The sequence below is a fragment of the Oncorhynchus keta genome, chromosome 4 (genome assembly GCF_023373465.1).
Source record: "Oncorhynchus keta strain PuntledgeMale-10-30-2019 chromosome 4, Oket_V2, whole genome shotgun sequence".
NCBI lineage: Eukaryota > Metazoa > Chordata > Actinopteri > Salmoniformes > Salmonidae > Oncorhynchus > Oncorhynchus keta.
Window position 1 is genome coordinate 77,214,778 of NC_068424.1, and position 72,089 is coordinate 77,286,866.

General features: G+C 46.0%; 1 long non-coding RNA gene across 5 annotated transcripts; it reads right to left on the minus strand.

Annotated features, from left to right (window-relative positions):
* Positions 1-6,692: 6,692 nt before the first annotated feature.
* LOC127928813 (uncharacterized) lies at positions 6,693-40,736 on the minus strand. Of its 5 annotated transcripts, none has more exons than XR_008132341.1 (6): positions 40,583-40,736; positions 26,040-26,117; positions 25,781-25,858; positions 25,205-25,444; positions 20,559-20,610; positions 6,693-6,969 (listed from the first exon to the last, which is right to left on the minus strand). It is a non-coding gene; the product is annotated as an uncharacterized LOC127928813 (long non-coding RNA). The 5 variants fall into 5 exon arrangements; XR_008132324.1 differs by having other exon boundaries at positions 25,205-25,400; positions 26,040-26,154; XR_008132335.1 differs by having other exon boundaries at positions 25,205-25,422; positions 26,040-26,154.
* Between the last annotated feature and the right edge of the window lie 31,353 nt (positions 40,737-72,089).

Sequence of the window (72,089 nt, forward strand, 5' to 3'; positions counted from 1 at the left end):
CTGAGTGACATTCTACTTGCCTGAGTGACAATCTACTGGCCTGAGTGACATTCTACTGGCCTAACTGACATTCTACTAGCCTGACATTCTACTGGCCTGAGTGACTTTCTACAAGCCTGACTGACATTCTACTAGCCTGAGTGACATGCTACTGGCCGAAGTGACATTCTACTAGCCTGAGTGAAATGTTACTGGCCTGACTGACATTCTACTAGCCTGACATTCTACTGGCCTGAGTGACATTCTACAAGCCTGACATTCTACTTGCCTGAGTGACATTCTACAAGCCTGACATTCTACTTGCCTGAGTGACATTCTACTTGCTGAGTGACATTCTACTAGCCTGAGTGACATTCTACAAGCCTGACATTCTACTTGCCTGAGTGACATTCTACTTGCCTTAGTGACATTCTACTAGCCTTAGTGACATTCTACTAGCCTGACATTCTACTTGCCTGAGTGACATTCTACTGGCCTGAGTGACATTCTACTAACCTGAGTGACATTCTACTTGCCTGAGTGACATTCTACTGGCCTGAGTGACATTCTACTAGCCTGAGTGACAGTCTACTAGCCTGAGTGACATTCTACTTGCCTGAGTGACATGCTACTTGCCTGAGTGACATTCTACTAGCCTGACATTCTACTTGCCTGAGTGACATTCTACTGGCCTGAGTGACATTCTACTAGCCTGAGTGACATTCTACTAGCCTGACATGCTACTTGCCTGAGTGACATTCTACTAGCTTTAATGACATTCTACTGGCAGAAAAGACAACATCTGTGCCATGTGATGTTTTAAAGTACACCTTATCACTGGCCTGGCAGCTGGTATGGCACATTTTCTACATGCCAGTCTGAAAAGGTACTTGCTCGGGTTAGCGGGCTAGCTTCCAGCCCTTTAAATACGTCACAGAGTCTTCAATGCAAAACCATAATGGCCAGTTGGGCTCCTTAGAAAAAAGGTATTGAAGCGTTCAGATTAAATAAAAATTGTATTAGTCACATGCGACGAACACAACAGACCTTACAGTGAAATGCTTACGGATAACAATAAGAAGTAAAAATGTAAAACTAATTAATAAAGAGCAGCAGTAAAATAACAATAGCGAGAATATATACAGGGGGTACAGGTACAGAGTCAATGTGGAGGCTATATACAGAGGGTACCGGTACAGAGTCAATGTGGAGGCTATATACAGAGGGTACCGGTACAGAGTCAATGTGGAGTCTATATACAGAGGGTACATGTACAGAGTCAATGTGGAGGCTATATACAGGGGGTACTGGTACAGAGTCAATGTGGAGGCTATATACAGGGGGTACTGGTACAGAGTCAATGTGGAGGCTATATACAGGGGGTACTGGTACAGACTCAATGTGGAGGCTATATACAGGGGGTACTGGTACAGAGTCAATGTGGAGGCTATATACAGGGGGTACCGGTACAGAGTCAATGTGGAGGCTATATACAGGGGGTACTGGTACAGAGTCAATGTGGAGGCTATATACAGGGGGTACTGGTACAGAGTCAATGTGGAGGCTATATACAGGGGGTACTGGTACAGAGTCAATGTGGAGGCTATATACAGGGGGTATCGGTACAGAGTCAATGTGGAGGATATATACAGGGGGTACTGGTACAGAGTCAATGTGGAGGATATATACAGGGGGTACTGGTACAGAGTCAATGTGGAGGATATATACAGGGGGTACCGGTACAGAGTAAATGTGGAGGCTATATACAGAGGGTACCGGTACAGAGTCAATGTGGAGGCTATATACAGGGGGTACTGGTACAGAGTCAATGTGGAGGATATATACAGGGGGTACCGGTACAGAGTCAATGTGGAGGATATATACAGGGGTACCGGTACAGAGTCAATGTGGAGACTATATACAGGTGGTACCGGTACAGAGTCAATGTGGAGACTATATACAGGGGGTATCGGTACAGAGTCGATGTGGAGGCTATATACAGGGGGTACCGGTACAGAGTCAATGTGGAGGCTGTATACAGAGGGTACCGGTACAGAGTCAATGTGGAGGCTATATACAGGGGGTACTGGTACAGAGTCAATGTGGAGGCTATATACAGGGGGTACTGGTACAGAGTCAATGTGGAGGCTATATACAGGGGGTACTGGTACAGAGTCAATGTGGAGTCTATATACAGGGGGTACCGGTACAGAGTCAATGTGGAGGCTATATACAGGGGGTACTGGTACAGAGTCAATGTGGAGGCTATATACAGGGGGTATCGGTACAGAGTCAATGTGGAGGATATATACAGGGGGTACCGGTACAGAGTCAATGTGGAGGATATATACAGGGGGTACTGGTACAGAGTCAATGTGGAGGATATATACAGGGGGTACCGGTACAGAGTAAATGTGGAGGCTATATACAGAGGGTACCGGTACAGAGTCAATGTGGAGGCTATATACAGGGGGTACTGGTACAGAGTCAATGTGGAGGATATATACAGGGGGTACCGGTACAGAGTCAATGTGGAGGATATATACAGGGGGTACCGGTACAGAGTCAATGTGGAGACTATATACAGGGGGTACCGGTACAGAGTCAATGTGGAGACTATATACAGGGGGTATCGGTACAGAGTCGATGTGGAGGCTATATACAGGGGGTACCGGTACAGAGTCAATGTGGAGGCTGTATACAGAGGGTACCGGTACAGAGTCAATGTGGAGGCTATATACAGGGGGTACTGGTACAGAGTCAATGTGGAGGCTATATACAGGGGGTACTGGTACAGAGTCAATGTGGAGGCTATATACAGGGGGTACTGGTACAGAGTCAATGTGGAGGCTATATACAGGGGGCACCGGTACAGAGTCAATGTGGAGGCTATATACAGGGGGCACCGGTACAGAGTCAATGTGGAGGCTATATACAGGGGGTACCGGTACAGAGTCAATGTGGAGGCTATATACAGGGGCACTGGTACAGAGTCAATGTGGAGGCTATATACAGGGTGCACCGGTACAGAGTCAATGTGGAGGCTATATACAGAGGGTACCGGTACAGAGTCAATGTGGAGGCTATATACAGAGGGTACCGGTACAGAGTCAATGTGGAGGCTATATACAGGGGGTACTGGTACAGAGTCAATGTGGAGGATATATACAGGGGGTACCGGTACAGAGTCAATGTGGAGGATATATACAGGGGGTACCGGTACAGAGTCAATGTGGAGACTATATACAGGGGGTACCGGTACAGAGTCAATGTGGAAACTATATACAGGGGGTACCGGTACAGAGTCAATGTGGAGACTATCACAGGGGGTACCGGTACAGAGTCAATGTGGAGACTATATACAGGGGGTATTGGTACAGAGTCAATGTGGAGGCTATATACAGGGGGTACCGGTACAGAGTCAATGTGGAGACTATATACAGGGGGTACCGGTACAGACTCAATGTGGAGTCTATATACAGGGGGTACCGGTACAGAGTCAATGTGGAGTCTATATACAGGGGGTACTGGTACAGACTCAATGTGCAGTCTATATACAGGGGGTACCGGTACAGAGTCAATGTGGAGTCTATATACAGGGGGTACCGGTACAGAGTCAATGTGGAGGATATATACAGGGGGTACCGGTACAGAGTCAATGTGGAGACTATATACAGGGGGTACCGGTACAGAGTCAATGTGGAAACTATATACAGGGGGTACCGGTACAGAGTCAATGTGGAGACTATCACAGGGGGTATTGGTACAGAGTCAATGTGGAGACTATATACAGGGGGTACCGGTACAGAGTCAATGTGGAGACTATATACAGGGGGTACCGGTACAGACTCAATGTGGAGTCTATATACAGGGGGTACCGGTACAGAGTCAATGTGGAGTCTATATACAGGGGGTACTGGTACAGACTCAATGTGCAGTCTATATACAGGGGGTACCGGTACAGAGTCAATGTGGAGTCTATATACAGGGGGTACCGGTACAGAGTCAATGTGGAGTATATATACAGGGGGTACCGGTACAGAGTCAATGTGGAGACTATATACAGGGGGTACCGGTACAGAGTCAATGTGGAGACTATATACAGGGGGTACCGGTACAGAGTCAATGTGGAGACTATATACAGGGGGTACTGGTACAGAGTCAATGTGGAGACTATATACAGGGGGTACCGGTACAGAGTCAATGTGGAGTCTATATACAGAGGGTACTGGTACAGAGTCAATGTGGAGTCTATATACAGGGGGTACCGGTACAGAGTCAATGTGGAGTCTATATACAGGGGGTACCGGTACAGAGTCAATGTGGAGGCTGTATACAGGGGGTACTGGTACAGAGTCAATGTGGAGGCTATATACAGGGGGCACCAGTACAGAGTCAATGTGGAGGCTATATACAGGGGGTACCGGTACAGAGTCAATGTGCGGGGGGCACCGGTTAGTTCAGGTCATATTTACACTGGTTGTACTAAACTAAACGTTTTGCGATTATGCTGCGGGACTTATGTGTGGTAATGTGTGGTTTAGTACGGTACCATGTGTCACCATGTCATTGCTCCAGACCACCACAAGGGGGAGTCAGAGCACTCATTATGCTTTTGGGTCCTGCTATGTCTCTAACTGACAATGAATGGGTGACATAAACCTAAATAGAAATGGATAATTGTGCACGACTTCAGTATTACGTACTAAAACTGTTACACTAAGGTTAGTATAATTTTATTTTGTTAGGATTATTTTGCTCTTACTGTAGTACTGTAGCCCACTCCCAACCAGTTACGTTGAACAGCGCCTGAGTGGCACGACGGTCTAAGACACTGCATAGCAGCGTGTTACTACAGAGGCTGATTCAATACCTGTGCCGGCCTTGCCTGGGAGACCCATGAGATGACTGTAGGTTTTTGGTTTAGCTCCTTCTAAATTCAGAAATAAATCATTCTAAATAACAAACTGGCTTTATTCACAAATTAGTAACACTGCCTCACCCCATAATCTCCAAAATATTGTTATTTTAAAACAAAGCCATTATTATTATCATTATTATTAATTTAGAATTATATAAAAGCCCCTTGGAAATTTTCACAGATATATTATTAACCCTGTCATTAGCAGGACAATGTACAGTGGGGCAAAAAAGTATTTAGTCAGCCACCAACAGCCACCAGTTTGCTAGAGAGCATTTGGATGATCCAGATGAAGATTGGGAGAATGTCATATGGTCAGATGAAGCCAAAATATAACTTTTTGGTGAAACCTCAACTCGTCGTGTTTGGAGGACACAGAATGCTGAGTTGCATCCAAAGAACACCATACCTAGTGTGAAGCATGACAATGATCCCAAACACACCGCCCGGGCAACGAAGGAGTGGCTTCATAAGAAGCATTTCAAGGTCCTGGAGTGGCCTAGCCAGTCTCCAGATCTCAACCCCATAGAACATCTTTGGAGGGAGTTGAAAGTCCGTGTTGCCCAGCAACAGCCCCAAAACATCACTGCTCTAGAGGAGATCTGCATGGAGGAATGGGCCAAAATACCAGCAACAGTGTGTGAAAACCTTGTGAAGACTTACAGAAAAAGTTTGACCTCTGTCATTGCCAACAAAGGGTATATAACAAAGTATTGAGATAAACTTTTGTTATTGACTAAATACTTATTTTCTGCCATAATTTGCAAATAAATTCATTAAAAATCCTACAATGTGATTTTCTGGATTTTTTTTCTAATTTTGTCTGTCATAGTTGAAGTGTACCTATGATGAAAATTACAGGCCTCTCTCATCTTTTTAAGTTGGAGAACTTGCACAATTGGTGGCTGACTAAATACATTTTTGCCCCACTGTATTAGACCATGTCCAATTCGTGATGGTAAATTCCCATTGTCAGACATTGCAAATGGACAGTTTACATTTGCCCATTTCCAAAGTATTTAATGAGGGATTTTCCATCACCAAATGGACAGGCTGAATTCAGCCTGTCCACGAGAAATTCTTACTTCCTATTCTTGACTTTGTGACCATTTGCCATATGAAATTCTACGGTGGAGCGCGCTTGCCATCTTTGGTATTTTTGGGGTATGACATGTGCCATGTTCCGCTTGCCATATGGTTTTGAAGAAATGCCATCCCTTTGAGTGGTATTTGCGATTGTGTATATGGTTCGGTCAATGGCAAAAAGCTGCCATTCATTTTTGTCCATTTTATGGGGGTCTTCCCGTACCTGTTTGATGGTTCATCGGAGGGCATAACAGGATTTTCTACAACCTTCTGGGTTAGAGTCCCGCTCCTTGAAAGCGGCATCTCTAGCCTTTAGCTATGTGCGGATGCTGCCTGTAATCCACGGCGTCTGGTTGGGGTATGTATGTACATTCACAACAATAAGCGTGTGAGTCGGAGGCTCAGTAGAACATTTGTTCTCCTGACTCATTCTTGTCCTGTAAAGAGCCTATCAGAGTCCACACAGCAGTGTTTTAGAATGGACCATTGGCTTTCGTACTTTTGAAATTCTCAGCGCAGCTCAATACATTTCTCCAACTGTCACCACATTAAAATGAATAGAGGACGCGTACGCAGAACCTGCATTGTGTCACGAACCGGCTCGATGGTTCAACAAAAAAGAGTGACAACATGGAGATAAGGAATAACAAAATATATTTATTAACTGAAGTAAATTCAAAACAATTAACAATGGTGTGTCGTAAAGAATCAGTAGTGTAAGTGAGTGTTTGCGTTCATAAATGTGATAATAAGGAGTGTTGAAAGGTGCCAAATCAAACAAGCAAACAAACAAACAAACAAACAAACAAACAAACAAACAAACAAAACAGCCACTAAAATGCCACAACCAAACTCTATCAGTGTGTCTGCATGGAGAGAGTGTCCTTAATGAATGAGGAAGAGGTGTATTTATCCCGGGACACACCCGGGCCCAGGTGTGTCCCATGTCCCTGACGACCCTCCCGGCTCCGCCCACCAACATCCTATTAAGGAAAACAAGAGCAAAGACAAAATAATTCGTCAGACAGAGTGAGGGTGTCGTCACAATTGGTTAGAAATTCTGGGGAGGTGCGCGTTTGGACTGTGCGTCCACACGGACGGTGGTCTCAGAGTCACTTGAGTATGATGTCACAATGGGACGACGGACTAGCACATCTGTGGACTCCGAATTACGCATAAGGGGCATGTCTACAGGTCACTCCATTCCCTCATATGGGTTGTGCTGAGTCATGTTAGTGACGTCTCTATGTTCCAAACAAGCCTTCATATCAAGTTCAGATGAGGGTACTAAACAACTCCAGGAGCCTGGACCCTGGCTAGATAAGGCTGAATATCAACAGGGTATAGAGGAAAACCCTTTTTATCTGAGTCTGCAGAAGCCACAGGAACGAAGAGCGATGTTACTTTCTCAGGCAGCGCAGCCATGCATTAAATCATTTCCCATAGCATGTTGCTAAGACCCATCCCAGGTGATCAGTTCCATCCCTGGTGGGAACGAGAACTGAATTATCCACAGAGTATGTTACTAAAACTCATCCCTGGTGGGACCAGGAACTGAATTATCCACAGAGCATGTTGCTAAAACTCATCCCTGGTGGGACCAGGAACTGAATTAGCCACAGAGCATGTTGCTAAAACATATCCCTGGTGGGACCAGGAACTGAATTAGCCACAGGGCATGTTGCTAAAACATATCCCTGGTGATCAGTTCCATCCCTGGTGGGACCAGGAACTGAATTAGCCACAGAGTATGTTGCTAAAACTCATCCCTGGTGGGACCAGGAACTTAATTATCCACAGGGCATGTTGCTAAAACATATCCCTGGTGGGACCAGTAACTAATTTAGCCACAGAGCATGTTACTAAAACTTTTCCCTGGTGGGACCAGGAACTGAATTAGCCACAGAGCATGTTACTAAAACTCATCCCTGGTGGGACCAGGAACTGAATTAGCCACAGAGCATGTTGCTAAAACTTGTCCCTGGTGTGGGGGATGCTACTGAAACAGCTGAGCTAGCCTAGGCAGCCTACCAACAGAGACAGGATTGGTTAACTACACTAGATATGCATTGTCCCCTTTCTCCTGCACACATGAAGCTTGGAGAGAGATATTATGTTGTCAACAAATGTAAATTAAATTTGAATCTGTGTCACCTACTGACTAATCTGGTGGACAGACTACGTAAACATAAATGGCAGTGTAGATCTGTCATGATGCAACAGGATGCAGGAGACAATGAGCATGATTCGTTTCGGTGCTTTGGACAAATAACCATTTCTCAGGTGTTACCATTTTTCACATTTCGGGAAGGGTAGGAGAAATTTGTCCCAAAGGTGGGGTTTCCAATCATCGTTCTATCTCTTCTCTTAACATGTATGAACCCAGAACTTAATGGAGCGTCTGACCAATTACACAAGAGTTAAACGAGATGACCTACTGAATAGAAGATCATCCAGACAAAATATTATGACACCCGAGTCTCTCTCAATTCAATTTCAATTCGATTTCAATTTAAGGGCTTTATTGACATGGGAAACGTGTTTACATGAAGAAGATAATAAACAAAAGTGAAATAAACAATACAAATTACAAATGTAACAATTACACTCACGAAAGTTCCAAAATAATAAAGACATGTTAAATGTCATATTATGTATATAAACAGTGTTGTAACGATGTGCAAATAAATCAACATAAGTATAGGTTGTATTTACAATGGTGTTTGTTCTTCACTGGTTACCCTTTTCTTGTGGCAACAGGTCACACATCTTGCTGCTGTGATTGCACACTGTGGTATTTCACCCAATAGATTTTAGAGTTAATCAAAATTGAACTTGTTTTCATATTCATTGTGGATCTGTGTAATCTAAGGGAAATGTGTGTCTCTAATATGGTCATACATTTGACAGGAGGTTGGGAAGTGATATATATATATACTCTCTCTCTCTCTCTCTCTCTATATATATATATATATATATATATATAGAAACACTACCGTTGACAAGCAATCTCAACCATTCAGAGTGCCCCCACCAGCAACAGTGTCATACCAACGCACAACCTTCCAATCATTTATGGCAGCTGAGAATTTCAAATAGACTTAACCCTGTAAATTAATATAGTGCCTTGTGGGAACACTGTGAAGATTGTGATGTAATTGAAATCAACAAATCTTATTCTTCTTCTTCTTCCTCCTCCTCTATATAATGGAAACATCAAAGAGCTTCAAGGAATAATGGATTGGCAACATCCATCATTCCATATAGTCTGTCTGTCTGCACCTCGGGTCATTTAGCTAGCAACTCTGAGATGAAGGATTGGCAACATCGTCTTTGAAGGAAATTGAAGTTGGTTTAATGGTAATGAAAACCACCATTAGCTCTCAGGGGGGGTGGTATATACGGATAGTAATAACAACAATACACGGGACTTATATAGTGCTTTTCAATGACCCAAAGTCACTTTACAATCGTAACCTTAGAGAAGGGTGGTTATATGCAGTAACACCACAGTTCATAAAGAGGAGGGGGTTATAGGTTAGAGAAGGGTGGTTATATGCAGACACACCACAGTTCATAAAGAGGAGGGTGTTATAGGTTAGAGAAGGGTGGTTATATGCAGCAACACCACAGTTCATAAAGAGGGGGGTGTTATAGGTTAGAGAAGGGTGGTTATATGCAGTAACACCACAGTTCATAAAGAGGAGGGTGTTGTGTGTGTGTGTGTGTGCATGCAGACGTGTGTGTGTGTGTGCCGGTAACAAGCATTTTCTGACTCCTCTACCCCTCTAATGCCTGGCTGGCAGATGTATCTACCTACAGAGGAATAACAACATGTTTTAATTATACGCACTGCAGAATCCACCTCTTCCTGGTTCCTGTGAAATTAGGGAGCAGTCACCAGTGACTGGCTGTTTGCTATTGTTTCTATGGAAACGGTAAATGGGGAGAAAGTTCCAGGCATGTCCAATAAGTTCCCCGTTGATATCTCCGTATTAGAGTGGCTGGAGTGGGTAAGCACTGTGCTAGCCATTAAATTGAAAAGTTATTTTAGCTAAGAAAATTTTAAAGCTAGGTTGAACTGGGTGTTGAGAGAATGTTGAGGCATGGTTGGTAACTCCTCAGCCCTTTGACATGTACGATGATCACATTTAGATTTGGAACCCTAGTGCCCTAGTGAACCCTAGTGCACTTCCCTATGGGCCCTGGTCAAAACTAGTGCACTTCCCTATGGGCCCTGGTCAAAACTAGTTCACTTCCCTATGGGTCCTGGTCAAAACTAGTGCACTTCCCTATGGGCCCTGGTCAAAACTAGTGCACTTCCCTATGGGCCCTGGTCAAAACTAGTGCACTTCCCTATGGGCTCTGGTCAAAAGTAGTGCACTATGAAGGGAATAGGGTTCCATTTGGAACAGACCCTTTGTCTGCATATCTTACAGGCAGAGAGAGTGAAACAGACAACACCGAGGAGGAGAATTTGGTTTAAGAAAAGGCTTGCTATACATATTAAACACACTATTGAAGAACAGAACGGTAATGATAAACAATAAGCTTTTATTTGATTTAATGTCTGGTGCTCCCTGAGGCAAAGCAATGTCAAGAGCATTGGCTTATTTTAAGGGAAGGAGAGAAAGCATTTTGCCTAGCAAACAGTGCACACAGCACTGCAACGCAGAAGTGTGCTATCTGCATACATCACCTCAGGATAGAGAGAGAGAGAGAGAGAGAGAGAGAGAGAGAGAGAGACAGACAGAGAGAGACAGAGAGAGAGAGAGAGAGACAGAGAGAGAGAGAGAGAGAGAGAGAGAGAGAGAGAGAGAGAGAGAGAGAGAGACAGAGAGAGAGAGACAGAGAGAGAGAGAGAGACAGAGAGAGAGAGACAGAGAGAGAGGGGGAGGGAGGGAGGGAGGGAGGGAGGGAGGTGCTAGAAACGGTCACTACAATCTCTCTACGGCTACAGTAAAGAACAGAGAAGCCTAGAAACGGTCACTACAATCTCTCTATTTGATCACTTTCCTGGACAGCGGAGACAATTATGCAGCTGACATTCCCAAGGATGTGTTCCAAATGACTTCCTACTCCCTATAGAGTCTATCCTGTGTGTGTGTGTGTGTGTGTGTGTGTGTGTGACTTCCCTATAGAGTCTATCCTCCATAGCCTTATAGGAGGTGTTTAGGCCTTCCCCACATTGTTGTGTGTGTGTGTGTGTGTGTGTGTGTGTGTGTGTGTGTGCGTGCGTGCGTGCGTGCGTGCGTGCGTGAAGACAAAATCCAATCTCAGTCAATATTTATTTCTATTTAAAAACTTGATCTACTGTATATCTACACAGAAACGCAGCGTCTCGATGGTACAGATGGATGTGACATCATAAAGTGCTGACACGGGAAGAAAAGGTAGAGGTCGTCCAGTCAGAATATAACAGAGTCACGTTATCAGATATTTCCTGCCAGACTCACAAACGCTTTGTCTACTTCCTGCTTGATTGAATTTGACTGGCTGCCACTCATTGTGTTTTTAATCAAGGACTCGGACAGGAAGGACAGCGATCAAATCATCGTCACCTGTATTAAACCCTGGTAGACAATCGTGGGAAGATGAATCTACTGACAGACTCTCAATTAAATCATTATACACGTTTGCTGGTGTTTTTTAAAATCAGGTTTTGAGAATTAAACCGACTATCCGGTCGGTAGTAGTGCGCTGCAGAGGGAACGAGGTGCCGTTCGGGACACAGACAGCATTTCTCCTGAATAAGGACCTCCAGTCATTCACTCAGCGTCAACGACCCCCGATTGGAGTGGGAAACAACAAGGTTTTTCATTTCCAGCAGTTATAAAGCGAGCAGCATGGCCAGGCCCAGCAACCCAAGGCGGGTGGAGGAGATAGATAAAGTTGTTATTGGCAGAGAGGACGTGGCACACAAGGACACAAACACGCTCTCTCTCACATACACGCGCACATACACCCAGACACACACACACTAATCTGTCTGTTGTCTCTGTACTGTGCTATTAGTCTCCCAGGCCCATGCAGGACTCCCTGCTATAATCAGAGCTCTGCTACCATCCAGAGAGATAACACCCTAACACGCTAACACCCTAGCCTCTTTCCATTCACCCTCTCAACGTCTCCTCTACAGCTACTTACAGACCAATTATCAGGGCTTGGGGGGGGGTGTTCTTCGGCTATTGTTATTGCCCTCTTGTTATTGGTTGTACAGTACTCACACAGAACAAGCCCAGGAGTTTTGGATGGACTGAGATGTTAGACGTCCAACCCCCAAAACCCTAACCCTAACCCTACAGTCTACTATATTGTAGCGAACAATTCCTTCGAAGGTTTCTGGTCATCCTTAATGCCCCCCATCGTGTCCCCTGTTTAGTAATTATTATGATTTCATCCATATATCTGTATTAGCCTTTCATTTACCATCAATGCATCCCAAATGGCCACCTATTCCCTATGTGGTGCACTACTTTAGACCAGAAGGGCCCATAGATTTCCCCCATGGAGCCTGGGTCAAAATCAGTGCACTGTAAAGGGAATAGGGGGCCATTTGGGACAAAGCCCAGAAGTCCTGAGTTTGTACTGTCTTGTGTTTTTGCTCTTGGTTGTGGTTAAACAGATGCTGCATGGTGTTCTGTCAGGGTCCATTTTAATGTCCCATCAGAAGGGAACCACGGTGCTCTCTCGGAAGCGTGGCTGGTTCAGAGAAACAGAGAGGTGGAATGAGTCCGCACCGTCTATTTCTGACTCATTTGTATACAGGTCCAGAGGTACCGCGTCCCTGATTGGCAGATGAGTGACAACCCCGATTAGAACCACCTGCTGCTCATCTGTTGTTCTTTACAAACGCTGTTTTGAATTAAATAACATTTTACTGACACACTGTCGTTTCATTTGACGTCAATAAGCCACCAGCGTTCTCGATGTCTGCCTCCCATATGGTAGCTCCTATACCCACTCTGCCCAGACTGGGTGAAGACCTGCTTTTTTACATTTAATTGCAGTTCCTTATGTTAAAAAGTACATTTTACCAAGACAAATATGATTCTTCATGTTCTGAATCATTCAGTGAGGTCTTTCTATAACATATCATTAACATTATATCTAAAATAATAATCTAATAATCTAATAATAATCTAATAACCCAATAAGCTAATAACCTAATAAGTGAATAACCCAATAAGCTAATAACCTAATAAGCTAATAATATAATAACCCAATAAGCTAATAACCTAATAACCTAATAAGCGAATAACCCAATAAGCTAATAACCTAATAAGCTAATAACCTAATAAGCTAATACTCTAAGCCAATAACCGAATAACCTAATAAACTAATAATCGAATAACCTAATACCCTAATAAGCTAATAAGTTAATAAGCTAATAAGTTAATAAGCTAATAAGCACCGAATTCTGTTGACCTGTTGTGGTTGGTCCCAAAATTGGCCAAGCGTTGTCCGGGTTAGGGGAGGGTTTGGCCGGCCGGGATGTCCTAGTTCCATCGCACTAGCGACTCCTGTGGTGGGCCAAGCACATGCATGCTTGGCAGAAAAGGCGGGGAGAGGGATAGGAAAGAGAGAAAGGGGGAGAGGGATAGGAAAGAGAGAAAGGGGGGAGAGGGATAGGAAAGAGAGAAAGGGGGAGAGGGATAGGAAAGAGAGAAAGGGGGAGAGGGATAGGAAAGGGAGAAATGGGGAGAGGGATAGGAAAGGGAGAAATGGGGAGAGGGATAGGAAAGAGAGAAAGGGGGGAGAGGGATAGGAAAGAGAGAAAGGGGGGAGAGGGATAGGAAAGGGAGAAAGGGGGAGAGGGATAGGAAAGAGAGAAAGGGGGGAGAGGGATAGGAAATGGAGAAAGGGGGGAGAGGGATAGGAAAGGGACAAAGGGATAGGAAAGAGAGAGGGGGAGGGATAGGAAAGAGAGAAAGGGGGGAGAGGGATAGGAAATGGAGAAAGGGGGGAGAGGGATAGGAAAGGGACAAAGGGATAGGAAAGAGAGAAAGGGGGAGGGATAGGAAAGAGAGAAAGGGGGGAGAGGGATAGGAAATGGAGAAAGGGGGGAGAGGGATAGGAAAGGGACAAAGGGATAGGAAAGAGAGAAAGGGGGAGGGATAGGAAAGAGAGAAAGGGGGAGGGATAGGAAAGAGAGAAAGGGGGAGGGATAGGAAAGGGAGAAAGGGGGAGAGGGATAGGAAAGAGAGAAAGGGGGGAGAGGGATAGGAAAGGGAGGAAGGGGGAGAGGGATAGGAAAGAGAGAAAGGGGGAGAGGGATAGGAAAGAGAGAAAGGGGGAGAGGGATAGGAAAGGGAGAAAGGGGGGAGGGGGATAGGAAAGAGAGAAAGGGGGGAGAGGGATAGGAAAGAGAGAAAGGGGGGAGAGGGATAGGAAATGGAGAAAGGGGGGAGAGGGATAGGAAAGGGACAAAGGGATAGGAAAGAGAGAGGGGGAGGGATAGGAAAGAGAGAAAGGGGGAGAGGGATAGGAAAGAGAGAAAGGGGGAGAGGGATAGGAAAGGGAGAAAGGGGGGAGGGGGATAGGAAAGAGAGAAAGGGGGGAGAGGGATAGGAAAGAGAGAAAGGGGGGAGAGGGATAGGAAAGGGAGAAAGGGGGGAGGGGGATAGGAAAGAGAGAAAGGGGGGAGAGGGATAGGAAAGAGAGAAAGGGGGGAGAGGGATAGGAAATGGAGAAAGGGGGGAGAGGGATAGGAAAGGGACAAAGGGATAGGAAAGAGAGAGGGGGAGGGATAGGAAAGAGAGAAAGGGGGGAGAGGGATAGGAAATGGAGAAAGGGGGGAGAGGGATAGGAAAGGGACAAAGGGATAGGAAAGAGAGAAAGGGGGAGGGATAGGAAAGAGAGAAAGGGGGGAGAGGGATAGGAAATGGAGAAAGGGGGGAGAGGGATAGGAAAGGGACAAAGGGATAGGAAAGAGAGAAAGGGGGAGGGATAGGAAAGAGAGAAAGGGGGAGGGATAGGAAAGGGAGAAAGGGGGAGAGGGATAGGAAAGAGAGAAAGGGGGGAGAGGGATAGGAAAGGGAGGAAGGGGGAGAGGGATAGGAAAGAGAGAAAGGGGGAGAGGGATAGGAAAGGGAGAAAGGGGGAGAGGGATAGGAAAGAGAGAAAGGGGGGAGAGGGATAGGAAAGAGAGAAAGGGGGGAGAGGGATAGGGGAGAGACATTTCCTGACTAAATGTAAAAAATATAATACAATTAGAGAGTTTCATTTCCCCAAATTTGAAACCCTTATTCAAGGTTTCAAAGACCTCTCTAACGAGAATAGGCTACCCGTCCTGTTGGGAGAGGACGCAGAGAACTGTGGGTTGGCAGCGCACTACATTTCTGCCTGCCATAAGATGAGGGACAGTGTCTGACGCACCAATCGACCTGCACATGTCCTCTACTGTATACTTATTGTTATTGTTCAATGTGTTGGTTATTTTGACCCTTGGTTATTTTTGTTACTGTTGTCCCATTGACTATATTGATTCTTATTATTTTAATATCGGAAATTTCCAAAGTAAGCTTTGACAATATGCACATTGTTACATCATGCTAATAAAGCAAATTGAATTGAGAGAGAGAGAGAGAGAGAGAGAGAGAGAGAGAGAGAGAGAGAGAGAGAGAGAGAGAGAGAGAGAGAGAGAGAGAGAGAGAGAGAGAGAGAGAGAGAAAAAGTGAGACAGTTTTGACTTTAAATATACTTGAATATCTACGGCAAGACATAAAAATGGTTGTCTAGCAATGATCAACAAACAATTTGACAGAGCTGGAAGAATTTTGAAAAGAATAATGGCCAAATGTTGCACAATCCAGGTGTGGACAGCTCTTAGATACGTACCCAGAAAGGCACACCGCTGCAAAAGGTGCATCTACAAATATTGACTCAGGGGTGTGAATACTATACATTTGCTTTTTCATTTTGTCATAATTGTGTGTTGATGGGTGAGAAAAAAGGTCAATTTAATGCATTTTGAATTCAAGCTTTAACACAAAATGAGGAATAAGTGAATGAATGTATGAATATATGAAGGTATGAATGCTTTCCCGAAAGCACTGTATTTCAATGATTGAGTTATTTTGTAGTTATAGTGGATGCTATGCCCCCTAGGGGCCACATCTAGAGTGGCTCCATATCTATATCTTATCAAGCTTATCAATCTACATTTAGTGCAAAATAGCAGCTCAGCCATACCACCAGTCTACAACAGATTGATTTATGTTTCCTTCCTCCATATTAACACAGCAATTACAGTGAATTGTGTTGTGTCAGTAACTAGTTGCTTGACAAAGTCCTTTCAGAAGGACCACAAAAGGGGGTTTGAAATGATGTTATTGACCCCGTGCAGTCTGAAATGATAATGTTTGTGACCCCTTGCAGTCTGTAATGATAATGTTTGTGACCCCTTGCAGTCTGAAAGGATAATGTTTTTGGCCCCTTACAGTCTGAAATTATAATGTTTTTTGACCCTACAGTCTGAAAGGATAATGTTTTTGGCCTCTTGCAGTCTGAAATGATAATGTGTTGACCCCTTGCAGTCTGAAATGATGTTTTTGACCCCTTGCAGTATGTAATGATAATGTTTTTGACCCCTTGCAGTATGTAATGATAATGTTTTTGACCCCTTGCAGTATGTAATGATAATGTTTTTGACCCCTTGCAGTATGTAATGATAATGTTTTTGACCCCTTGCAGTCTGAAATGATAATGTTTTTGACCCCTTGCAGTCTGAAATGATAATGTTTTGACCCCTTGCAGTCTGAAATGATGTTTTTGACCCCTTGCAGTCTGAATTGACCCCTGTTGGTGCTTTTAGGGTTAACAGTTGTTTTGTGTAGCGTTGATTTATTAGATTGTATAGAGAAGCCTTTCTTAAAGTTTGTTTGTTAATGGTGGGTAGCAACGTGTCAGAGTCAATTTATAATTATTTCATTAACTACTGGAATTGATTTGGCCAAGTGCATCTGCACTCTCTGTTCAGTGCGCAGCGGTCTCTGCCTTAGCAGCGGTCTCTCTGCCTTAGCAGCGGTCTCTCTGCCTTAGCAGCGGTCTCTCTGCCTTAGCAGCGGTCTCTCTGCCTTAGCAGCGGTCTCTCTGCCTTAGCAGCGGTCTCTCTGCCTTAGCAGCGGTCTCTGCCTTAAATCAAATCAAATGTATTTATATAGCCCTTCGTACATCAGCTGATATCTCAAAGTGCTGTACAGAAACCCAGCCTAAAACCCCAAACAGCAAGCAATGCAGGTGTAGAAGCATGGTGGCTAGGAAAAACTCCCTAGAAAGGCCAAAACCTAGGAAGAAACCTAGAGAGGAACGAGGCTATGTGGGGTGGCCAGTCCTCTTCTGACTGTGCCGGGTGGAGATTATAACAGAACATGGCCAAGATGTTCAAATGTTCATAAATGACCAGCATGGTCGTATAATAAGGCAGAACAGTTGAAACTGGAGCAGCAGCACGGTCAGGTGGACTGGGGACAGCAAGGAGTCGTCATGTCAGGTAGTCCTGGGGCATGGTTCTAGGGCTCAGGTCCTCCGAGAGAGAGAAAGAAAGAGAGAATTAGAGAACGCACACTTAGATTCACACAGGACACCGGATAGGACAGGAGAAGTACTCCAGATATAACAAACTGACCCTAGCCCCCCGACACATAAACTACTGCAGCATAAATACTGGAGGCTGAGACATGCGGGGTCAGGAGACACCTTAGCAGCGGTCTCTCTGCCTTAGCAGTGGTCTCTCTGCCTTAGCAGCGGTCTCTCTGCCTTAGCAGCGGTCTCTCTGCCTTAGCAGCGGTCTCTCTGCCTTAGCAGCGGTCTCTCTGCTTAGTTTGGCAACTGCGCAAGTGTGAGAAGGAGATGCCTGTGTGCTTCGCGGTTTACCGGATATTTTTTTTGCAATTTTCTTGAAGATCCCTCCGTGACCCACACGCTGCAGCGCCGTCTTTGAAGCCACTGACTTGTTATTCCCACTCGCCATCACTCACCGCTATCATCAAATGGACTCATGGTAGCCACAAGCTGTGACAGCTCAATCGTCATGAAACGCATATACAGCGATGGTTTCTCTCTCTTTCATACAAACCTATAACGAGGAGTGCTCACAATGTGTTTTGTGTAGGGAAGTGCTTAACATTAGTAATGAGTCTCTCAAAAGGAACAAATGAATAAAACGACACGTCCTGATCAAACATTCACAGCATGACGTTAAACCCAGGGACTTCTTTCAGAACAGGGCAGAATGCTTCAGGAAACTGTGCTTCAGGAAACTGTGCTTCAGGAAACTGTGCTTCAGGAAACAGTGCTTCAGGAAACTGTGCTTCAGGAAACTGTGCTTCAGGAAACTGTGCTTCAGGAAACAGTGCTTCACGAAACAGTGCTTCACGAAACAGTGCTTCACGAAACAGTTTTTCTGGAAACAGTGCTTCGACAGCGGAAAAGTAAGTCAGCTAGCAAGGCATTGTTGTTATAAAATGACAGGTGATGATAAGCAGAAATAAGGGAGTACTAACTAACTCTCATAGTAGTAGATGTGAGTTTCTCTTTCAAACAATCCCCTGGCCTTCTACACAGCTAATAGCTAACATTCGTCAAAGCAAACTAGCTACTGATAGTGCAACCCTAGCAACAGTACAGTTGAAGATACAAAATGATCAGGCCTACTGTATATCTTACTGTAGAAATTATTGTCGAAAACTAGTCTGTTGGAACTGTTGCTGTTAAAACAATAATATTTTTTATTGTTGACTTTCAACAATAATTTCTACAGTAAGATGTACAGTAAGATGTACAGTAAGATGTACAGTAAGATGTACAGTAGGCCTGATCATATTTAATCTGTAATGTTACTTAGGGTTGAACTATCAAAAAGCCTGTGTGTGTGTTTTCTGTTATTCAGCTGTGTGATCAATCAGTTTATTCCAGTTCAGAATGAAAATGATGTATTGTATTTTAGCAGCAACAGTTCCAACCTAGACAGATATGTAAGAGTGTTTTTAATGGTTGGAAAATAAACATGAATAGATTGATTTTCCTAAACTTGGGTCCCAGGAAAACAGATTTTCTCATTTGGGTTCGAGGCTGAAAAAGGTGATGAACCCCTGGTTTAGAGATATATCAATCAGGGCTTTACTCGTCAAAGGTAGTGTTGGCGGGGTATGACACACTCACACACGCACACACACACACGCACACGCACGCACGGAAGCATGCACGCACGGAAGCATGCACGCACGGAAGCATGCAAACATACACACACACATCAGTTGTTTACCTGGGGCTACAGGATATCTGCCCTGCGCTGCGCTTCTGACCTTTAAATATTGTAATCTATGATTATTTTTAACGGAAATATACTTCTGGAAACTCCGTTTACATATCCTTGGTCTCGTCCACTCTCGCTATTTATCGCTGTGTTAGTGTATTATTAACATAGGAATGTTTTTGATTGTTTTAGACTCTATCATAGCACTGAGACTGCACTCGTGAAGGTGGTAAATTACCTTTCAATGGTGTCAGACCGAGGCTCTGCATCTGTCCTCGTGCTCTTAAATCAATCAATCATCAATCACCACATTGTTTTGGTCTACAGTTCTGGCCTGGTTTAGATCTTATCTGTCGGAAAGATATGTTTGCCTTTATGGATGGTTTGTCCTCTGACAAATCAACTGTAAATGTTGGTGTTCCTCAAGGTTCCATTTTAGGACCACTATAGTTTTCACTATATATTTTACCTCTTGAGGATGTTATTCGAAAACATAATGTTAACTTTCCCAGTTATGCGGATGATACACGGCTGTAAGCCTCCCTCCCTGTATAAGCCTGTGTTTCAGACAAGGAAGTGGATGGCGGCATTTTTTTTTGCTTTTAAACTCGGACAAAACAGAGATGCTTTTTCTAGGTCCCAAGAAACAACGAGATCTTCTGTTGGATCTGACAACTGATCTTGATGGTTGTACAGTTGTCTCAAATAGAACTGTGAAGGACCGTGGCGTTACTCTGGACCCTGATCTCTCTTTTGATGAACATATCAAAACTGTTGCAAGGACAACTTTCCATTTACGTAACATTGCAAAAATCAGAAACTTTCTATCCAAAAATGATGCAGAAAAATGTATCCATGCTTTTGGCACTTCTATATTAGACTACTGTGGTGTTGTAATCACATCAACACCTGTTCCCTATATAATACACTACTGTGGGGTTGTGACCATCAACACCTGTTCCCTATATAATACACTACTGTGGGATAGGATCTTGATTGGGTCTGTATGTATGTCTATTACCTAGGCTCTTGATTGGGTCTTTTTGTCTCTCTATCCTCGTCCAGGCAGAGACAGCAGGATAATCGAGTTGTCAAGTTCATGTACTCAATAAAGCTTTGATATGATTTATTCAGGAAATAAAGATGGCCTTGGATCTCAGACAAAAGTATATGACTACAGTGCGAAACCGTTTAGGACAGTGGCCTGTTTAGAATGTGCTTGTCTTCTTATTGTGAATTTATGATTTGTATTCCCATCCAAAGCACCACCACCGCTAGAAACGCAACAGCATGTAAAAATAAAAATTATATTACCTTATTAGTAGAAGCCATCCATAGATTCCACTGACTGTAGTCACTGTAATTGCTGTGGCAGAAGAGAAACTGCAGTAAAATAATTTACAGTAAAAAAAACCAGAAGAGAAATCATCTCTCTCTCTCTCTCTCTCTCTCTCTCTCTCTCTCTCTCTCTCTCTCTCTCTCTCTCTCTCTCTCTCTCTCTCTCTCTCTCTCTCTCTCTCTCTCTCTCTCTTTCCTGCCCCTCTCTCTCTCTCTCTCTCTCCTTCCTGCCCCTCTCTCTCTCCCTCTCTCCCTCCTGCCTCTCTCTCTCCCTCCTGCCTCTCTCTCTCTCTCTCTCTCCCTCCCTCCTGACTCTCTCTCTCTCTCCCTCCTACCTCTCTCTCTCTCCCTCCTACCTCTCTCGCTCTCCCTCCCACCTCTCTCTCTCTCTCTCCTCTCTCCCTCCCACCTCCCTCCCTCCTCTCTCTCTCCCTCCCCTCCTCATTGAGAGGAGTCTCACGTTGTCTGGTCAGGGGGACAAAAGAATGGGTCTGATGCTGGTATCTCACAGAGGGCAGTGTGTGTGTCTGTGTGTTTGTGTGCGTGCGTGTTTGTGCATGCGTGTGTGTGTGTGTGTGAATGGGTCTGATGCTGACATCAGCCAGAGTCCAGTGCCAGACAGCTATCCAGATACCAGCCTGGTCCTGATAACAGTAGGACTGATGAGGACATCTAGCCAGCCAGGCAGCCTGGTCCTGATAACAGTAGGACTGATGAGGACATCTATCCAGATACCAGCCTGGTCCTGATAACAGTAGGACTGATGAGGACATCTATCCAGATACCAGGCTGGTCCTGATAACAGTAGGACTGATGAGGACATCTATCCAGATACCAGGCTGGTCCTGATAACAGTAGGACTGATGAGGACATCTATCCAGATACCAGGCTGGTCCTGATAACAGTAGGACTGATGAGGACATCTATCCAGATACCAGCCTGGTCCTGATAACAGTAGGACTGATGAGGACATCTATCCAGATACCAGCCTGGTCCTGATAACAGTAGGACTGATGAGAACATCTATCCAGATATCAGCCTGGTCCTGATAACAGTAGGACTGATGAAGACATCTATCCAGATACCAGGCTGGTCCTGATAACAGTAGGACTGATGAGGACATCTATCCAGATACCAGCCTGGTCCTGATAACAGTAGGACTGATGAGAACATCTATCCAGATATCAGCCTGGTCCTGATAACAGTAGGACTGATGAGGACATCTATCCAGATACCAGCCTGGTCCTGATAACAGTAGGACTGATGAGGACATCTAGCCAGCCAGGCAGCCTGGTCCTGATAACAGTAGGACTGATGAGAACATCTATCCAGATACCAGGCTGGTCCTGATACCAGCAGGACTGATGAGGACATGCATTCTGGTATTCCCTAGATGTTGCACTATAGGGCCCTGATTCCCAAATAACACCCTATTCCTTTATCGTGCACTACTTTTAACCAGGGCCCATGTGGAACAGGGTGTAGTTTGGGATGCACCCAGAGGGCCATTGGACATCAGCAATGTGAACTAGATGACTCTGCTAAACTGTGCAGGAGGAGAAAGCTAGAGAGAGACTAGTGTCTCAGTATTATGTCAGCGTCAGGGGCTTAATGCTGACTCATATGGTATAGGCAGGCACAAATCCTCCTAGATTACACCCTCCTCTTCCTCCTAACTCCTCTCCCCTCCCCTGCACTCCGCTCCAAGACGACAGCAGCTCAATGCAGCACCTTGGGAGTCTGGGGTGGAAAAAGTCATATCTATGATCACTATTAGGATGAGCCCAGATAGATATAATCTATTCTTAGAGTTAATAATAACTGTGGCTGTTTTTCTTTGAGTTGGAGTTGGGGAGATTGCAACAAGGTCACATTCTTTGAGAGGACATATTTTGTATTGCAATAATGTGCCACAAGACTGTTAGGCATTGACTCCAGCAACTAATTATGTCTAAGGCAAGGCTACCCTTATGTGCCGTGATCAAAATAACTTCACTTTATAGGGACGAGGGTGGCAGCCAGGTCGCAGCTGTAAATGAGAACTTGTTCTCAACTGGCCTACCTGGTTAAATAATGGTGAAATAAACAAATGTAATAAAAACATTTAGAATGCAGAACATGTGGTGTGTGTTGCCCAGTCGCATCAATCACTCTCTACAATAACAAGCCAATTACACACAGTCCTAGAGCAGCATTCATTATAGGAAACCAGGTTCACTATTCATTTAATAGTGAGAACATCCACTTTTGATTCATTTGTAGAGCAAATATAGTGTTTTACTTTGTTGCTTTTTTATATAGTTGAAATTAGATGACACTGTTTGCAATGCAATCACGTTGATTGATTGATTTTAAGAGTAAATCTTTTGTCTTCACATTGATTGATTCCTGAAAAGGTTCCTAGAAGGGCTAGCATCCCCCTCTCAACAACAACCCCAATCATACACCCATTACAATCCAAAGTAGAATACTAGGCTCATACTCAGCTTTTATACTGTACTGAACCTAGCCCTGTGTGAAAGTGGTGGAGTTAAACACACAACTATCAGAAGCCCCAGAACAATCAGATTGACAGGTTGACAGGCAGCGTAGCAATAGACCTACAGTATGGTTCATACTCTGGGCTTGTGTCCCAAATGACACCATATTCCCTATATAGTGCTCTACTGACCACAGCGGTGCAATTTGGGACACAGGCTGTGTGTGAAAGTGATGCAGTTAAACACTCTATTTTAACACTGTGACTATACAGCTAAACACTCTGTTTTAACACTGTGGCTATACTGCTAAACACTCTATTTTAACACTGTTGCTATACTGCTAAACACTCTAATTTAACACTGTGACTATACTGCTAAACACTCTTTTAACACTGTTGCTATACTGCTAAACACTCTATTTTAACACTGTTGCTATACTGCTAAACACTCTATTTTAACACTGTTGCTATACTGCATACGGCAGACCCAGTGTGTTGATCTCAGCTCTACCACAACTTCCATGTCAGCTATTTCAGAGCCGCTGACTACTCTGAGTCTGCATCCCACATGGTACCCTATTCCTTATCTAATGCAGTTCACTTCATTTCGATCAGAGCTCTATGGGCCCTGGTCAAAAGTAGTACACTGTATAGGGAATAGGGTGCCATTTGGAACTCAAGCTGACTCTCTGCTCCCCCACAGTCCCCTCAAGTCTCCTAGTCCCTGGACACTAGGCTATAGTTCAGAGTTCCCCTCTATCCTATTAAAAAATGAATAAATTGAACCAACCTCTGGGAACGTAAAGGAATACCAGTCCCCAATTAGTGCAGACTTAATTGCCCAATAGCTAAGACTAGATGATAATTTATTTCAAATTAATTTCATATTGTATTATGTTTCTGGTATTTTTCACTTGCAATAAGAGTTTAAGAGTATGGAGTGTTGGGGAGGTTCTGTACTCTCTGTTCTGTGGTTGTATGGGGAGGTTCTGTACTCTCTGTTTTGTGGTTCTATGGGGAGGTTCTGTACTCTCTGTTCTGTGGTTCTATGGGGAGGTTCTGTACTCTCTGTTCTGTGGTTCTATGGGGAGGTTCTGTACTCTCTGTTCTGTGGTTCTATGACGGATGCCTTATCTTCAAAGCTCCGATTCCAGAATCAAAGTCTGTCAGAGATGAGTTCCACTGATAGCTTGATACAGACAGGAATAAAGCACTATGATAAGATTGTTTTTCGACCTATGATAGCACTTGTCCTCTGTGTGGTTTCATTAGGTGAATCTAATTAGTCTTGTGATTCTACATTTTTAGACTTTTAGCAGACGCTCTTATCCAGAGTGATTTACAGGCACATTTAAGGTTAAGTCCCTTGCTCAAGGGCATAGACATATATTTTCACCTAATTGGCTCAGGGATTCAAACCAACGACCTTTCGGATACTGGCCCAATGCTCTTAACCTCTAAGCTACCTGCTGCCCACTATGGTTACGCTGAGGTCTATACACCCTTGCTATTCTAATCACTGGAAAATACCTGATGTCCATAAGTGGCTTCAATTTTCTTTCAGAAATTACCTTGAAGAGATTATTATGGTTTATTATAGACAGGGGGAATTCAACCATGTCAATTCAATGTGTGTTTCATCTCTGAACAAAAACAGATACCATTTTCCTTATGAAGTCAAGAATGAAAGGACTAGAGTTTTACCTCTTAAAGAATTACTCACAGCCATTAGGACTAGAGTTTTACCTCTTAAAGAATTACTCACAGCCATTAGGACTTGTGTTTAACCTCTTGAAGAATTACTCACAGCCATTAGGACTTGTGTTTAACCTCTTGAAGAATTACTCACAGCCATTAGGACTTGTGTTTAACCTCTTGAAGAATTACTCACAGCCATTAGGACTTGTGTTTAACCTCTTGAAGAATTACTCACAGCCATTAGGACTTGTGTTTAACCTCTTGAAGAATTACTCACAGCCATTAGGACTTGTGTTTAACCCCTTGAAGAATTACTCACAGCCATTAGGACTTGTGTTTAACCTCTTGAAGAATTACTCACAGCCATTAGGACTTGTGTTTAACCTCTTGAAGAATTACTCACAGCCATTAGGACTTGTGTTTAACCTCTTAAAGAATTACTCACAGCCATTAGGACTTGTGTTTAACCTCTTGAAGAATTACTCTGCCAATAGCTTGAACGCTTCTCCTTGATGTTCTGGAACGTGTTCCCTGATGTTCTGGAACGTGTTCCCTGATGTTCTGGAACGTGTTCCCTGATGTTCTGGAACGTGTTCCCTGATGTTCTGGAACGTGTTCCCTGATGTTCTGGAACGTGTTCCCTGATGTTCTGGAACGTGTTCCCTGATGTTCTGGAACGTGTTCCCTGTCCAGTCACAACACAAAAGACGTCAGAGTTATTTATTGATGAGACTAAACTGAAATTAATGTTTTTCAAACTGTGGATCTTCTACAGTAGAATCTCTGGTGCATTGTATCAGGGAGACAGGGTTGTTAAGTGCTTTAGTCAAGTTACAGAGACTCTTCAGTAGAGGGACACAGTATGTCAAATAGTTTGGTTTTACTTCCCATTTTAAAGTTGTCAGCCTTGTTTTCATGCATATTATAATCGTTAAAGTCAGGATTACCATGCTGTAAAGAGCGACGGGTTCAAATCAGGATTACCTTGCTGTAAAGAGCGACGGGTTCAAATCAGGATTACCTTGCTGTGAAGATTGACGGGTTCAAGTCAGGATTACCTTGCTGTGAAGATTGACGGGTTCAAGTCAGGATTACCTTGCTGTAAAGAGCGATGGGTTAAAGTCAGAATTACCTTGCTGTAAAGAGCGATGGGTTAAAATCAGGATTACCTTGCTGTAAAGAGCGATAGGTTAAAGTCAGGATTACCTTGCTGTAAAGAGCGATAGGTTAAAGTTAGGATTACCTTGCTGTAAAGAGCGATAGGTTAAAGTCAGGATTACCTTGCTGTAAAGAGCGACGGGTAAAAGTCAGGATTACCATGCTGTGAAGATTGACGGGTTCAAGTCAGGATTACCTTGCTGTGAAGATTGACGGGTTAAAATCAGGATTACCTTGCTGTAAAGAGCGACGGGTTAAAGTCAGGATTACCTTGCTGTGAAGAGCAACGGGTTAAAGTCAGGATTACCATGCTGTGAAGATTGCTGGATTAAAGTCAGGATTGCTATGGTGTAAAGCAGGCTTAAACCCAGTTAAATCCTGGCCTAAGGGCCCGCCACCGATCCCTTTGCCCTTTTCTGTTAGTTTTGTCTTATTAGTTGCACCTGTTCCGATCTGTGACTTCTTGATTTGCTTCTCTATTTGAGCGTGTGAAACCCGCCCTTTGCTGTGCGGGATTATTTGGTATTCACGTTTGTGTCGTGAATGGTCAGGTGTTGTTGTGCTCCGGACCATGTTACCCAGTGTGAGCCCTGTGAGCCCTGTGTTTTGGGTTGGTCAGTGTTTTGAGCCCTGTGTTTTGGGTTGGTCATTGTTTTGGGCCCTGTGTTTTGGGTTGGTCAGTGTTTTGAGCCCTGTGTTTTGGGCCCTGTGTTTTGGGTTGGTCAGTGTTTTGAGCCCTGTGTTTTGGGCCCTGTGTTTTGGGTTGGTCAGTGTTTTGGGCCCTGTGTTTTGGGTTGGTCAGTGTTTTGGGCCCTGTGTTTTGGGTTGGTCAGTGTTTTGGGCCCTGTGTTTTGGGTTGGTCAGTGTTTTGAGCCCTGTGTTTTGGGCATTACCATTTTTGTGCCGGAATAAAGTGTAGGAGAGCGTGAGCGTCCTCGTCTCCTGTCTGACGGGGCGAGCCCTGGAGTGGGCCAACGCAGTGTGGAATGGCCCAGACTCGGCGAGGGATCACTACCCCGAGTTCACCCGCCCATTTCGGGCTGTTCGATCACCCACCGGAGGGCCGAGTTGCGGGTGAACGGAGTGCACGACTTTGCTCTGGAGTTCCGGACTTTGGCCGCAGGAGCGGTGTGGAACGACAGGGCTTTGATGGACCACTTCTGTTGTAGCCTGAGGGAGGATGTCCGCAGGGAGTTAGCATGTCGGGACACCACCATCTCATTGGATGAACTGATCGACAGGTCCAGTCGTCTGGACAACCTGCTGGCTGCCTGCGGGAGTCCGGAACGGGCCCTGTTGATTCCACCCCCAGGCCCTCCTGCTCCCACCCCCATGGAGTTAGAAGGGGCTGCATTGAGGGGGACCGGAGGAGGAGTTTCCTCCGGCACCAGTTGTGGTCGGCGAGGACACACCGCCGACCAGTGCTGGAGGAGCTCGTCTGGGAGTCGGGAGGGCAGGCGGAGCACTACTCGTTCACCCCAGGTGAGTCCGCACCAGACTCATCCAGAGCTTCCTGTCGGCCATGTTTTTGTGCTAACATCTTTCCCTGGGTTTTCTCCCTCTCTACAGCATAAGGCGCTAGTCGATTCAGGCGCAGCTGGGAACTTCATGGATTATGGGCTCGCGCTAAGGCTAGGGATTCCCCTGGTGTCGTTAAACCAACCTTTCCCTGTGCACTCCTTAGATTGCCGACCATTAGGGTCAAGGCTGGTCAGGGAGGCCACAGTGCCACTGGACATGGTAACGCAGGGGGGTCATAAGGAGCGGATTAGTCTGTTCCTTATCGATTCACCTGCTTTTCCAGTGGTGCTGGGAATTCTTTGGCTAGCTCATCACAACCTGGTGATTTCATGGAGACAAGGGGCTCTTCGAGGGTGGTCAGAGGAGTGTTCAGGCAGGTGTATAGGAGTTTCCGTAGGTGCGAGAGTCCAGACCAGGTTTCCACTGTGCGCATTCCCTCTGAATATGCCGATTTGGCTATCGCCTTCTGTAAGAAGAAGGCGACCCAATTACCACCCCATTGTCGAGGGGACTGCGCAATAAACCTACTGGAGAACGCTGCACTTGAGTCACGTGTACCCATTGTCCCAGGAGGAGACAGTGGCTATGGAGACATATGTCACTGAATCTCCCGGGTAGGGGTACATCCGGCCCTCCACGTCACCCGTCTCCTCAAGCTTCTTTTTTGTGAAGAAGAATGAGGGAGGTCTGCGTCCGTGTATTGATTATAGAGGTCTAAATTCAATCACAGTGGGGTTTAGTTACCCACTACCTCTCATCGCTACGACAGTGGAATCATTTCACGGGGCGCGTTTCTTCACAAACCTGGACCTGAGGAGTGCGTATAACCTCGTGTGTATCCGTATACGGGGAGGTGATGAGTGGAAAAATCGCATACCCAAAACATCGGGCCATTTTGAGTACCTCGTCATGCCATATGGGTTGAAGAATGCTCCAGCCGTCTTCCAATCTTTCGTAGACGAGATTCTCCGAGACCTGCACGGGAAGGGAGTGGTAGTGTACATCGATAACATCCTGATCTATTCTGCCACATACGCTGTGCACATGTCTCTGGTGCGTAAGGTACTTGGGCGACTGCTGGAGCATGACCTGTATGTCAAGGCTGAGAAATGTGTGTTCTCCAAACAAGCCGTTTCCTTCCTGGGTTATCGCATTTCCACCTCCGGGGTGGTGATGGAGTGTGACCGCATTGCAGCCATGCGTATTTGGCCGACTTTGACCACGGTAAAAGAGGTGCAGCGGTTTTTAGGGTTTGCCAATTACTACCTAGGGTTTATCCTGGGTTTTGGTCAGGTGGCTGCTCCCATTACCTCACTGCTGAAGGGAGGACCGGCGCGCTTGCCTTGCGCTGGTCAGCAGAGGCGGGCAGAGCTTTCAGTCCTCTGAAGGATGCGCCAGTGACCCCTCTTTAGCGTTCATAGTGGAGGTGGACGCATCCGAGGCTGGGGTAGGGGCCGTGCTGTCCCAGCGCTCGGGCGCGCCACCAAAGCTCTGCCTTTGTGCCTTTTTTTCGAAGAAGCTCGGTCCGGCGGAGCAAAACTATGACGTGGGGGACAGGGAGGGAGTTGTTAGCTGTAGTTAAGGCTTTGAAGGTGTGGAGAAATTGGCTAAGCACCCATTTCTCATCTGGACTGACCATCGTAATCTCGAGTATATCCGGGCAGCGAGGAGTCTGAATCCACGTCAGGCTAGATGGGCCATGTTCTTTACCCGGGTCCACTTCACCTTCTCGTACCGGCCAGGCTCCCAAAACACTAAAGCCGGCGCGCTTTCCTGCCTATATGATACCGAGGAGCAGTCCATTGAGCCGACCTTCATCCTTCCACCTTCATGTCTCATGGCACCGGTGGTATGGGAGGTGGACGCGGAGATAGAGAGTGCATCACGGTTGGAGCCTGCCCCCCTCAGTGTCCAGCAGGGGCACAGTACGTGCCGCAGGGTGTCCGTGACAGGTTAATCCGTTGGGCTCATACTCTATGCTCCTCGGGTCATCCTGGTATCGAGAGGACAGTGCGGAGTCTTAGGGGGAGATACTGGTGGCCCATGTTGGCGTGAGGTTTTATGTCTCCTCCTGCTCGGTGTGCGCTCAGAGCAAGGCTCCTCGATACCTGCCTAGAGGGAAGTTACAACCCCTCCCCGTTCCACAACGGCCGTGGTCACACTTGTCGGTGGACTTCCTCACCGACCTTCCCCCGTCCCAGGGAAGTAACACGATCCTGGTCGTTCTGGATCGGTTTTCTAAGTCCTGCCATCTCATCCCGTTGCCCGGTCTCCCTACGGCCCTGCAGACTGCGGAGGCTCTGTTTAGCCATGTTTTCCGGCACTACGGGGTGCCTGAGGACATCGTCTCTGATCGGGGTCCCCAGCTCACGTCCAGAGTTTGGAGGGCGTTTATGGAAAGGCTGGGGGTCTCGGTCAGCTTGACCTCAGGTTTCCACCCCGAGAGTAATGGGCAGGTGAAGCGAGTAAACCAGGATGTGGGCAGGTTTCTGCGGTCGTATTGCCGGGACCGGCCAGGTGAGTGGGCGAGGTATGTTCCTTGGGCAGAGCTCGCTCAGAACTCCCTCCGCCACTCCTCAACATGTCTCCCTTCCAGTGTGTGTTGGGCTACCAGCTGGTCCTGGCCCCATGGCATCAGAGCCAGACCGAGGCTCCTGCGGTGGAGGAATTGGTGCAGCGCTCAAAGGACACCTGGAAATCTGTGGCTGGGGGACGGCAGAAGAAGAGCGCTGACCAGCACCGCAGTGAGGCCCCTGTGTTCACACCGGGCATTGCCATTTTTGTGCCGGAATAAAGTGATTTTTTCCCCCTGGAACTCTCTGCTCTCTGCACCTGATTCCTACCTACACACCTAGTCAGCCGTGACAAACCCATATTTAACCCCTTCTTTGTTGGCACTAAAGTACTTCCATACTTCCTTATTTTATTTTTTGCTCTTACCAGGTTACCTTCAGACAAGTCTTGTGAATATTTTGCGTGTCATATATGTGTTAAGTAGCCCAGGTAGCCTAGTGGTTAGAGTGTTGGACTAGTAACCAAAAAGTTGTAAGATCATATCCCTGTGCTGACAAGGTAAAAAATATGTTGTTCTTCCCTGAACAAGGCAGTTAACACAATGTTCCTAGGCCCCCATTGAAAATTTGATTTTTTTTTTCTTAAACTGACTTAGTTAAATAAAGGTACATTTTTTAAAAGTAGTGAGAGTCTCAACTTTCAATGGTGGGGTCTTATTAGTTTGTAGCCCAAACCAGTCGGATACTACAGACCGATTTCCGGGATGTTTCCTGGTCTGACAGGCACTGCTGTAGCTTTGCCACCTTCCAGCACAGATGAGGAAGGCCAACATCAGCGAATGCGATGGATCAAGACACAGCCCATGCAAAACAACTGGTATCTCCATCTTATTAAGCCTGCCACACTCTATGCAATCGGAGTGTCGTATATATATGGTCCCTTCTAGAGATTCAGAGGCACAACAGTATATAGAACTATGCTCTGCCACTCCGTTTGTACAGAGTGTGTAGAGCCCATAAAAACAGAGAGATTTTGACAGGGATTTTTGTATTATGCTGATTAGATTTTTCTGCCCATGTATTGACTCACAGGATTGGAGCCAGGCAGGCTCTGTTCAGGTGAGCCTGTTAATCAACAGATCACACACACACAGACACACACACACCAGTGGAGGCTGGTAAAGGGAGGACAGCTGAGGGTAATTATGGCTGTAATGGAGTGAATAGAACAGGACAGGTAGCCTACCGTCCCATTTATTCCATGACAATGAACCTTTCTCCACTTCCTTCAATTTAAAGTGACAGTCCTCTGATGGACATCCACCCTCACCTTCACCAGCTAGCTCCCATCCTCTACAGTCTCTACAGCCTCCGGAGCAAGCCTTCACCAGCTAGCTCCCATCCTCTACAGTCTCTACAGCCTCCGGAGCAAGCCTTCACCAGCTAGCTCCCATCCTCTACAGTCTCTACAGCCTCCGGAGCAAGCCTTCACCAGCTAGCTCCCATCCTCTACAGTCTCTACAGCCTCCGGAGCAAGCCTTCACCAGCTAGCTCCCATCCTCTACAGTCTCTACAGCCTCCGGAGCAAGCCTTCACCAGCTAGCTCCCATCCTCTACAGTCTCTACAGCCTCCGGAGCAAGCCTTCACCAGCTAGCTCCCATCCTCTACAGCCTCCGGAGCAAGCCTTCACCAGCTAGCTCCCATCCTCTACAGTCTCTACAGCCTCCGGAGCAAGCCTTCACCAGCTAGCTCCCATCCTCTACAGTCTCTACAGCCTCCGGAGCAAGCCTTCACCAGCTAGCTCCCATCCTCTACAGTCTCTACAGCCTCCGGAGCAAGCCTTCACCAGCTAGCTCCCATCCTCTACAGTCTCTACAGCCTCCGGAGCAAGCCTTCACCAGCTAGCTCCCATCCTCTACAGTCTCTACAGCCTCTGGAGCAAGCCTTCACCAGCTAGCTCCCATCCTCTACAGTCTCTACAGCCTCCGGAGCAAGCCTTCACCAGCTAGCTCCCATCCTCTACAGTCTCTACAGCCTCCGGAGCAAGCCTTCACCAGCTAGCTCCCATCCTCTACAGTCTCTACAGCCTCCGGAGCAAGCCTTCACCAGCTAGCTCCCATCCTCTACAGTCTCTACAGCCTCCGGAGCAAGCCTTCACCAGCTAGCTCCCATCCTCTACAGTCTCTACAGCCTCCGGAGCAAGCCTTCACCAGCTAGCTCCCATCCTCTACAGTCTCTACAGCCTCCGGAGCAAGCCTTCACCAGCTAGCTCCCATCCTCTACAGTCTCTACAGCCTCCGGAGCAAGCCTTCACCAGCTAGCTCCCATCCTCTACAGTCTCTACAGCCTCCGGAGCAAGCCTTCACCAGCTAGCTCCCATCCTCTACAGTCTCTACAGCCTCCGGAGCAAGCCTTCACCAGCTAGCTCCCATCCTCTACAGTCTCTACAGCCTCCGGAGCAAGCCTTCACCAGCTAGCTCCCATCCTCTACAGTCTCTACAGCCTCCGGAGCAAGCCTTCACCAGCTAGCTCCCATCCTCTACAGTCTCTACAGCCTCCGGAGCAAGCCTTCACCAGCTAGCTCCCATCCTCTACAGTCTCTACAGCCTCCGGAGCAAGCCTTCACCAGCTAGCTCCCATCCTCTACAGTCTCTACAGCCTCCGGAGCAAGCCTTCACCAGCTAGCTCCCATCCTCTACAGTCTCTACAGCCTCCGGAGCAAGCCTTCACCAGCTAGCTCCCATCCTCTACAGCCTCCGGAGCAAGCCTTCACCAGCTAGCTCCCATCCTCTACAGTCTCTACAGCCTCCGGAGCAAGCCTTCACCAGCTAGCTCCCATCCTCTACAGTCTCTACAGCCTCCGGAGCAAGCCTTCACCAGCTAGCTCCCATCCTCTACAGTCTCTACAGCCTCCGGAGCAAGCCTTCACCAGCTAGCTCCCATCCTCTACAGCCTCCGGAGCAAGCCTTCACCAGCTAGCTCCCATCCTCTACAGTCTCTACAGCCTCCGGAGCAAGCCTTCACCAGCTAGCTCCCATCCTCTACAGTCTCTACAGCCTCCGGAGCAAGCCTTCACCAGCTAGCTCCCATCCTCTACAGTCTCTACAGCCTCCGGAGCAAGCCTTCACCAGCTAGCTCCCATCCTCTACAGTCTCTACAGCCTCCGGAGCAAGCCTTCACCAGCTAGCTCCCATCCTCTACAGTCTCTACAGCCTCCGGAGCAAGCCTTCACCAGCTAGCTCCCATCCTCTACAGTCTCTACAGCCTCCGGAACAAGCCTTCACCAGCTAGCTCCCATCCTCTACAGTCTCTACAGCCTCCGGAGCAAGCCTTCACCAGCTAGCTCCCATCCTCTACAGTCTCTACAGCCTCCGGAGCAAGCCATCACCAGCTAGCTCCCATCCTCTACAGTCTCTACAGCCTCCGGAGCAAGCCTTCACCAGCTAGCTCCCATCCTCTACAGTCTCTACAGCCTCCGGAGCAAGCCTTCACCAGCTAGCTCCCATCCTCTACAGTCTCTACAGCCTCCGGAGCAAGCCTTCACCAGCTAGCTCCCATCCTCTACAGCCTCCGGAGCAAGCCTTCACCAGCTAGCTCCCATCCTCTACAGTCTCTACAGCCTCCGGAGCAAGCCTTCACCAGCTAGCTCCCATCCTCTACAGTCTCTACAGCCTCCGGAGCAAGCCTTCACCAGCTAGCTCCCATCCTCTACAGTCTCTACAGCCTCCGGAGCAAGCCTTCACCAGCTAGCTCCCATCCTCTACAGCCTCCGGAGCAAGCCTTCACCAGCTAGCTCCCATCCTCTACAGTCTCTACAGCCTCCGGAGCAAGCCTTCACCAGCTAGCTCCCATCCTCTACAGTCTCTACAGCCTCCGGAGCAAGCCTTCACCAGCTAGCTCCCATCCTCTACAGTCTCTACAGCCTCCGGAGCAAGCCTTCACCAGCTAGCTCCCATCCTCTACAGTCTCTACAGCCTCCGGAGCAAGCCTTCACCAGCTAGCTCCCATCCTCTACAGTCTCTACAGCCTCCGGAGCAAGCCTTCACCAGCTAGCTCCCATCCTCTACAGCCTCCGGAGCAAGCCTTCACCAGCTAGCTCCCATCCTCTACAGTCTCTACAGCCTCCGGAGCAAGCCTTCACCAGCTAGCTCCCATCCTCTACAGTCTCTACAGCCTCCGGAGCAAGCCTTCACCAGCTAGCTCCCATCCTCTACAGTCTCTACAGCCTCCGGAGCAAGCCTTCACCAGCTAGCTCCCATCCTCTACAGTCTCTGCAGCCTCCGGAGCAAACCTTCACCAGCTAGCTCCCATCCTCTACAGCCTCCGGAGCAAGCCTTCACCAGCTAGCTCCCATCCTCTACAGTCTCCGGAGCAAGCCTTCACCAGCTAGCTCCCATCCTCTACAGTCTCTACAGCCTCCGGAGAAAGCCTTCACCAGCTAGCTCCCATCCTCTACAGTCTCTACAGCCTCCGGAGCAAGCCTTCACCAGCTAGCTCCCATCCTCTACAGTCTCTACAGCCTCCGGAGCAAGCCTTCACCAGCTAGCTCCCATCCTCTACAGTCTCTACAGCCTCCGGAGCAAGCCTTCACCAGCTAGCTCCCATCCTCTACAGTCTCTACAGCCTCCGGAGCAAGCCTTCACCAGCTAGCTCCCATCCTCTACAGTCTCTACAGCCTCCGGAGCAAGCCTTCACCAGCTAGCTCCCATCCTCTACAGTCTCTACAGCCTCCGGAGCAAGCCTTCACCAGCTAGCTCCCATCCTCTACAGTCTCTACAGCCTCCGGAGCAAGCCTTCACCAGCTAGCTCCCATCCTCTACAGTCTCTACAGCCTCCGGAGCAAGCCTTCACCAGCTAGCTCCCATCCTCTACAGTCTCTACAGCCTCCGGAGCAAGCCTTCACCAGCTAGCTCCCATCCTCTACAGTCTCTACAGCCTCCGGAGCAAGCCTTCACCAGCTAGCTCCCATCCTCTACAGTCTCTACAGCCTCCGGAGCAAGCCTTCACCAGCTAGCTCCCATCCTCTACAGTCTCTACAGCCTCCGGAGCAAGCCTTCACCAGCTAGCTCCCATCCTCTACAGCCTCCGGAGCAAGCCTTCACCAGCTAGCTCCCATCCTCTACAGTCTCTACAGCCTCCGGAGCAAGCCTTCACCAGCTAGCTCCCATCCTCTACAGTCTCTACAGCCTCCGGAGCAAGCCTTCACCAGCTAGCTCCCATCCTCTACAGTCTCTACAGCCTCCGGAGCAAGCCTTCACCAGCTAGCTCCCATCCTCTACAGTCTCTACAGCCTCCGGAGCAAGCCTTCACCAGCTAGCTCCCATCCTCTACAGCAGGGGTGTCAAAGTCAAATGGACGGAGGGCCAAATAAAAAATTTAGCTACAAGCCGAGGGCCGGACTGTTCGAATGTTCATTGAAAAATTTTTAAATGACGCATATAGTCTAGTGAACCTAATTGAACCTACTGAAAACCTAACAAATATATTCCAATATGATCAGATAAATAAAGCAATATTTTCTTATGGCTCTGTCAGTAATCTTTAATTTTCAACAGACACAAAAGACAAATTTCCTTTATATAAAAATCCCCATAACATGAACATTAAATGAAAGAAACCGGTATTCAAGGCACCATCAGTAGCCTATATTTTCTATTTTAGCAAAAGTGGGCTAAATTTACTTCAAAGAAAAAAACAATAATAGCAATTTTCTATCATCCACTCAACTGAAATATTTTTAAAATATAATTGGATTGAAATACAATAAAATAAAGTGCAAAAATCTATTAATCAAAAACAACACTTTGTTTAAGGAGAAGTAACATGCAGTGAAAACAAATATTAAACTTTAACTTTTAAACTTGAACTGAGTAAAAACTCTAAATATGTGATTGCACAGTAATGTTCACTTGTTTGAGGTTGAGGGTGATACTTGGTGGTGTCCCATCTTTTCCACAAGTTCATCAATGTTCGGGGTAAGGCTCTGAGCTGAGGAAATCCTCAGAATTGAGTGGAGGTGTTCAGCAGTAAGTCGACTTCTGTGTGATGTTTTGTTCAAGTTCATCAAAGAAAACAGTTGTTCACACAGGTATGTGCTGCCAAACATAGACAACGTTTGAGCAGCCTGGATGCGCAGCTGGGGCATTGTGTCGGGGAGGAAACGGGCGAACTCCGCAGCACCCACTGCCGCATATTTTGCCCTCAGTGCATCATTGCATTGGAGGTCAATCAACTCCATTTGGAGGTTTGGTGGTGAGCTTTCCACGTCAACAGCAAATGGGTTACCGAGCAGTTCCAACCTGCTTTTTGTGCTTCAAAGTCAGCAAATCGGCGTCGAAAGTCAGCGGCAAGCATACCTATTTTATCAGCCAACTGTGCGCTCGGGAACACACTGGTAGAGAGCTTCTCTTTCATGGTCTGGCAGCTGGGAAAGTGGCTCAAATTTTCTTTCCGCATCTGCGTCTCCCACAGAGTCAGTTTGGTTTTAAATGCCTTCACTGTACTGTACATATCAGAGATGACACGATCCCGACCCTGCAGCTGCAAGTTCATTGCATTCAGATGACTCGTAATGTCACACAGAAAAGCCATTTCACACAGAAACATTTCGTCTCGGAGTTGTGTTGTGTCTTTCCCTTTGCTGTCCAAGAACAGACAAATCTCCTCACGAAGCTCGAAACATCTTTGAAGCACCTTTCCCTGGCTTAGCCATCGCACCTCTGTGTGATAAGGCAAATCACCATGCTCCGTTTCTAACTCCGTCAGAAATGCCTTGAACTGGCGGTGATTCAAACCTTTGGCTCTGATAAAGTTAACTGTGCGCGTGATGATGCTCATTACATGCTCCATTTTCAAGGCTTTACCGCACAACGCTTCCTGGTGTATGATACAATGATAAGCTGTCAGCTCACCTGTCGCGTTTTCCTCTTGCATCTTTTCCCGTATCTTCGCCACCAGTCCGCTCCTGTGTCCACACATCGCAGGTGCTCCGTCGGTTGTCAAACCCACGAGTTTTTCCCAAGGCAGCTCCATCTCATTTACACATCTTGACACCTCTTCATACAAATCATGCCCCGTAGTTGTGCCATGCATAGGACGTAAAGCCAAAAACTCCTCTGTCACGCTTAGGCTGGAGTCCACTCCGCGGATGAAAATTGACAACTGGGCAATGTCAGAAATGTCGGTGCTCTCATCCACAGCCAAGGAATATGCAATGAAATCTTTTCCCTTTTTCACAAGCTGCTCTTTTAGATTGATGGACAACTGGTCTACTCTCTCGGCAATGGTGTTTCTGCTCAGACTCACATTTAAAAAGAGTTGCCTTTTTTCTGGGCAAACTTCGTCACAAACTTTAATCATGCAGTTTTTGATGAAATCCCCCTCCGTAAATGGCCGGGCTGATTTAGCGATCTCTTCTGCCAAAATAAAACTGGCCTTGACAGCAGCCTGGCCTTGTGATTTGGCTTTTTGAACAGAGCCTGTCGAGATTTGAGGCCTCGTTTTAATTCCTCTGCCTTTTGTAGCCTTTGTTCCATGTCCGTGAACAAATACTCCGACTCCCACCTTGTTTGAAACCCCGGTTCTCAGTGTCCACCTTCCGTTTTGCCATTTTTGATGGGTATCTGAAAGTTAATTTTACTGTGATGCTGACAACTGCTGTGCCAATAAATATTGAAATGAAGCAGCCTACTGCTCGGTGCGTCACCGTTGCATTGTGGGAAATGTAGTATTGGTGCGTGTAAAAGATCTGCGGGCTGCCGGCTTGCTGCGGTCTGCGGGCCGGTTCTAATAATAAATCAAGATCATCCCAGGGGCCGTAAAAAACCTTCTCGCGGGCCGGATGTGGCCCGCGGGCCTTGACTCTGACATATGTGCTCTACAGTCTCTACAGCCTCCGGAGCAAGCCTTCACCAGCTAGCTCCCATCCTCTACAGTCTCTACAGCCTCCGGAGCAAGCCTTCACCAGCTAGCTCCCATCCTCTACAGTCTCTACAGCCTCCGGAGCAAGCCTTCACCAGCTAGCTCCCATCCTCTACAGTCTCTACAGCCTCCGGAGCAAGCCTTCACCAGCTAGCTCCCATCCTCTACAGTCTCTACAGCCTCCGGAGCAAGCCTTCACCAGCTAGCTCCCATCCTCTACAGTCTCTACAGCCTCCGGAGCAAGCCTTCACCAGCTAGCTCCCATCCTCTACAGCCTCCGGAGCAAGCCTTCACCAGCTAGCTCCCATCCTCTACAGTCTCTACAGCCTCCGGAGCAAGCCTTCACCAGCTAGCTCCCATCCTCTACAGTCTCTACAGCCTCCGGAGCAAGCCTTCACCAGCTAGCTCCCATCCTCTACAGTCTCTACAGCCTCCGGAGCAAGCCTTCACCAGCTAGCTCCCATCCTCTACAGTCTCTACAGCCTCCGGAGCAAGCCTTCACCAGCTAGCTCCCATCCTCTACAGCCTCCGGAGCAAGCCTTCACCAGCTAGCTCCCATCCTCTACAGTCTCTACAGCCTCCGGAGCAAGCCTTCACCAGCTAGCTCCCATCCTCTACAGTCTCTACAGCCTCCGGAGCAAGCCTTCACCAGCTAGCTCCCATCCTCTACAGTCTCTACAGCCTCCGGAGCAAGCCTTCACCAGCTAGCTCCCATCCTCTACAGTCTCTACAGCCTCCGGAGCAAGCCTTCACCAGCTAGCTCCCATCCTCTACAGCCTCCGGAGCAAGCCTTCACCAGCTAGCTCCCATCCTCTACAGTCTCTACAGCCTCCGGAGCAAGCCTTCACCAGCTAGCTCCCATCCTCTACAGTCTCTACAGCCTCCGGAGCAAGCCTTCACCAGCTAGCTCCCATCCTCTACAGTCTCTACAGCCTCCGGAGCAAGCCTTCACCAGCTAGCTCCCATCCTCTACAGCCTCCGGAGCAAGCCTTCACCAGCTAGCTCCCATCCTCTACAGTCTCTACAGCCTCCGGAGCAAGCCTTCACCAGCTAGCTCCCATCCTCTACAGTCTCGACAGCCTCCGGAGCAAGCCTTCACCAGCTAGCTCCCATCCTCTACAGACTCTACAGCCTCCGGAGCAAGCCTTCACCAGCTAGCTCCCATCCTCTACAGTCTCTACAGCCTCCGGAGCAAGCCTTCACCAGCTAGCTCCCATCCTCTACAGTCTCTACAGCCTCCGGAGCAAGCCTTCACCAGCTAGCTCCCATCCTCTACAGTCTCTACAGCCTCCGGAGCAAGCCTTCACCAGCTAGCTCCCATCCTCTACAGTCTCTACAGCCTCCGGAGCAAGCCTTCACCAGCTAGCTCCCATCCTCTACAGTCTCTACAGCCTCCGGAGCAAGCCTTCACCAGCTAGCTCCCATCCTCTACAGTCTCTACAGCCTCCGGAGCAAGCCTTCACCAGCTAGCTCCCATCCTCTACAGTCTCTACAGCCTCCGGAGCAAGCCTTCACCAGCTAGCTCCCATCCTCTACAGTCTCTACAGCCTCCGGAGCAAGCCTTCACCAGCTAGCTCCCATCCTCTACAGTCTCTACAGCCTCCGGAGCAAGCCTTCACCAGCTAGCTCCCATCCTCTACAGTCTCTACAGCCTCCGGAGCAAGCCTTCACCAGCTAGCTCCCATCCTCTACAGTCTCTACAGCCTCCGGAGCAAGCCTTCACCAGCTAGCTCCCATCCTCTACAGTCTCTACAGCCTCCGGAGCAAGCCTTCACCAGCTAGCTCCCATCCTCTACAGCCTCCGGAGCAAGCCTTCACCAGCTAGCTCCCATCCTCTACAGTCTCTACAGCCTCCGGAGCAAGCCTTCACCAGCTAGCTCCCATCCTCTACAGTCTCTACAGCCTCCGGAGCAAGCCTTCACCAGCTAGCTCCCATCCTCTACAGTCTCTACAGCCTCCGGAGCAAGCCTTCACCTGCTAATAGCTATGATTGTATCTCAAGTGGCACCCTATTCCCTACATAGTGGTTAAAAGCAGTGCACTACATAGAGAATAGGGTACTATTTGGGACACGTCTTTTACCTGATACAGTGGAAGGATGATAATAGGATACGGTACCGGTGTACAAAGCACAGTGATTAATCACCTGTCACCTAGGCTGTGTTCCAAATGGAACCCTGTTTCCTATATAGTGCACTACTTTCAACCGGGGCCTGTAGACAATAAGGTTCCATTTGGGACACTTCCCTAAGCCATGGGTACTCTGTTGCCGGCTGTAGCTCTGCTAGACTCTACAATAGATGGATAGTCAGTGTTTGGTGCTCAGGTATTAACAGAAGGTGTTTATACAGGAGGAACAGTGAAGAACATTGCATGGTTTCTTGTTTTGTCTGAGGACAGTTTGTTTCAGTTCACTGTAGAACACAGGGGTGTTACTGTTAGAACTACAACACACTGGTCAGCGCATTAGTAGAATTAATTCATAATTAATTTTCCAGTTTAGTGAATATTGTAGTTAGTTCATGTTTAGCTAAAGATATTTATATCCTGGTGAGAAAATTCAGAAAAATAACAAACATATCAATCTACTGATAGTGAAAATAATGGGCCACATACAGAGACATTGATTACATCCCAAATAGCTCCCTGTTCCCTATACAGTGCATACGGAAAGTATTCAGACACCCTGACTTTTTACTAAATGACTTACGTTACAGCTGTAGCGGTCAGTGGGGGCCGGTCTGGCCAACAACTGACGAGAGTGATTGTCCTTACTTGGATCAGGTCTACGGCCAAGTAACATCAGATAGGTTCCTGTCCAGTTGGGTTCGATATCCCTCCCAGTGTTGGAGGGCCAGGTAAAATCAGCCGCCACCCAAACACCAAGCTAATTCAATTCAGGTGTGTATAATTAGGTCCTTATCATTCCGGGCTATCCTCTCTCCTGGCCAGCAGATGTCCCCAACGAGCAGGAATATACAGTCCATACACAGACACACAGATCCATCACACAGCCTCATTTTAAAATTGATGATACATTTTTTTCTCAAAAATCTACACACAATACCCCATTATGAAAAATCAACAACCCCCCCAAAAAATTGCACATTTATTAAAAAAAATACAAAACTGATACCTTATTTACATAAGTTTTCAGACACTTTGCTATGAGACTCGAAATTGAGCTCAGGCGCATCCTGTTTCCATTGATCATCCTTGAGATGTTTCTACAACTTGATTGTAGAAACATAGTAAATTCAATTTATTGGACATGATTTGGAAAGGCACACACCTGTACAGTATATATAAGGTCCCACACTTGAACAGTGCATGTTAGAGCAAAAACCAAGCCATGAGGTCAAAGGAATTGTCCGTAGTGTTCTGAGACATGATTGTGTCAAGGCAAAGATCTGTGGAAGGGTACCAAAACATTTCTGTAGCATTGAAAGTCCCCAAGAACAGTGGCCTCCACCATTCTTTGGAACCACTAAGACTCATCCTAGAGCTGGCCGCCCGGCCAAACTGAGCAATCGGGGGAGAAGGGCCTTGGTCAGGGAGGTGACCAAGAACCCGATGGTCACTCTGACAGCGCTCCAGAGTTCCTCTGTGGAGATGGGAGAACCTTCCAGAAGGACAACATCTCTGCAGCACTCGACCAATCAGGCCTGTGTGATAGAGCAGCCAGACCTTGATGAAAACCTGCTCAAGAGCACTCAGGACCTCAGACTGGGGCGACGGTTCACCTTCCAACAGGACAACGACCCTAAGCACACAGCCACGGCAACACTGGAGTGGCTTCGGGCAGTGGTGTAAAGTACTTAAGTCCTTTTTTAGGATATCTCTACTTTGCTATTTATATTTGTGACTACTTTTACTTCATTACATTCCATAAGATAGTATTGCACTTTTTACTCCATATATTTTACTTGACAACCAAAAGTATGTTTCAAATTTTAATGCTTAGCAGGACAGAAACATATTCAAATTCATGCACTTATCAACAGATCCTCCCTGGTCACTCCTACTGCCTCTGATCTGGCAGACTCACTAAACAGAGAACATCCCTGGTCATCCCTACTGCCTCTGATCTGGCAGACTCACTAAACAGAGAACATCCCTGTTCATCCCTACTGCCTCTGATCTGGCAGATGTCTGAGTGTTGGAGTTTGTCCCTGGCTGTTTGTAAATGATGTCTGAGTGTTGGAGTTTGCCCCTGGCTGTTTGTAAATGATGTCTGAGTGTTGGAGTTTGTCCCTGGCTGTTTGTAAAGATGTCTGAGTGTTGGAGTTTGCCCCTGGCTGTTTGTAAATGATGTCTGAGTGTTGGAGTGTGCCCCTGGCTGTTTGTAAATATGTCTGAGTGTTGGAGTTTGCCCCTGGCTGTTTGTAAATGATGTCTGAGTGTTGGAGTTTACCCCTGGCTGTTTGTAAATGATGTCTGAGTGTTGGAGTGTGTCCCTGGCTGTTTGTAAATGATGTCTGAGTGTTGGAGTTTACCCCTAGCTGTTTGTAAATGATGTCTGAGTGTTGGAGTGTGTCCCTGGCTGTTTGTAAATTATGTCTGAGTGTTGGAGTTTACCCCTGGCTGTTTGTAAATGATGTCTGAGTGTTGGAGTTTGCCCCTGGCTGTTTGTAAATGATGTCTGAGTGTTGGAGTTTACCCCTGGCTGTTTGTAAATGATGTCTGAGTGTTGGAGTTTACCCCTGGCTTTCCGTAAATTTAAAAAACAAGAAAATGGTGCCATCTGGTTTGATTAATAAAAGGAATTTGAAATTATTTATATTTTTACCTTTGATTTTAGTCTTATACTCCAGTAGAATTTTACTGGGTGACTTTCACTTTTACTTGATTCACTTTCTATTAATGTACCTTTACTTTTACTCAAGTATGACAGTTTGGTACTTTTTCCACCACTGGCTTCGGGACAAGTCTCTGAATGTCCTTGAGTGGCCCAGAAGGAGCCCGGACCTGAACTCGATCTAACATCTCTGGAGAGACCTGAAAATAGTAGTGCAGCGACGCTCCCCATCCAACCTGACAGAGCTTGAGAGGATCTGCAGAGAAGAATGGGAGAAACTCCCCAAATACAGGTGTAACCAGCTTGTAGTGTCATACCCAAGAAGACTCGAGGCAGTAATAGTTGCCAAAGGTGCTTCAACAAAGTACTGAGTAAAGGGTCTAAATACTTAGGTAAATGTGATATTTCAGGTTTTAATACATTTGCAAACATTTCTAAAAACCTGTTTTTGCTTTGTCATTATGCGGTATTGTGTGTAGATCGATGAGGGAAACAAACAATTTAATACATTTTAGAATAAGGCTGTAACGTAACAAAATGTGGAAAAAGTCAAAGGGGTCAGAAAACTGCCCGAAGGGACCTTATGGTGCACTACTTTTGGTGGGCCCTTGTCAGATGCAGTGCACTGTATAGGGAATAGTGTGCTGGACATAGGGTGCCATTCAGTAGGCTTTTATAAAACGTGTTTTATTGTACGTCACAGACAGATAGATTTAGTCCATAGTGCATCATATCCATATGAGAGAATGCCAAGAGTGTGCAAAGCATGCATCAAGTCAAAGGGTGGCTACTTTGAAAAATCTCAAATATAAAATATTTTTTAATTTGTTTTAACACTTTTTGGGTTACTACATGATTCCATATGAGTTATTTAATCATTTTCATGTCTTCACTATTTTTCTTCTGTCACGTTCTGACCCTAGTTATTGTGTTAATAGTTTGTTTTAGTTGGTCAGGACGTGAGTTGGGTGGGCATTCTATATGTTTTGTGTTTCTAGGTTGGTTTTCTGTGTTCGGCCTAGTATGGTTCTCAATCAGAGGCAGGTGTCGTTAGTTGTCTCTGATTGAGAATCATACTTCGGTAGCCTGGGTTTCACTATTGTTTTGTGGGTGATTGTGTCCTCACCACATGGTACTGTTTTTGGGTTCGGTTATTCACATTACGTTTATTGTTTTTGTTCTAGTGTTCATTTTGTCTTCATTAAATACATTATGGACACTTACCACGCTGCATCTTGGTCCGATCCTTGCTACACCTCCTCTTCAGACGAAGAGGAGGAAAACCTTTACATCTACAATGTAGAAAACAGTCCAAAATAAACAAACACCCTTGAATGTGTAGGTGTGTCCAAACGTTTGACTGGTACTGTAGGTTTAGTCCATAGTGCATCATATCCAACCTGCACAGAGCAGCTACTGAATCGACACGAGTTACATAACAACCAGGAGGAGAAAGATCATGACAGAGCTCTTATCACCTCAAGTGTTTTAGCCTTGGTTGTGTCCCAAATAGCATCCCTATAAAGTGCACAGCTTTTTTTTTTTTTTAAGAAGTGCATTAGGGCACCATTTGTGACTCAGACCATCAAGCCTCTGCAGCCTCTAAAGTATGCCTGACACATAGAAACAAGGACACATAGAAATCCCTGCATATTGTATGAGGTAGAAGGATTATGTAAGGGCTAGTCAATAGTCCTCCTGAAATATGTCTGTCTTTTAGCTCCAGTAGAAATACTGTGGACTTAGATATTATTCATTTGTTCATAACAACTTCATTTTAAGAAATACAAAACACGAATGTTATAATATAATAGTACTGGTGTTTTTCATAAGTGTCTAACTTTAGGATAGATAGAATAATATTATAGGATGGGTTGTTGGCACGTGTGGTAGATAGTATTTAATAACAGTTATTTAAATCTCAGTACTGTGATGGTAACGCTGCTTGACAGCTGTGAAATAAAATCAACTCGGTCCTCGCCACCACCAAGTATTTATCTTTAAAGCCTCACATTTTGATGCCATGAACATTTTAAAATGATGACAAGCCTTCTACTTTTCTTTAAAAATCTTGAACAAAATATAATTTCATGGTAGATTAGCTGTATTGACCAGCAGCAGGAGAGAACAATAATCTATATGCTACTAGCCTCTGGGTTGTAAGATCTTCATCAGGGCAACACTCCCTCTTGCATCACACATCATTGTGTGTGTGTGTGTGTGTGTGTGTGTGTGTGTGTGTGTGTGTGTGTGTGTGTGTGTGTGTGTGTGTGTGTGTGTGTGTGTGTGTGTGTGTGTGTGTGTGTGTGTGTGTGTGTGTGTGTGTGTTAGCGTTAAACTTGTCTATGCTAACGGATGTGTGTGTGTGTGTGTGTGTGTGTGTGTGTGTGTGTGTGTGTGTGTGTGTGTGTGTGTGTGTGTGTGTGTGTGTGTGTGTGTGTGTGTGTGTGTGTGTGTGTGTGTGTGTGTGTAGTGTGTGTGTTTTAGTGTGTGTGTGTGTGTGTGTTGGCATGATGTGTTAATGACCGGAGGGTTGTGGAGCATCTTAATCCAGATATATTCCTTCTGACATTACAGTCTACACTCACTCACACATCTATGATTAACTTCAGGGATTTGACATAACTGCTATATTACCATGATGAGGATTCAGAAACCAGGATGTAGCTAAAGGTAGAAGACAGACACCCTCACATAAAGCCTGAGCTGCATCTTCAGTCAAATGACAATCCCTAAACCTGGTAGGAGTAATTGAATCACCCAGACTAAAGCCTGATGTATACCCAATACTAAAAACCAATAGTCTTCATTCCTTCAGACTGGGATAGTAGATGACTGTCAGACATTCCTTCAGACTGGGATAGTAGATGACTGTATACTCACCCTCAGCATGTATACTCACCCTCAGCATGTATACTCACCCTCAGCATGTATACTCACCCTCAGCATGTATACTCACCATCAGCATATATACTCACCCTCAGCATGTATACTCACCCTCAGCATGTATACTCACCCTCAGCATGTACACTCACCCTCAGCTTGTATACTCACCCTCAGCATGTACACTCACCCTCAGCATGTATACTCACCATCAGCATGCATACTCACCCTCAGCATGTACACTCACCATCAGCATGCATACTCACCCTCAGCATGTACACTCACCCAGAGCGAGTGGGAGCTGATGCTGCCAAAGGACAAAAGAAGCTAATTTAGGGCCATAATTACAGTAAAATAGCCTCACCAAAAATAATGAATTAACCCTGAAATTACAGTCATGTAGACTAACCAGCAAGAGCAAATGTAACCCAAAATTACAGTAAAATAGCCTAGAACAATGTAGACAAATTACAGTTAGCTAGCCTAACCAATTCAGCTATGTCCTTACTGTAAAGGCCTTACATAGAGGGAACGGCACAGGTACAATAAATGCACAGAGCCACAATGTGGAACTTGATTTAAAGTTCACAAACAAGCACGTTTAGGGAACATAAATAAGGTGCTTAGTGCTTATAGTGGCACAATTAGCAGTCATGGTAATGATGGTATTTGAGGTCCAACTCCCCATCACAGGTGTAGCCAATTACAGTTTAGTACAGAAACACCTCCATTAGTATTATAATCTAATGACTTGTTGTTGGGGTTAAAACATGATAACCACAGAATGGACTTCACATTATGACCTATAGCACTAGCTACAGTAGCACTAGCTAGCTATTAGCGTGTTTCAAAATGGCCTCGTGGTAGACCAAACAATCTGCCTGGCACGCCAACAACATGGATGGAGCTGAGAGATGAGGAGGGCAGGATCAGCTAATGTCGATGTCTGTCATTAAAACACTTACCAGGGATAATTACATGGTGTGGTATCATTAGCCAACTCAAAGCACTATTTTCAGTCATGTGGGGGATGAGAGGGCAAGAAAGAGCCACCATTAACATATCTGTGACAGTATTATTTTTCTCTGATGGGCATTGGCCTGAGCTAGGGCTTTTAACCCATCACAATCACTGAAGACCTACTGCACTGTAGTTGAATATGCCTAACTTCGATAGATGTTGGATCAGTTATTTATATTATTTATGAAGTAATTAGTGTCATATGGGATTCTGAGGCCCTAATCTCTCGTTGACAGATTCACGTGTTAAACAGGAAGTGACAACCTTTGAGAGAATTTTACTTCTTGTATATAACTTCTTATGGCTGGGGGGCAGTATTGAGTAGCTTGGATAAATAAGTTGCCCAGAGTAAATGGCCTGCTCTTCAGTCTCAGTTGCTAATATATGCATATTATTATTAGTATGGGATAGAAAACACTCTAAAGTTTCTAAAACTGTTTGAATGATGTCTGTGAGTATAACAGACATCATATGGCAGGCAAAATCCTGAGGAGAAATCAAATCAGGAAGTGAGAAATCTGAGCTTCGTATGTATTCACCACAGTTCCCAATGAAATCCCCTTGAGATATTAATGATGTTCCACGTCCTAGGGGTTCCACTAGATGTCAGCCATCTATAGAAATTTGAATGAGACTTCTACTGTGGTGTGGGACTGAATGAGAGCAGAATCTATCAGGTGACTGGCAGTCAGCCATTTTCGGATCACGCTCATTCCTCATGGTATCTACTTGCGTTCCATTGCTCATCAAGACACAAAGGAATACTCCGGTTGGAACGTTTTTGAAGCTATATGTTAAAAACATCCTAATGTTTGATTCTGTACTTAGTTTTAAACGTTTTTTCCACCTGTAATATAACTTTTTGAAGTTTTTGTCCGACGTAACGCTGACCAGAATGTGCGTTTGGATATGTATACCAAACGCGCTAACAAACGGAGGTATTTGGACATAAATAACGGACATTATCAAACAAAACAAACATTTATTGTGGACCTGGGATTCCTGGAGTGCTTTCTGATGAAGATCATCAAAGGTAAGGGAATATTTATCATGTAATTTCTTGTTTATGTTGACTCCAGCATGGCGGATATTTGGGCTATTTCTTCTGATTTGAAATCGGACACTGTGGTGGGATTAACAACCAGATAACCTTTAAAATGGTATAAAATACATGTATGTTTGATGAACATTAATTATGAGATTTTTAATGTTTTGAATTTGGCGCCCTGCACTTTCACCGGCTGTTGTCATATCGATCCTGTTAACGGGATTGCAGCCATATTAACCAAGATTACTGAGGCCTTGATGTCTTTTGACGTGTTGTACATTAGTACTAAACCAACTGCAACCCATTCGTTAGTATTATATACTGTCTGCACCAAAGCAACCATTATTTATTTGAAGAGAACATTTCCACTGAATTCATGAAAACACAGAACTCACAAATATAAAGAAAATGACATGTTTTTCATTGCGAGCCGTTTTGCAGCAGAAGCATTCTGGGAGCTGGTGGTCCATCCTATAACATTTGCATCCCTACAGTGTGTGATTCAAAATAACATGAAACAAAATCAGACAGATCTTCCAGTAGCAGCATTGAAAGGTCTCTTTGGCCAAACGCTGCTCCACAGCTAAACGGGGGGAAATGAAAAAGGAAATTAGGACAAAGTTATCATGGAGCAACAACAACTAAATTTGATCACTAAAAATGTGCTTTCAAAAGGCAGGGTGTATTGCATTCACCCTCTACGTTATAGGTTTTGTTATCAGTAACTTGCAGCATGGTTCTCTGCTCTTCCCGAGAGCTCTGGCATAGTTCTGCGGGGAACAATGACCTAGTGTAGAACTGGAACACAAGCAGGCTCACAGTGGGCTCAGTTTTGATGAGGACCACACAACATAATGTTCTGATGAAGACCACACAACACAATGTTCTGATGAAGACCACACAACATAATGTTCTGATGAGGACCACACAACATAATGTTCTGATGAAGACCACACAACATAATGTTCTGATGAAGACCACACAACATAATGTTCTGATGAAGACCACACAACATAATGTTCTGATGAAGACCACACAACATAATGTTCTGATGAAGACCACACAACACAATGTTCTGATGAAGACCACACAACATAATGTTCTGATGAAGACCACACAACATAATGTTCTGATGAAGACCACACAACATAATGTTCTGATGAAGACCACACAACACAACGTTCTGATGAAGACCACACAACACAACGTTCTGATGAAGACCACACGACATAATGTTCTGATGAAGACCACACAACACAATGTTCTGATGAAGACCGCACAACATAATGTTCTGATGAGGACCACACAACATAATGTTCTGATGAAGACCACACAACACAATGTTCTGATGAAGACCGCACAACATAATGTTCTGATGAGGACCACACAACATAATGTTCTGATGAAGACCACACAACATAATGTTCTGATGAAGACCACACAACATAATGTTCTGATGAAGACCACACAACATAATGTTCTGATGAAGACCACACAACATAATGTTCTGATGAAGACCACACAACATAATGTTCTGATGAAGACCACACAACATAATGTTCTGATGAGGACCACACAACATAATGTTCTGATGAAGACCACACAACATAATGTTCTGATGAAGACCACACAACACAATGTTCTGATGAAGACCACACAACATAATGTTCTGATGAAGACCACACAACATAATGTTCTGATGAAGACCACACAACATAATGTTCTGATGAAGACCACACAACATAATGTTCTGATGAGGACCACACAACACAATGTTCTGATGAAGACCACACAACACAATGTTCTGATGAAGACCACACAACATAATGTTCTGATGAAGACCACACAACATAATGTTCTGATGAAGACCACACAACATAATGTTCTGATGAAGACCACACAACACAACGTTCTGATGAAGACCACACAACATAATGTTCTGATGAAGACCACACAACATAATGTTCTGATGAGGACCACACAACACAATGTTCTGATGAAGACCACACAACACAACAGAATGTTCTGATGAGGACCACACAACACAACAGAATGTTCTGATGAGGACCACACAACACAATGTTCTGATGAGGACCACACAACACAATGTTTTGATGAGGACCACACAACACAATGTTCTGATGAAGACCACACAACACAATGTTCTGATGAGGACCACACAACACAATGTTCTGATGAGGACCACACAACAGAATTGTCCTGATGAGGACCATACAACACAACAGAATGTTCTGATGAGGACCACACGACACAATGTTCTGATGAAGACCACACAACACAATGTTCTGATGAGGACCACACAACAGAATTGTCCTGATGAGGACCATACAACACAACAGAATGTTCTGATGAGGACCACACGACACAAAGAAATGTTCTGATGAGGACCAAACAACACAACAGAACGTTCTGATGAGGACCACACAACACAACCTTCTGATGAGGACCACACAACATAATGTTCTGATGAAGACCAGACAACACAATGTTTTGATGAGGACCACACAACACAATGTTCTGATGAAGACCAGACAACACAATGTTTTGATGAGGACCACACAACACAATGTTCTGATGAGGACCAGACAACACAATGTTTTGATGAGGACCACACAACAGAATGTTCTGATGAAGACCACACAACACAATGTTCTGATGAGGACCACACAACATAATTGTTCTGATGAGGACCACACAAGACAACAGAATGTTCTGATGAGGACCACACAACACAATGTTCTGATGAGGACCACACAACACAACAGAATGTTCTGATGAGGACCACACAACAGAATGTTCTGATGAGGACCACACAACACAATGTTCTGATGAGGACCACACAACACAACAGAATGTTCTGATGAGGACCACACAACACAATGTTCTGATGAGGACCACACAACACAATGTTCTGATGAGGACCACACAACACAATGTTCTGATGAGGACAACACAACACAATGTTCTGATGAGGACCACACAACACAATGTTCTGATGAGGACCACACAACACAATGTTCTGATGAGGACCACACAACACAATGTTCTGATGAGGACCACACACACACAAGACTTTTCTTATAAGTCCCCAGGTTAAAAGTGCTGCACGGTGTAGGGAATAGGGTGCGATTTAGGACACACCCTCAGGGCGAACCCATTCCAGGGCGCCCTTCTCCTTACAAAGAAAAGAGAACTGGCTCTGCCTGCTTCTCCGGGATCGGTCGCGTTGCCGTACTGCACGCCTCTCACTGACAACTGCGTTTATTTTCAGCAAACTTAACATGTGTAAATATGTGTATGAACATAACAAGATTCAACAACTGAGACATAAACTGAACAAGTTCCACAGACATGTGACTAACAGAAATGGAATAATGTGTCCCTGAACAAAGGGGGGGTCAAAATCAAAACTAACCGTCAGTATCTGGTGTGGCCACCAGCTGCATTAAGTACTGCAGTGCATCTCCTCCTCATGGACTGTACCAGATTTGCCAGTTCTTGCTGTGAGATGTTATTCCACTCTTCCACCAAGGCACCTGGAAGTTCCCGGACATTTCTGGGGAGAATGGCCCTAGTCCTCACCCTCCAATCTGTCTGTTCCCAGACGTGCTCAATGGGATTGAGATCCGGGCTCTTCACTGGCCATGGCAGAACACTAACATACCTGTCTTGCAGGAAATCACGTACAGAACAAGCAGTATGGCTGGTGGCATTGACATGCTGGAGGGTCATGTCAGGATGAGCCTGCAAGAAGGGTACCACATGAGGGAGGAGAATGTCTTCCCTGTAACGCACAGCTGTCACATCCTGACCATAGAGAGCCTTTATTTTCCACGGTGGAGTAGGTCAGGGCGTGACTGGGGGGTTAGTCTAGTTTATCTTTTCTATGTGGGTTCTAGGTTGTTTTTTCTATGTTGGGTTTTGGTATGATTCCCAATTAGAGGCAGCTGGGTATCGTTGTCTCTAATTGGGGATCATAGCATTTTTTCCACCTGTGAGTTATGGGATAATGTTTATGTTTGGAGTTAGTGTACATTGGATCTCTGTAGTCGCGGTTTGTTTGTTTATTGGTTTGTTAAGTTTCACTAATAATAAAGTATGTGGAACTCATATTGCGCTGCGTCTTGGTCAGACCATTATTACGAACATTGTGACAACAGCATTGAGATTGCCTGCAATGACAACACGCTCAGTCCGATGATGCTGTGACACACCGCCCCAGACCATGACGGACCCTCCACCTCCAAATCGATCCCGCTCCAGAGTACAGGCCTCGGTGTAAAGCTCATTCCTTTGACGATAAACGCAAATCCGACCATCACCCCTGGTGAGACAAAACCGTGACTCGTCAGTGAAGAGCACTTTTCTTTCTGACCTGCCTTACAACAGGCTTACAAGCCCTCAGTCCAGCCTCTCTCAGCCTATTGCGGACAGTTTGAGCACTGATGGAGGGATTGTGCATTCCTGGTGTAACTCAGGCAGTTGTTGTTGCCATCCTGTACCTGTCCCGCAGGTGTGATGTTCGGATGTACCGATCCTGTGCAGGAGTTGTTACACGTGGTCTGCCACTGCGAGGACGATCAGCTGTCCGTGCTGTCTCCCTGTAGTGCTGTCTAAGGCGTATGCCTCCTTGCAGCATGCCTAAGGCACGTTCACACAGATGAGCATGGACTCTGGGCCTCTTTCTATTGGTGTTTTTCAGTCTGTAGAAAGGCCTCTTTAGTGTCCTAAGTTTTTATAACTGTGTCCTGAATTGCCTACCATCTGTAAGCTGTTAGTGTCTTAACGACCGTTCCACAGGTGCATGTTCATTAATTGTTCATTGTTCATAAACAATGAAGATCTGTGAAGTACTGCAGTGCATCTCCTCCTCATGGACTGTACTAGATTATTGGGGCATCTTAACTAAAGAAGTTTGTTGAACTAGATACAAACAAAGTGTAAAATACCATGGTTTCAACTTTGACACATTGACATTCTGCAATGTTAATTTATACAGTAATTATTATTCAACATGTCCGCACGTGGGAATTGAACTCACAGTCTCTTGGTTCACAGCAGACCAATATTCCTACTACGGCACCATGTCTGTATCAATGACTGATTTCATCTGTATTGCTACACGTTGCACTTCAAAGTAAATCTCAGCTCAGTTAAAAGTACACTGGAAAAGTTATTTTATTTATCATAGTGAATTAAGAGTAACAATAAAAACAGAGTAATGTACCTCACAAACATTAGACAATTATACAGGAAAAAAAACGATCAAATCAATACTGAAAGAATAGTCTCTTAATGGACACAGCAGGAAGCTCGGCATGCTGTGAACCAATAGATTGTGAGTTCAAATCCCAGGTGAGGATATAATGAATAACAATTACTGTATAAATGAACATGACCAAAGTAATCATGTATGTCAAATATGTGAGTTGAAAACACTGTAGGTTAAAAGTGTTTGTAACCAGTTGCACGGCCTTTTTTAGTTAAGATGACAAAAATGACCATTTCTAGTTGAATGAACATATGAGAACAGTTGAGCAAACACATCATTTTAATTGACTGAATTTCTGCCTACATTTTCTCAACTTTGGGCTATGTTTGGGCCAACAGAACATTTTAAGTTAGTGAAACACTTGGGCCCTGGTTGAAATGGAATAGGGCGCCATTCAGGATACAGCCGGTCTAATGCTACGGTCTAATGCTACGGTCTAATGCTACGGTCTAATGCTACGGTCTAATGCTACGGTCTAATGCTACTAATGCTACGGTCTAATGCTACTAATGCTACGGTCTAATGCTACGGTCTAATGCTATTAATGCTATGGCCTAATGCTACGGTCTAATGCTACGGTCTAATGCTACGGTCTAATGCTACGGTCTAATGCTACTAATGCTATGGTCTAATGCTACGGTCTAATGCTACGGTCTAATGCTACTAATGCTACGGTCTAATGCTACGGTCTAATGCTACGGTCTAATGCTACTAATGCTACTGTCTAATGCTACAGTCTAATGCTACGGTCTAATGCTACGGTCTAATGCTACGGTCTAATGCTACTAATGCTACTAATGCTACGGTCTAATGCTACGGTCTAATGCTACTAATGCTACTAATGCTACAGTCTAATGCTATGGTCTAATGCTACTAATGCTACTAATGCTACAGTCTAATGCTACGGTCTAATGCTACAGTCTAATGCTACAGTCTAATGCTACAGTCTAATGCTACGGTCTAATGCTACAGTCTAATGCTACGGTCTAATGCTACGGTCTAATGCTACTAATGCTATGGTCTAATGCTACGGTCTAATGCTACGGTCTAATGCTACTAATGCTACGGTCTAATGCTACGGTCTAATGCTACGGTCTAATGCTACTAATGCTACTGTCTAATGCTACAGTCTAATGCTACGGTCTAATGCTACGGTCTAATGCTACGGTCTAATGCTACTAATGCTACTAATGCTACGGTCTAATGCTACGGTCTAATGCTACTAATGCTACTAATGCTACAGTCTAATGCTATGGTCTAATGCTACTAATGCTACTAATGCTACAGTCTAATGCTACGGTCTAATGCTACAGTCTAATGCTACAGTCTAATGCTACAGTCTAATGCTACGGTCTAATGCTACAGTCTAATGCTACGGTCTAATGCTACAGTCTAATGCTACGGTCTAATGCTACGGTCTAATGCTACTAATGCTACTAATGCTACAGTCTAATGCTATGGTCTAATGCTACTAATGCTACTAATGCTACAGTCTAATGCTACGGTCTAATGCTACAGTCTAATGCTACAGTCTAATGCTACAGTCTAATGCTACGGTCTAATGCTACAGTCTAATGCTACGGTCTAATGCTACAGTCTAATGCTACAGTCTAATGCTACAGTCTAATGCTACAGTCTAATGCTACGGTCTAATGCTACAGTCTAATGCTACAGTCTAATGCTACGGTCTTATACTTGAGTTCCTGATAGGCTGATCAGAACTGTCAACCAAGACCATGTGTTTAAGGTCAGACCACGCTTCTAATGAAGGTTAGTACTCGTCAATGGACCTGACCTGAAATGGATTGACTGTACTGGTTTCCTTTTGATCACGTGGACTGGGATATGTTCCCGGTAACCACTGAGAATAACATTGATGTATACACGGATACGGTGACTGAGTTCATCAGGAAGTGTATAGGGGATGTCGTTCCCACTGTGACTATTAAAACCTACCCAAACCAGAAACCTTGGCTAGATGGCAGCATTCGCGCAAAACTGATAGAGCAGACCATTGCATTTAGCCGTGGTAAGGTGACTGGGAATATGGTGGAATACAAAACAGTGTAGTTATTCCCTCCATAAGACAATCAAACGGGCATCCTGTCGGGCTGTATCACTGAGGTATGGCAACTGCACCGCCCACAACCGCAGGGCTCTCCAGAGGGTAGTGTGGTCTGCCCAACGCTTCACCGGGGGCAAACTACCTGCCCTCCAGGACACTTACATGTCACAGGAAGGCCATAAAGATCATTAAGGACATCAACCACCCGAGCCACTGCCTGTTCACCCTGCTATCATCCAGAAGGTGAGGTCAGTACAGGTGCATCAAAGCTGGGACCGAGACACTGAAAAACAGCTTCTAGGCCATCCTGTTAAATAGCCATCACTAGCCGGCTACCACCCAGCTACTCAACCCTGCACCTTAGAGGCTGCTGCCCTATAGACATGGAATCACTGGTCACTTTAATAATGGAACACTAGTCACTTTAATAATGTTTACATACGGCTTTACTCATCGCATATGTATATACTGTATTCTATTCTACTGTATTTTAGTCAATGCCAGTCTGACATTTCTTGTCCTAATATTTCTATATTTCTTAATTGATTTATTTTACTTTTATATTAGTCTGTATTGTTGTGAATTGTCATATACTACTGCAGTATTCGAGCAAGGAACACAAGCATTTCACGACACCCGCAATAACATCTGCTAAATACGTGTATGTGACCAATACAATTTGATTTAATTTGAATTGAACCTCTGCTGGAACTACAGTGTTCTCTGAGTGGTCAGTTTACCGTGAGCCGACATGGGGAATTTTCACAATTCTTTCTTCATTATTTATAGATTTCAAAAAAGGAAAGCTATGTTTGCACCTTGTATTTCATTTCGAGGTGAAGTCTGTTGAAGGGCACACGTTTGAAAACATAGAACTGTATTCCATCTGATTCTGCTTCAGCTGTTATTTCTGAGAAAGATATGAATAGACAGACAGTGGACAGGCACGGGTCTTATCCCCAGGACAATCACCCATGATCAGCTACATGTCCCAACCCTGTTCCTGGAGAGATACCCTCCTGTAGGTTTTTCGCTCCAACCCTGTTCCTGGAGAACTATCATCCTGTAGGTTTTCATTCCAACCCTGTTCCTGGAGAGATGCCATCCTGTAGGTTTTTCGCTCCAACCCTGTTCCTGGAGAACTACCATCTTGTAGGTTTTCACTCCAGCCCTGTTCCTGGAGAGCTACCATCCTGTAGGTTTGAACTCCAGCCCTGTTCCTGGAGAACTACCATCCTGTAGGTTTTTCGCTCCAACCCTGTTCCTGGAGAGATAGCATCCTGTAGGTTTGAACTCCAGCCCTGTTCCTGGAGAGCTACCATCCTGTAGGTTTGAACTCCAGCCCTGTTCCTGGAGAGCTACCCTCCTGTAGGTTTTCGCTCCAAACCCAGTTGTAACTAACCTGACTTATCTTATCCCTGTAGGGAACCCTGTAGTGCACTACTTTTGACCAGAACCCTATACAGTGCGCTACAAAGAGAATAAAGTGTCATTTGGAACGGGGAACATAACATTTATCATCCCATTTAAAGAACTAGGTTACAGCCTAAGGCCTAATGATGTCATAAACGTCTGGAGGACAAGTGTCTTCTCCCATTATCATCCATTAACAGTTTACACCAGTCACCATGCCTGACACAGCCCAGAACAGTATGGCTACTAGATGATGCCAATACAACTAAAGTAGTCCTCTCTGCAATACTTAATGGTGTATTGATGTACCCCTCCCTGCCTTGTAACTGACTAATCAATACATCTGAATGAGAAGTGACGCGTCAACGTGACGACCCAGTTATGAAGAGATATCTCCTCATTAATAATGGCGAGGAGACTGCATTCTGTTACACTGCTGGTAGGGTCTCTTGTTTTGGACGTTTCATTTGATGCGTTATGAACAGCTCTCAGTATATCATCCTTTATCCTTGTCAGTATTTATTGGCTCTGTGGTGTCCTTGTAAACACTGAACTCTGATCCTGATGTCTGACCATCTGGCCTGTGTGTCTGGCCCTCAGTGGAAGAGACATGGGGGACACGAACACATGGACACAGAGAGAGCAATCAGAGGACATAGAGCTGTGGGGACTGTGCCACTGTGATTCTGCTCCAGGCCATAACCTAAAACAGCAGATGGTATGGATGCTAACAGGCCACAGTGTGACCTGGTCTCTGTCAGTCAGAAGTTAGTGTTATAACTATAGATGTGGTTGGTGTCAATCCAAGCCCTAGAGGAAAGGGAAGAGGGTTCCTTCAGTGAGACAGTGCAGAACATGGACAAGTGCAACTAGCAAAGAAATTAATTGATTATTAATTAATTGATTAGCATCGCCGGAGCGTTTTCAGATGTCGCATTCCGTTATTAGATCGGGACATGCTTTTAGTCGGGTCGCTTTCAGAAGAAGGGAAAGAAAGAAAGAAAATTAAAATGTTTACAAATAAAAAGATTTGTCAACATTAATGAATGAATACACCACACTTTAACAGTGCAGTCAGAGAGGGAGGGAGGGAGGGAGGGAGGGAGGGGGAGGGAGGGAGGGAGGGAGGGAGGGAGGGAGGGTCCAAGAGCCACAACCCATATTTACATTTATTTATTTTCCCTTTTGTACTTTAACTATTTGCGCATCGTTACAACACTGTGAATAGACATAATATGACATTTGAAATGTCTTTATTCTTTTGGAACTTCTGTGAGTGTAATGTTTACCATTTCACTTGCTTTGGCAATGTTAACATATGTTTCCCATGCCAATAAAGCCCTTTAATTGAGAGAGAGGAGGGGGGTTGGGGGTGGAGAGAGAGGGTGTAGAGAGAGAGGGGGGTAGAGAGAGGGGGTAGAGAGAGGGAGGGTAGAGAGAGGGAGGGTAGAGAGAGGGGGAGGTGGAGAGAGAGGGGTAGAGAGTGGGGGTAGAGAGAGGGATGGTAGAGAGAGGGGGTGTGGAGAGGGCATAGAGAGAGGGGGTAGAGAGAGGGGGGTAGAGAGAGGGATGGTAAAGAGAGGGGGGTGGGGAGAGGGCGTAGAGAGAGGGGGTAGAGAGAGGGGGGTGGAGAGAGAGGGTGTAGAGAGAGGGAGGGTAGAGAGAGAGAGGGGAGTTAGAAGAGGAGAGAGAGGGGGAGAGAGGGGGAGGGTAGAGAGAGAGGGGAGTTAGAAGGGGAGATAGAGGGGGAGAGGGGGGTAGAGAGAGGGATGGTAGAGAGAGGGATGGTAGAGAGAGATGGTAGAGAGGGGGATGGTAGAGAGAGGGATGGTAGAGAGGGGGGATAGAGAGAGGGGGTGGAGAGAGAGGGCGTAGAGAGAGGGAGGGTAGAGAGAGAGGGGAGTTAGAAGAGGAGAGAGGGGGAGGGTAGAGAGAGAGGGGAGTTAGAAGGGGAGAGAGAGGGGAGAGGGGGTCGAGAGAGGGGATGGTAGAGAGAGGGGATGGTAGAGAGAGGGATGGTAGAGAGAGGGATGGGTAGAGAGGGGGGTAGAGAGAGGGATGGTAGAGAGAGGGGGGGTAGAGAGAAGGGGGGTACATTTACATTTACATTTAAGTCATTTAGCAGACGGTAGAGAGAGGGATGGTAGAGAGAGGGATGGTAGAGAGAGGGATGGTAGAGTGAGGGGGTAGAGAGAGGGATGGGAGAGAGAGGGGGGTAGAGAGAGGGATGGTAGAGAGAGGGGGTAGAGAGAGGGATGGGAGAGAGAGGGATGGTAGAGAGAGGGATGGTAGAGAGGGGGGGGTAGAGAGACGGATGGTAGAGAGAGGGATGGTAGAGAGAGGGGGTAGAGAGAGGGGGTAGAGAGAGAGAGAGGGGGATGAGAGAGAGAGGGAGGGGAGAGAGAGGGAGGGAGAGAGAGAGACAGGAGGTGGGAGAGAACAGGGGAGAGAGGGTGAAAGAGTGAGAGGGGGAGAGAGAGGGAGGGAGGGGGAGGGAGGGAGGGAGGGAGGGAGGGAGGGAGGGAGGGAGGGAGGGAGGGGGAGGGAGGGAGGGAGGGAGGGAGGGGTAGAGAGAGGAGGGAGAAGTGAGGTTGAGAGAGGGGGAGAGAGAGTGGGGAGAGAGAGGAGCGAGAGAGGGAGAAGAGAGAAAGGAGGGGGAGAGAGGGGTAGAGAGAGGAGGTGGTAGAGAGAGGGGGGTAGAGAGGGGAGGGGTAGAGAGGGAGGATAGAGAGAGGGGGGTAGATAGAAGGGGGGGTAGATAGAGGGGGCGTAGAGAGAGAGCCATGACAATGCTATAGCTGCAGCAGCAATCTGAGCTACAGAGATGCTGATGAGAACAGTTGAGACCGAACGGAGAGAGCCTTACAATGGCATTGAATTACGGGGAGACAGGGGACATGCTTTTAATTTACAGGAGAATGAGGTAGCCAGCAGAACCAAATTACAAAGCAGGACCACAGTCTACTGATGCTGTACCTCACATGCTGTGCTGTGGAATAATATTAAACATACAAGTAAAGTATACTGCGTTGTTGCAGTGTAAGTTTTGGGGACAGAGAGAAATTCATACGCTGCAATCTGTGAGTAACATAGTCAGCAGAATTATCAGAGCACTGTTCACACCGAGAGACAGAAGAGAAAGAAAGACATTGGCAGAAGACATTTGGTAACAGTTCTGTTCAAACTAAACACGCAAAGAGGAGCTGCACCATTTTTTGATGATGTAATGAGCAGCTGCATTGAACCCCGTCTCTCTCTCTCTCTCTCTCTCTCTCAATCTCTCTCTCTCTCCCTTTCTCTCTCTCTCTCTCTCTCTCTCTCTCTCTCTCTCTCTCTCTCTCTCTCTCTCTCCTCTCCCTCTCTCTCTCTCTCTCTCTCTCTCTCTCTCTCAATTCAATTCAATTCAATTCAATTTCAATTCAATTCAAGGGCTTTATTGGCATGGGAAACATGTGTTAACATTGCCAAAGCAAGTGAGGTAGACAACATACAAAGTGAATATATAAAGTGAAAAACAACAAAAATTAACAGTAAACATTACACATACAGAAGTTTAAAAACAGTAAAGACATTACAAATGTCATATTATATATATATATATACAATGTACAAATAGTTAAAGGACACAAGATAAAATGAATAAGCATAAATATGGGTTGTATTTACAATGGTGTTTGTTCTTCACTGGTTGCCCTTTTCTCGTGGCAACAGGTCACAAATCTTGCTGCTGTGATGGCACACTGTGGAATTTCACCCAAAAGATATGGGAGTTTTTCAAAATTGGATTTGTTTTCGAATTCTTTGTGGATCTGTGTAATCTGGGGAAATATGTCTCTCTAATATGGTCATACATTGGGCAGGAGGTTAGGAAGTGCAGCTCAGTTTCCACCTCATTTTGTGGGCAGTGAGCACATAGCCTGTCTTCTCTTGAGAGCCATGTCTGCCTACGGCGGCCTTTCTCAATAGCAAGGCTATGCTCACTGAGTCTGTACATAGTCAAAGCTTTCCTTAATTTTGGGTCAGTCACAGTGGTCAGGTATTCTGCCGCTGTGTACTCTCTGTGTAGGGCCAAATAGCATTCTAGTTTGCTCTGTTTTTTTGTTAATTCTTTCCAATGTGTTAAGTAATTATCTTTTTGTTTTCTCATGATTTGGTTGGGTCTAATTGTGCTGTTGTCCTGGGGCTCTGTAGGGTGTGTTTGTGTTTGTGAACAGAGCCCCAGGACCAGCTTGCTTAGGGGACTCTTCTCCAGGTTCATCTCTCTGTAGGTGATGGCTTTGTTATGGAAGGTTTGTGAATCGCTTCCTTTTAGGTGGTTGTAGAATTTAATGGCTCTTTTCTGGATTTTGATAATTAGTGGGTATCGGCCTAATTCTGCTCTGCATGCATTATTTGGTGTTTTACGTTGTACACGGAGGATATTTTTGCAGAATTCTGTGTGCAGAGTCTCAATTTGGTGTTTGTCCCATTTTGTGAAGTCTTGGTTGGTGAGCGGACCCCAGACCTCACAACCATAAAGGGCAATGGGCTCTATGACTGATTCAAGTATTTTTAGCCAAATCCTAATTGGTATGTTGAAATTTATGTTTCTTTTGATGGCATAGAATGCCCTTCTTGCCTTGTCTCTCAGATCGTTCACAGCTTTGTGGAAGTTACCTGTGGCGCTGATGTTTAGGCCAAGGTATGTATAGTTTTTGTGTGCTCTAGGGCAACAGTGTCTAGATGGAATTTGTATTTGTGGTCCTGGTGACTGGACCTTTTTTGGAACACCATTATTTTGGTCTTACTGAGATTTACTGTCAGGGCCCAGGTCTGACAGAATCTGTGCATAAGATCTAGGTGCTGCTGTAGGCCCTCCTTGGTTGGTGACAGAAGCACCAGATCATCAGCAAACAGCAGACATTTGACTTCGGATTCTAGCAGGGGGAGGCCGGGTGCTGCAGACTTTTCTAGTGCCCGCACCAATTCGTTGATATATATGTTGAAGAGGGTGGGGCTTAAGCTGCATCCCTGTCTAACCCCACGACCCTGTGTGAAGAAATGTGTGTGTTTTTTGCCAATTTTAACCGCACACTTGTTGTTTGTGTACATGGATTTTATAATGTCGTATGTTTTACCCCCAACACCACTTTCCATCAGTTTGTATAGCAGACCCTCATGCCAGATTGAGTCGAAGGCTTTTTTGAAATCAACAAAGCATGAGAACACTTTGTTGACTATTCTCTCTCTCTCTCTCTCTCTCTCTCTCTCTCTCTCTCTCTCTCTCTCTCTCTCTATCTCTCTATCTCTATCTCTCTCTCTCTCTCTCTCTCTCTCTCTCTCTCTCTCTCACACACACATACACACTCCATTGTAGACCATAAGGGCTTCTCATGGTCCCTTCCATCTGCAGAATCTATCTTCCTGCAGTGACTCATGCAGTGACATCACAATACAGACATGACTCACAGTACATCATTCTTAACCTGTCAGATCTTCTCTTTCCACACATCAACAAATGTCAACTAATAACCATGATGCTACCAAAACCAACTACACTGCAGTACTGCAGCGTGATACACTACAGCTGGAGCATATTCATATGCCTCTGAATGTCTGTCAACCAACACACAAACATAAGCAGTGCAGACTAGGTCTCTGTCCTCAATGGAACCCTAATCACTACATAGTGTCACACCTTGGTCTGTTACACCTGTCTTTGTGCTTGTCTCCACCCCCCACCAGGTGTCTCTTATCCCCTATGTATTTATACCTGTGTATTCTGTTTGTCTGTTGCCAGTTCATCTTATCCTGTCAAGTCCCACCAGCATGTTCCTGTGCTTCCTGTGCTTCCTGTGCTCTAGTTTTTGTTGTTCTTAGTCTTCCCAGTTCTGACCTTTCTGCCTGTCCTGACCCTGATCCTGCCTGCCGTCCTGTACCTGCCTGTCCTGACCCTGATCCTGCCTGTCCTGACCCTGATCCTGCCTGTCCTGACCCTGATCCTGCCTGTCCTGACCCTGATCCTGCTTGTCCTGACCCTGATCCTGCCTGTCCTGACCCTGATCCTGCCTGTCCTGACCCTGATCCTGCCTGTCCTGACCCTGATCCTGCCTGCCGTCCTGTACCTGCCTGTCCTGACCCTGATCCTGCCTGTCCTGACCCTGATCCTGCCTGCCGTCCTGTACCTGCCTGTCCTGACCCTGATCCTGCCTGTCCTGACCCTGATCCTGCCTGTCCTGACCCTGATCCTGCCTGCCGTCCTGTACCTGCCTGTCCTGACCCTGATCCTGCCTGTCCTGACCCTGATCCTGCCTGTCCTGACCCTGATCCTGCCTGTCCTGACCCTGATCCTGCCTGTCCTGACCCTGATCCTGCCTGTCCTGACCCTGATCCTGATCCTGCCTGCCGTCCTGTACCTGCCTGAATTTGTATTGGATCACGACTCTCTGCCTGCCTTGACTTACCTTTTGCCTGCCCCTTAGTTCTATAATAAACTCTGAGACTCGTACTGTCCGCCTCCTGTGTCTGCATCTGGGTCGTAGCCTGAGTCTTGATAGTGTACCACTTTGGACCAGGGCCCATAGATTCACACAACTTTAGGTACACAGCCCCCTGTTCAACCAAAACACATCCAAAGAGAAGCACCCTATTCCCTATGTAGCGCACTGCTTTTGACCAGAGCCCTATTGGTATGAAGTGGACTAAAGGCTGTAGGAAATAAGATGCTACTTTGAATGTAGCCTGTCTCATATGAAAGGTGTGGCTGACTTTTCCAGAAGCCGTCTGCTTCTGCAACTGATTGGATGAGGGGCGTGTCCTGTGTGCTTTAGTTGAGCCCTCAGTCACCAGCTTCTATTACTTTCAGTGGTTTTCTGACTTGTTTTGTCTGCCTTGGTTGGAACTATTTATTTTTCTAACTGTAGACTCTATATTGAGCACTGCAGCAAAACATGGGCCATTTGTTTAAGATTAAGCAGTTACTCTAAGAACTGTGTGTGTGTGTGTGTGTGTGTGTGTGTGTGTGTGTGTGTGTGTGTGTGTGTGTGTGTGTGTGTGTGTGTGTGTGTGTGTGTGTGTGTGTGTGTGTGTGTGTGTGTGTGTGTGTGTGTGTGTGTGTGCGTATGTGTGTGTATGTGTGTGTGTGTGTGTGTGTGTGTGTGCGCGCAACACAAATAAAACAATGTACCCTAAATATCCATTGGTAATAGTTCACCAACTATTTGACCGCAAACTTGCGAAGGCGAAGGGACGCTGACAGTGTTCCCAATGTTTTGTGACAAGGTAATGCTGCCCCCCTGTGGTTCTGCCGCAGCATAGCATATCCAAACAGAGGATGAAGGGTCCCTCATACTGTAATACTGTGAAAGGTTCATTAAACCAAGGCCAAATTCCCAATATAGTGCACAATATATCACAATATATCTACACTACCGGTCAAATGTTTTAGAAGGGTTTTTCTTTATTTTTACTATTTTCTACATTGTAGAATTGTGAAGACATCAAAACTATGAAATAACATATATGGAATCATGTAGTAACCAAAAAAGTGTTAAACAAATCAAAATAGCCACCCTCTGCCTTGTTAACAGCTCTTCATAAGGTTGGCATTCTCTCAACCAGCTTCACCTATGCTGACAGCACTTGTTTGCTTTTGCTGATTTTCCTTCACTCTGCGGTCCGACTCATCCCAAAACATCTCAATTGGGTTGAGGTCGGGGGATTGTGGCGGCCAGGTCATCTGATGCAGCACTCCATCACTCTCCTTCTTGGTCAAATAGCCCTTACACAGCCTGAAGGTGTGTTGGGTCATTGTCCTGTTGAAAAACAAATGATAGTCCCACTAAGTGTAAACCAGATGGGATGGTGTATCACTGCAGAATGCTATGGTAGCCATGCTGGTTAAGTGTTCCTTGAATTCTAAATAAATAACTGACAGTGTCACCAGCAAAGCACCCCCACACCATCACACCTCCTCCTCCATGCTTCACGGTGGAAACCACACATGCAGAGATCATCCGTTCACCTACTTTGCGTCTCATAAAGACACTGCGGTTGGAACCAAAAATCTCAAATTTAGACTCATCAGACCAAATGACAGATTTCCACCGGTCTATTGTCCTTTGCTCGTGTTTCTTGGCCCACGCAAGCCTCTTCTTGTTATTGGTGTCCATTAGTAGTGGTTTCTTTCCTGAAATTCGACCATGAAGGCCTGATTCACGCAGTCTCGTCTGAACAGTTGACATAAGTCTGTTACTTCAACTCTGTGAAGCATTTATTTGGGCTGCAATCTGAGGCTGGTAACTAATGAACTTATCCTCTGCAGCAGATGTAACTGGAGCTTCCTTTCCTGTTATAGCACTTGATGGTTTTTGCGACTGCACTTGAAGAAACTTTTAAAGTTCTTTAAATTTTCCGGATTGACTGACCTTCATGTCTTAAAGTAATGGACTGTCGTTTCTCTTTGCTTATTTGAGCTGTTCTTGCCATAATATGGCAAAAATATATATATTTCTTTACCAAATAGGGCTATATTCTGTATACCACCCCTACCTTGTCCCAACCAAACTGATTGGCTCAAACACATTAAGAAGGAAAGAAATTCCATAAATTAACATTTAACAAGGCACCACTGTTACTTGAAATGCATTCCAGGTGACTACTTCATGAAGCTGGTTGAGAGAATGCCAAGAGTGTGCAAAGCTGTCATCAAGGCAAAGTGTGGCTACATTGAAGAATATCAAATATATATACTTTTTTTGGTTACTACATAATTGTGTTATTTCCTAGTTTTGATGTTTACACTATTATTCTACAATGTATAAAATAGTAAGAATAAAGAAAAACCCTTGAGTGAGTACGTGTGTCCAAACTTTTGACTGGTACTGTATGTGGAATAGGCTGCCATTTGGGACGTAACCTAAAGACCGATAACAGTCTGCAGTAAATACCTCTGGTTCTCTCTCTCTCTGCCTCTCAGATCAAACGGCTGGCTACATCAGAAGAAAGTCCACGGTGTGTTTTTGAAAGCTGAAAATTAAGGAAAAAACAACCTCCACTTGGATCTATCTATGTGAAGCTATCCACATCCAGACACTTGGATCTATCTATGTGAAGCTATCCACACCCAGACACTTGGATCTATCTATGTGAAGCTATCCACATCCAGACACTTGGATCTATCTATAGGAAACTATCCACACCCAGACACTTGGATCTATCTATGTGAAGCTATCCACATCCAGACACTTGGATCTATCTATGTGAAGCTATCCACACCCAGACACTTGGATCTATCTATGTGAAGCTATCCACATCCAGACACTTGGATCTATCTATAGGAAACTATCCACACCCAGACACTTGGATCTATCTATGTGAAGCTATCCACATCCAGACACTTGGATCTATCTATGTGAAGCTATCCACACCCAGACACTTGGATCTATCTATGTGAAGCTATCCACATCCAGACACTTGGATCTATCTATGTGAAGCTATCCACATCCAGACACTTGGATCTATCTATGTGAAGCTATCCACACCCAGACACTTGGATCTATCTATGTGAAGCTATCCACATCCAGACACTTGGATCTATCTATGTGAAGCTATCCACATCCAGACACTTGGATCTATCTATGTGAAGCTATCCACATCCAGACACTTGGATCTATCTATGTGAAGCTATCCACACCCAGACACTTGGATCTATCTATGTGAAGCTATCCACATCCAGACACTTGGATCTATCTATGTGAAGCTATCCACATCCAGACACTTGGATCTATCTATGTGAAGCTATCCACATCCAGACACTTGGATCTATCTATAGGAAACTATCCACATCCAGACACTTGGATCTATCTATGTGAAGCTATCCACACCCAGACACTTGGATATATCTGTAGGAAGCTATCCACACCCAGACACTTGGATCTATCTATAGGAAGCTATCCACATCCAGACACTTGGATCTATCTATGTGAAGCTATCCACACCCAGACACTTGGATCTATCTATGTGAAGCTATCCACATCCAGACACTTGGATCTATCTATGTGAAGCTATCCACATCCAGACACTTGGATCTATCTATGTGAAGCTATCCACATCCAGACACTTGGATCTATCTATGTGAAGCTATCCACATCCAGACACTTGGATCTATCTATGTGAAGCTATCCACATCCAGACACTTGGATCTATCTATGTGAAGCTATCCACACCCAGACACTTGGATCTATCTATGTGAAGCTATCCACACCCAGACACTTGGATCTATCTATGTGAAGCTATCCACATCCAGACACTTGGATCTATCTATGTGAAGCTATCCACATCCAGACACTTGGATCTATCTATAGGAAACTATCCACACCCAGACACTTGGATCTATCTATGTGAAGCTATCCACATCCAGACACTTGGATCTATCTATGTGAAGCTATCCACATCCAGACACTTGGATCTATCTATGTGAAGCTATCCACACCCAGACACTTGGATCTATCTATGTGAAGCTATCCACATCCAGACACTTGGATCTATCTATGTGAAGCTATCCACATCCAGACACTTGGATCTATCTGTAGGAAGCTATCCACACCCAGACACTTGGATCTATCTATGTGAAGCTATCCACACCCAGACACTTGGATCTATCTATAGGAAGCTATCCACATCCAGACACTTGGATCTATCTATGTGAAGCTATCCACACCCAGACACTTGGATCTATCTATGTGAAGCTATCCACATCCAGACACTTGGATCTATCTATGTGAAGCTATCCACACCCAGACACTTGGATCTATCTATGTGAAGCTATCCACATCCAGACACTTGGATCTATCTATGTGAAGCTATCCACATCCAGACACTTGGATCTATCTATGTGAAGCTATCCACACCCAGACACTTGGATCTATCTATAGGAAACTATCCACATCCAGACACTTGGATCTATCTATGTGAAGCTATCCACATCCAGACACTTGGATCTATCTGTAGGAAGCTATCCACATCCAGACACTTGGATCTATCTGTAGGAAGCTATCCAGACAAAGACACTTGGATCTATCTATAGGAAGCTATCCACACCCAGACACTTGGATCTATCTATGTGAAGCTATCCACATCCAGACACTTGGATCTATCTATGTGAAGCTATCCACACCCAGACACTTGGATCTATCTATAGGAAGCTATCCACACCCAGACACTTGGATCTATCTATGTGAAGCTATCCACACCCAGACACTTGGATCTATCTATAGGAAACTATCCACATCCAGACACTTGGATCTATCTATGTGAAGCTATCCACATCCAAACGTTTAATTAAACAACAAACATGGAATGAGACAACATAACAGTAGTGTCTACGCATCAACACAGGAACAATACTGACTGGAGAAAGACCTAAGGGAGTGGCCGGAAGTAATACGTGAGGTAATGGTGTCTAGGTGTGTCTGATGATGACGTGCAGGTGTGAGCAATGATTGATGCCAAGTGTGAGTAATGATTGATGCCAGGTGTGAGCAATGATTGATGCCAGGTGTGAGCAATGATTGATGCCAAGTGTGAGTAATGATTGATGCCAGGTGTGTCTGATGATGACGTGCAGGTGTGAGCAATGATTGATGCCAAGTGTGAGTAATGATTGATGCCAGGTGTGTCTGATGATGACGTGCAGGTGTGAGCAATGATTGATGCCAAGTGTGAGTAATGATTGATGCCAGGTGTGAGCAATGATTGATGCCAGGTGTGAGCAATGATTGATGCCAAGTGTGAGTAATGATTGATGCCAGGTGTGTCTGATGATGACGTGCAGGTGTGAGCAATGATTGATGCCAAGTGTGAGTAATGATTGATGCCAGGTGTGAATAATGATTGATGCCAGGTGTGAGTAATGATTGATGCCAGGTGTGAGTAATGATTGATGCCAGGTGTGAGTAATGATTGATGCCAGGTGTGAATAATGATTGATGCCAGGTGTGAGTAATGATTGATGCCAAGTGTGAGTAATGATTGATGCCAGGTGTGAATAATGATTGATGCCAGGTGTGAGTAATGATTGATGCCAGGTGTGAGTAATGATTGATGCCAGGTGTGAGTAATGATTGATGCCAGGTATGAGTAATGATTGATGCCAGGTATGAGTAATGATTGATGCCAGGTGTGAGTAATGAGTGATGCCAGGTGTGAGTAATGATTGATGCCAGGTGTGAGTAATGATTGATGCCAGGTGGGAGTAATGATTGATGCCAGGTGTCAGTAATGATTGATGCCAGGTGTTAGTAATGATGGATCCTAGAACTGGTGGTTAGTATATCCCGGCGACGTTGAACTCCGGAGGGGAGGAGGGGGAGTAGACATAACAGTATTCCCCTCGCCCCCGACTCACGACCCCAGCCGCAGGACGATGACGACCAGAGGGATGGCCCCGAGGACAAGGAGCAGGCTGGTCAGGGCAACGAAGATGGACATCACAGATGATGTTGGGATCCAGAATGTCCTCCACCAGAACCCAACACCACTCCTCTGGGCCATACCCCTCGCAGTCCACCAGGTACTGGAGCCGACCCCCACGACAGAATAAGCCGGACCCCCCACAATGTCCAGGGGGGGCGGAGGGGTGTCGTGGGGGACAACATCAGCTAGGGGGCCAGGAACCACTGGCCTGAGAAGGGAGACATGAAAAGAAGGTGAGATACGGTAGGGAAGCTGTAACCTATACTTCACCTCGTTGACCCTCCGGAGAACCTTGAACGGCAACACAAACCGGGGACTCAACTTCTTGCAGGGCAGGCGGAGTGGGAAGTTCCTGGTAGAGAGCCAGACCCAATCCCCAGGGTGGTACACGGGGCCGTACAGCAGTGGTGGTCTGCCTGCTCCTTTTTACGGTGGACGGTGCACTGGAGTCTCACTTGTGCATCGCTCCACACTTCTTCTAAACGCATGAATAACTCATTAACCACAGGAGTTTCTGTCTGGCCCAGGGACGGCTGAAAACCCAGAACACACTGGAAGGCGGTCAACCCAGTGGAGGAGTGATGTAGCGAGTTCTGGGCATACTCAGCCCATGGAAGTAGTCGAGCCCACTCTCCCTGCCGGTCCTGACATTAACTCCTCAGGAACCTCCCCAGCTCCTGGTTCATCCTCTCCACCTGCCTGTTATACTGAGGCCTATACCCAGAAGTGAGGCTGACCGTGACCCCGAGCTTCTCCATAAAGGCTTTCCATACCAGTGATGTGAATTGGGGGCTATGGTCAGAGACGATGTCCTCCGGAAGGCCATAATGCCAGAAGGCCTGCTGGAATAGTGCCTCAGCGAGCTGGAGAGCAGTAGGGCGAGTAGAAAGAGGGATTAAACAACAGGATTTTGAAAATGTATCCACAGCCACCAAAATGGCGGTGAAACCATCAGAGGAGGAGAGATCAGTAACAAAGTCAATGGATAGATGGGACCAGGGATGCTGAGGCATGGGAAGGGGAAGCACTTTCTCTGCTGGAGTATTCCAGGGGGATTTGGTTTGGACACATACAGAACAGGAGTTGACATAGCAAGTGACATCCTACGCCAAGGTTGGCCACCAGTACTTCTCAGACATTGTGTAGTGCGAGAAATACCTGGATGTCCAGCAACAACAGCTGTGTGCAGCCAATCCCTTATCCCCATGGGAATGTAGATGCGCTCAGGAGGACAGTTAGTGGGTGCGGGCTCCCTCTCCAGAGCCTGGCGAATGTCCAAATCTACGTCCCAGACAACAGGAGCTACGACTCGAGAGGATGGGATTATAGGTGCATTCTGGATAGGACCCTCTAACGAATCGTAGAGCTGAGACAGGGCATCGGCCTTGGGCGATAGGTCAGAGTAAAGTCAAACCTTGTGAAGAAAAGGGTCCAACTTGCTTGGCGCGGATTCAGCTTCCTCCGTATGTACTCCAGTGTCCGATGGGCAATGAGGATGTTTCCTTGGCGCCCTCCAGCAAATGTCTCCACTCCTCTAATGCCCACTTCACCACCAGGAGCTCTCGATCACCGACATCATAATTCCTCTCTGCAAGGGACAGTTTCTTAGAGTGATATGCACACGGATACAATTTCTGTGGATTACCCTGTCATTGAGACAGAACTGCCCCCACACCCACCTCTGAAGCATCCACCTCCACCACAAAGGATATCGTGAGACCTGGGCGTTTGAGCAATAGGGCGGAGGTGAAACTCCTCTTGAGTAGACGGAAGGCCTCATCGGCTGCTTGGGTTCCACAAAAACCTACGGGGACCACCCTTGAGGAGAAAGGTGAGAGGGGCGGTGACGGAGCTGACGTTCCTGATGAAACAACGGTAGAAGTTGGCAAACCCCAAAAAACATTGTAACCCCTTTAGGCTGGTTGGGACTGGCCATGACCTGACCACATCTACCTTCTTGTCATCCATACTCACTCCCTGCAGGCTGATTTGGCAGCCTAAGAAGGAGACAGCCTTCTGATGAAATTGCCACTTCTCAGCCTTGACGTACAGGTGGTTAGCCAGGAGGCATTTCAGGACTGCTCGAACGTGAGTGATGTGATCCTCTAGGGTAGCCGAGTAGATCAGGATACCAGAATGTCATCGACATACACGACCACCTGGCGACCACGAACACCTGGCGTAAACAATGCCTGGAATATTGACGGAGCATTGGCTAAGCCAGATGGCATCGCAAACTATTAGTAGTGGCCAGACATCATGCTAAACACAGTCTTCCATTCATCCCCCTCCCAGATGTGGATGAGATTGTATGCACTTCCCAGGTCCAGTTTGGTAAGGAAACGAGCCCTGTGGCGCTGTTCGATGGCTGACGGCAACAACGGGAGATGGTAACGGTACTTCGTGGTGATTTCATTGAGTCCTCTGTAATCAATACATGAACTTAACCCTCCATCCTTCTTGGCCAAAAACAGCCAACGCAGGAGAAGTGGACTTGCGGATTAAACCTTGTTGGAGCACCTCTTGGATGTACTCCTCTATGGCCTAGCTCTCAGCCACCGACAAGTGGTAGATGCATCTGCGCAGAGGCCCAGGCCCTGCCAGGAGGTCGATGGCACAGTCCCAGGGGTGACGAGGAGGAAGACAGGTGGTGCGGGTCTCGGAGAATACCTCCCGCAGGTCCTGGTATACCTCCAGGATGTTCGGCTGAAGAGCAACCAAAGAACTCTCAACTGACGTGGAACCACAGGGGATGGGGAAGCATGTCCTCTGACATTCGGGTGACCAGTCTAATTCTCATTCTTGACCATGAGATGATATGGTTGTGGCATTGAAGCCAAGGGATGCGGAGGGTGATCTTGTGGACTGTTGCACTGGATAATGGAGAGGGGAATGTTCTCCTTATGAATGCACTCCACCCTGAGGATGAGTAGTGGAGTGATGTGGGTGACGGTTCCGGATCCTTAAGGCCTACTATCCATGGCTTGAACTGGGAAAGGAGAGGAGAGCTGGTATGAGATGATGAGAGGAGGCAAGGGTCTGGTCAATAAAGTTCCCCGTGGCACCATAATCCACTAATGCTGTAGACACCGTATATGAAGGACAGTCAAAAAGAGTTTAGCAGAAAGTGATGACGATGGAATAATCACTCCTGCCCCAGGAGGTGGAAGATCACTTGACCATCCCTCTGCTCTTGTGGATCCCAGATTAGGAAGTGACCATAATATAGACAGCCCCAGCTGTC